Here is a 72,089-nt window from a genome sequence, read left to right as displayed (position 1 = left end):
TGCTCTAGTCTGTCCTTCAACAAATTGCGGAAGTGATGTGGCCCAAAACTTGAAGTAGATGATGAAATTCATGAAGTATCCAAAATCTGAGGAGAAATAGAATATCACAAGATTTAGGCTGCAATTTTAGAAAAGTACATGAGAAAATATAAAGGTTATATGATGATGGATTTCACACATAACATAGATCTATGAGTCTAATTTCCAATGTAAAAAATGAAACCTGATTCCAATACTTCCATGTGAAGATATGGAATTTATCGTGACGCTGCGCAAAGCTAAAATAACCAGCAAACCAAGATTAGAAGGCTGTTTTTTAAGCAATATCTGGGAAGATTCGGATGCAATCTGATTATGATTCCCACGTAAAACGTAGCTCTATAAGTCTAGTTTCTAACGTAAAAAAAATGGCTCCTAATTTCGATACTCCTACATCAAAATACGGAATTTATCGTGATGATGCACAAAACTGATAAAATAGGACATTGAATTCCATTTTTTATGAATCAAACAACTCAGATTTTTGTTCTCCCATTGGAGAATAAATATTTTTGTGGACGTGTGCCTAGTACTTGCTCACCAAAGTCAGAAAAGGCTACTCCCTATATCAATATTATCAAGCTGGATGGTACTACGTACGTGCTCCTTGAAAAGAACGGGATTCTCTCACTCGAAGCCTCTTTATCGCCGAGCCCCACGGATGAGATGCACCACATGCTTGCTTTGCAATGATGGACTGTAGACACTCAGAACTTCATCATCACAAGGTCGCAAGAATGACACCAAGTACATGCTCGGTGAAGCTAAAATGGAAAACTTTCAGCGTCATCAAGGATAAAATCAGATCATTCCAAATCATTTTCTTATCAAGCAGTAAGGAAGTAGTGCACTAAATGGTTCAACATCAATCATGTCGACTTTTTTGGTCTGACATGAAGACCATTTGCATAAACCTGCACAAAAAAATGAAGATGTAATACTTCTACAGTGTTGACTGGATGAAGCTTTCGGTTCTATGCAGATTGATGCCAACTACGTGAAACTGTAATCTGGCGATAAGTGTCGGTACCAAATGCACAATGCTTTAATTTGACATGATCAACATTGGGAGAAACAAATACCTTTGAAATCACGAGAATGAAAACACATTCATGAGTACTTTAAGTCTCGCCGCCAAGTTTCAGCAAGCCTACACGTCGACCAACCTTGAAGTAGGGGGCATATGTAGACACATAAAATTTATTGAATCAAATTCATATAAAATTGATCCACATTTTATTGGGTTTAAACTTATTTTGGGCTTAAAAAAATAATAAGCTTATTGTATTCCTTATCAAGGTTCATCTCACCTTGAAGCCCAAATTCATCAAGTGACGTGGCATTCCAGTCAAATCCAAGACCAATGAGACGCCGCCACATTTACAAATGATGTGAAAATCTCATTCAAATTCAACAACTAGTCAAAAGGCGCCAAGTGGCAAAGTGACATGTTTCGGTCAATCACAAGCAACTAGGCCTACCCCGTATAATTATAAATAGGGGAGTAATATAACATTCTAGGGGGGAGAAAAGAAAAAGGAGGACATTCTGCAAGTATTGGAGGAAGCTTCTGCATTGACTACACAGCTCTTCAACGAATTGACTAACGGATTTCTGCCCGGAGATCAACTCGACAAGACGAAGTGTTGTCAGACAATTCCTCGAGATCCAAACACATTTCTAGGAGGCTCAAATCATCATACATTCGAGAATCACGCTGCAAAGGCCCTTGAATCATGGAAAAAACTTAGGAGAGAAGAATCGAGAGAATAACGGAATTGCACCCGCAAAATTCATTTATATAAAATTATTCTTTTTGTTTATTTTATTTTTGCTTGCAGTTAATTTTCAGCGTCGACGAAAATTTGTTGCGAACAATTATGCCATTTTATTTTCTCACATTCCCTCCTCTCATAGTTAAAAAATGTGGTCAAATATCAATTGTTTCTCGTTCTATCATTCCTAATACAAGAACAAGGAAATTTCATATATTCTGCCTGTCCTCCCATTGCCCAACCCACCTACGTGCCATTGGAGACATAGATAACTAAAAGGAATTTTGGGAGACTTGATAGGCAAAAGTGCAAATACATTCTCCACCCTATATAATCTCTAACTATCTTTATGCCATGAATATAAAACTAATAAACACCTCATTTTCACAAATTGAAAAGAACATTTGTCTTTTTGTGTAATGAAAGTTCTTTAAAGTGACTGGGGTTCAGCGGGTAGTTTTCATATTTTTATTTTTATTGATAATAGTGGTGTCATCCTACCCGCACTTCACTTTTCACTGGGACACATGCAAATATACATATACACATTAGTGTTGCTCAGACTCTTCAAAAAAGTAAACGGGTGCATGTCAGAACCTTCAGAAGTCTAGTGTGTTTGGAGGATCCGACAGGGTATGGCAGTATTTTTGGAGTCTGGGCAACATAAAGTCACTTACACATACATATGGATGTGTGTATGCTCAGATCGTAGTTGGCAAAGCAACAGGCAAAGCAATTATAGGAGTATAGACAGCAAAGCAACAGCGAAAATCATTAGAAAAAAAGAAAAACATCCTGTTATTTCCAGCTAGCTGTCTGTCTTCATATCTTCATCACTTAGAAATCAATTAACATAGTGCAATTGGCTTTTTCATTTCCCTCTCGTGCAATTTATTGGTATGATTACTTTAGTTGTTTCAAATCTTCCCAAAGAACATTGGATAAGCTATTCAAAGCATAGTCGCGAAATCCAAGCTTCCCGAGATTTTGATAGAAAAGAAAGGAATTCAACTATTCAAGTGTTCTTTCAATGAAATCCTTAATTCAAGACTCATATGATTTGTATTAGCAAAAGATACAGATAGCTTGTTCATTCCAATGTGAAGAGTAATCAAATTGAAGAAACAAAATTTAAGTTTCAAGGAAGTAAACAACTAAACCAACTAGGAATTTCTTCTTCTTTTTTTTTTTTTTTGCTTAATGTAAATCAAAAGGAAAAAACTAAACCTACAAGGACTATTAGATAATTAATATTGAGCGTCTTAAGTGGATGAACTTTCCAGTCATCATATCCTTCTAAAGCTTTTTTTTTTTTTGATAAGGTAGATATTTTATTGAAAGGTACCACGATGGTACAGGGAAAGGAAGAGAAACATCACAAAACAAAAAAACAACCTCCTATTCTCTTTTTTCTAGCATATCCACAAAATTCGTATAATAGTTCAAACTCTCTATTAAGCTGACTTTACTCCAAAAATACAAATTATGTAAATATCTATCCTTAATTCTAAAAATGTGTGTTCTCCGTCCTTCAAAGCAAGCTTTGTTTCTCTCTAGCCAAATTGTTCATAAGTTGCACAACGGAATAGTACTCCATATCTGTTTTATCTCTTTTCATAATTGGTAAAGCTGTTGTCATGCGACTAGGAGGTCATGGGTTCAAGCCTTGAAAAAAACCTCTAGCAGAAATGCAAGGTAAGGCTGCATACGATACACCCTTGTGATGGGGCCCTTTCCCGAATACCGCGCATAGCGGTATCTTTAGTACACCGAGCTGACTTTTTTGTTTTTGTCATCCTTCCAACAAATATTTCACTTTTTGAGGCATCACCCAACTAATACTACGAAAATTTAGGAATAACTCCCAACATTCTCTAGAAATTTTACAATGGTGAAAAAGGTGCTCCATGGTTTCTTGGTCTTCTTGACACAGGAAGCATCTGTTACATTGGTTAAAACCTCTTCTCTACAAGTTATTTTGAGTTAAGCATGCTTCCCAAGTTGCAACCCATCCAAAACATGCTACTTTAACGGGAATTTTTTTCTTCCATATCATCTTCAAAGCCAAGAATTATCACATTGACGTGACTGTTTTATCAACACTCTCTAACAATTTTTAACTGTAAATTTCTTGTCTTTACTTGTCCACCAATTTAGGGTATCCACCTTGTTCTGATCAATATGAACCGAATCCAATTGTTGAAGCTCGCATATGAACAGGATTCGCGGTTGATATCCTATGTATCTGGTAACCACATAGAAACTCCAGAAAGGCCCGTGAATTACAGGGGTGACTCAATAAGAATGGTTGCCTAAAACCAACTTTAACGGAGGCCTTATTTGTTCTGCTCAATATTTTAAAAAGAAGAATAAACCCATAAATTTATAATGGATAAAATGTGGTCTTCATCCTCCCTTAACTAGAGGTCTTGGGTTCGAGCCTCAAAATGAAAAAAAAAATTGCTAGGGAGCGCTTTCCTGTTTTATCAATTTGTGTGCATCAAAATCGAAAAAGTCTGGGAAATTCAATACAAATATCGAACACCGGATGAAAAAATTGTGGTCCCCAAAATCAGGAGAGGATTCAGTGGCTTGACCCTCTGGCCGCCCCTGCCGTGAAGGCTCACCTATTGAATTACAGCTCTTCATTCACCTAGCACTCATTGCTCATTTCTAAATATCAACCATAGTGTAAATTACCACCCCTTACAGCTGTTACCATCATCCCATAGATAAGTCAAAACAAGTACTAGCTATCATATTTCAGAACATAAACATACAGGACATTGATATGTCAAAAATCACATTTGTATCATCTCTTCTCTGTTTTGAGGCAAAGGCTAAAATTTTACGACTCTAAAAGCATCATAAGAGGCACATAAACACACAAACATCCAGAAACGACCATGCCCCATATCTGATGAACTACACTACTACAAGAACAACACTTATCACCTAAAGACTAGATTTTACAACTAATGAAACACATGAAGCACCAAGTGACTACATTATGCTTGATCGTCTACGCCCCTATAAACAACCTTACAAATCTCCCGAGTACTAGCTAGCATATTTCAAACTAGTTGACGCAGCTATACGAATCCCAAAAATGCGGGAAGTATCACCACGAGAACAACGAATCCATACAAAATAAAGCATGGATGATAATTTTCAAATTAGTCACAAATATTACCCATTGAGCGAAATGGGTAGTAATCAAATTAAAGAACTATAAGAAGATGAAAGCTTAAAAGAAACTAATTGAAAGAAACAATAACAGTCCAAATACTCCCTCCGTTCATGCTTAAGACCACAATTACATTTCATACAATTTTAACTTACGACCACAAGAATCTAAATTCTTCTCTAATTTCTAAAGCTCCGTGTCAACTCAAATTAGGTCATTTGTTTTTAAAGGGAGGTAGCATTAGCTTGTAACGAGTGATTTGAGCTAATTATTTGGGAAACTAAGGCATAAATGAAATAAGAAATGAAGATTGATAGTTGATAATTGGGTCACAGGTAGGGCTGGACATAAAATATCAAAAATCGAATTACCGAACCGAATAAAAAATTTGATAATTAGTATTCGGTAATTCGATATTTGGTATGATATTTGAGAGTAAAATTTCAGCATTTCGATATTCGGGATTAAGTTTGGTAGAAGATATTAATACCGTTTGGTATTTGGTATTTACCGAATATCGAATATATATATATATATATATACTAGTTTAGGTTTACGCATTTCGCGCGTGTATCTCATCTTAATGAGTTCAAACGTTACACTAAATAGGATATTTGTTTAAATAATAAACATTAATACAATAATTAAATGCAATATCTTGAGTATGTAAAGATTAAGAATTTATTAATTAAACCAAAACTTTACCAAAAATATTTCTAAAAGTCAATTGACATTCATCTACCACCTGTAAACTGTAATAAAATAATATAATTATAGAGACATCAAAACAATATAATTAAATCTAATCTTTACACACAAAAAATTTCTCGAAGCCATCTGACACACATCTACCGCATGTAAATTATAATAAAATAATACGATAATAGTGATATCAAAATAATACAACTAAACCCAGGGGCGGACCTATGTAGGATTTTGAGTGCTCCGGCACCCACTAAACTCGACGCGGAATAGGTATAATTACATAAAAAATATATGAAAATAGGTATAAAACAAATAAAAGCACCCATTATAACAAAAACTTGGTTGGGTACATTGACATTTAGGTTGGTAATAAGATAATAAACATATCAAAGCATCCAAATAAAAAATTGATACGAAAATTTTGAACCAAATAAAAAAAATTTCATGCCTCACCAGTCATGAGAGACTTATTGAACGTGAGAAAATAAATGTTTGTGCTATATAGACTTCACAAAATTACCAACAACATTATGAGTCCTAAACTTGAAAGGAAAGTAATTCCATAGAAGTATTTTTCTAGTTGAACAGTAGAAAGAAAAATATTAATTAAAATAGTGAAAAGACAGTTTTGTCTAAAGAAGAGTCTTTTAATGAAGGGCAAAATGTTCAAATCACTTTTCTAAGGATCTTCACACTTTTATTATATATATATATATATATATATATGTATATATATATATATGTATATATATATATATGTATATATATATATATGTATATATATGTGTGTGTGTGTCTAACCCAACCCAATAGACAATACTATTAGTCATCTTAAAGAATCTCTTGAACCTTGGTAATATATTTATAAATAGGGTTTCTATTAAATATACTTTTTGAAATTTAAACATACATTTGCACATCTCTAACTTTAATATAGTATTACCAAATACCGTACCAAACTAAAGTTTAATTTACCGATTATCAAATTACTGAACCGATATTTATAAGTATGGTATATGGTATTTATGTTCAAATACCGATTATCGAATTATCGAACTCAAACTTTGTCAATATCGAACCGAATACCGAACGCCCACCCCTAGTCACAGGAAGGAGCTGGTAAATAAGAACAAAAGTAAAAAAGAGATGAGAATTGAAGGGAGAACTAGGGTTTTTTACACATGAATGTCAATTGTAATTTACCCACAATCGCACGTGACATAGTGGTTAGAAAGGACGTGACCTCTAAAATTAGCCCATGTAATCCAAGAAAATTCAATTATTTTTTCTTTAATTTTTTTGATTTAAAAAATTTTCCTTCTTAAAATTCTTAGCTCAAAAATACCTTTTTTTTTTTTTTAACAAAATGATACTAAGCACGCTACATAAACAAGATGTTGGGTTCAAGGTGTATATGTAAATAGAAAATGGAGGGAAAATGGTGGAGGAAAAGAGAGACACCAAATTAGAAAGTGCACTCTCAAATTAAAAAGTTCACTAAGTCTCCCACATTGGTGGGAGAAGGGAACTTTGGAGTGTTTTTAATAAGGAACACTAACTCTACATGGATAGTGAGGCAAGAACAAGGTAGTGCCTTATGTCGTCGTTGTCATTGCTTGCTCGGCTCGACTTTGGATTTGAATTTGGATTTATCAAATGATCGATCGATGACGTCTATCTTTTTAGACAAATTTTATTTGAAACTTATGTTACAAGTGAAAAACTTAATCCAAAAATTTGATATAATTATTTTTCTCCAAGTGCGGGTGCAATTTTGACGCCATGCAAATACATACACAACGCATCACAAAGAGATGTGACCCTTCGAGGCAAAAGACATACTGTTTCATGCTGTAGAGTGACCTGTGGGCGCAGATGCAGTACAGGTACGGGACCTGTGGGCACAGGCATAGCGCAGAACCTACTGGATGTCGGAACTAGAAAGTTATGGGGAGCTCTAGAACGAATGTACAAGACAGAGGATGCCAAAACAAAAATGTTCTTTGTTGCAAGATTCCTAGAGTACAAAATGATAGACAACAAGTTTGTTGTTTCTTAAGTGCAGGAACTGCAAGTGATCATCCATGAACTCCTTGTGGAAGGTATGATTTTAACATATACCTTTGTTGAACAGCTTAAACATGTTCTTAGTATTCACATAACCTTTATTGTAGGTTTGATTGTGAATGAAGTGTTTCAAGTAGCAACAATAATAGAGAAGCTACCACATATGTGGAAAGACTTCAAGAACTATTTGAAACATAAACGTACGAAAATGTCAGTCAAAGACCTGATTGTACGACTACGTATTGAAGAAGATAATAAGGCTACGAAAAGAAGGTTAAGAGGCAATTCTGCAATGAATGGAGTAAACATTGTAGAAGATGACCAAGATAATTCTAAAAAGTGAAAAAAAACTAAAAATGAAAACAATCAACCCAAGAAGAAATTCAAGAGAAAGTGCTTCAACTGTGGCAAGATTGGCCATAAGTTTACGGATTGTTGTGCCCTGAAGAAAGGAAAGAAGAAGGACCAAGCAAATCTGGCTGAGTCCAAGAAAGAAATAGATGATCTGTGTGCTATGATTTTTGAATGCAACTTGGTGGGAAATCCTCGCGAATGATGGATGGATTTTGGTGCCACTCGGCATATTTGTGCTAATAAGGAGTTATTTTCGACGTTCACTCTACCTCAAGTAGAAGAAAAGATCTACATGCCAAACTCTGCTACTGCAAAAGTAGAAGAAACAGGAAAAGTGTGCTTGAAGATGACTTTCGGCAAAGTGTTGACACTTAACAATGTCTTGTATGTTTTGGAGTTATGGAAGAACTTGATTTCTGTTTCACTTCTAGACAAAAACGGATTCAAATATGTATTTATTTATGAAAAAATTATACTTAGTAAATGAGAAGTGTATGTAGGAAAAGGCTACCTCAATTAGGGCCTATTCAAAATGAATGTTGAAATCAATAAACGTTCAAATTCTTCTTAGTTGCTTGAGTCTTACTATTTGTGGCATGAACGATTAGGCCATGTTAATTACAAAATATTACGAAAACTGATTAACTTAGAAGTTTTGATAAACTCTGAGTGCAATAAATCAAAGTGTCAAACTTGTGTGAAATCAAAGTATGCTAAGCATTTGTATAAGTCCGTTGAAAGGAATTCTAGTCCCTTAGACTTAATCCATACTGACATTTGTGATATGAAGTCAACACCATCTCGTAGTGGAAAAAAGAATTTCATAACTTTATTAATGATTACACTAGATATTGTTATGTCTACTTGCTAAATAATAAGGAAGAAGCAATAGATGTGTTTAGGAAATACAAAACTCAAGTTGAAAATCAGTTAGAGAAAAGGATCAAAACTATAAGAAGTGATTGGGGCGGAGAATATGAATCTCCCTTCACCAAAATATGTGTAGAGAATGGAATTGTCCATCAAACTACAGTCCCGTATTCAGCTCAATCTAATGGAATTGTAGAAAAAAAAAACAAACTTTGAAAGAAATGATGAATGTCATACTTATAAGTTCAGGTTTACCGCAAAGCTTGTGGGGGGAGACTATCCTTACAGCTAACCAAATACTCAATAAAGTTCCCCATAGAAAGACACAATCAATTTCTTATGAAAAAGGAAAAGGAAAGAAACCCAACTTGAAATACTTCAAAGTATGGGAGTGTCTAGCAAAGGTCCAAGTTCTTATGCCTAAAAGGGTTAAGATAGGACCTAAGACGGTGGACTGCATATTCATAGGATATGCTAAAAGTAGTAAAGCATATTGGTTTTTTGTTCATAAATCCAAACATCCGAATATTAATGAAAATATGGTAATTGAATCAGATAATGCTGAATTCTTAGAAAATATTTATCCGTATAAAACTAGACATGAACAGTCTAGTGGAGGGTCTAAACGACCTCGAGATGAACCAAGTGAGAATGTGCATAATGATGAGAATCCAAGATGTAGTACATGTTAAAGAACTTCAACTTCATTTGGTTCGAATTTTGTAACATTTCTCTTAGAAAATAAGCCTCAAACACTTAAGGAAACGATGGCGTCTTCGGATTCATCCTTTTGAAAAGAGGCAGTCGATAGTAAGATAGATTCAATCTTAACCAACTATACGTGGGAGTTGGTTGATCTTCCTCCAGGAAACAAACCTTTAGGTTCTAAATGGATCTTCAAAAGAGAAATGAAAGCGGATGGTACTATTGAAAAATACAAGGCGAGACTTGTAATGAAAAGATTTAAACAGAAAGAAGGCCTTGATTACTTTGATACATAAGGATAATGTAAATTCAAATATTAATTGCCTTGGTGGCGGTATATGGTCTTGAAATCCATTAAATGGATGTGAAAACTGCATTCATAAATAGAGAATTAGAGGAAGAAATTTACATGAAATAGCCTGAGGGTTTTGTGGTACCAGGAAAATAAAATAAGGTGTGTAAACTTGTTAAGTCACTTTATGGACTAAAACAAGCACCTAAACAATGGTATGCAAAGTTTGACCAAACCATGTTGGCAAACGGGTTCAAGATTAATGAATGTGATAAATGTGTTTATATTAAAGACACTCCAAATCACCAAGTCATTATTTTTTATATGTGGATGATAAATTGATCATTAGTAGAGACATTTTTGAAATAAATGCAACGAAATAAATGCTCGAGAGCAAGTTTGATATGAAAGACCTTGGAGTTGTGGATGTAGTCTTAGGAATAAGAATCGATAGAACTCCACAAGGGTTGGCATTTTCACAGTCTCAGTATATCAAAAAGGTACTTGAAAAATTCAAGTATATGGAATTTCGTATTGTCAAGACTCCATTGGATGTGAGCTTTGCAATTTGAAAGAATGAAGGTGAAAGTGACTCACAATTGGAGTATGCAAGAGTATTAGGATGTTTAATGTATATAATGAACTATACACGACCAGACAGAGCATGTGTTATAAGTAAGTTGAGTCGATACATGAGTAATCCTAATAAAACTCATTGGATGACAATAAAAAGAGTTTTGGGGTATCTTAAATACACTCAAGACTATTATTTGCATTATAATAAATATCCTGTGGTACATGAAGGATATAGTAATGCAAATTGGATCACCGAATCGAACGAAGTAAAATCCACAAGTGGATATGTATTTACTATCGGTGGAGGAGTGGTCTCTTTGATCTATAGTGGAATCTGAATTATCACATTGGATAAAGTCGGTGAAGAAGCAGAATGGCTCCAAAATTTCTTGGAAGATATTCCTTATTGGCCCAAACTAGTGGCACCAATATGCATACATCATGATAGCCAAGCGGCAATAGGTAGGGTAGGGAGCATGAGGTACAACAGTAAATCTCGTCACATAAGATGGAGTCATAATACTGTTAGAGAACTTCTCTCTAGTAGAATTATCACTGTTGACTGTGTAAGTCAAAGGATAATGTGTCGGATCCACTTACTAAAGGCCTATATAGAGAATGATTGGAAAGGACATCCAAGGTAATGGGTTTAAGGAATTGGACAAGTCAATATGGTGGTAACTCTACCTAGAAGACTGGAGATCCCAACAGCTAGGTTCAATGAGATCAAACAAAGTTATGTCTGATAGGTTCAACATTGTAAATTAGCCAATCCATTCTCATGATGTAGATAATGTGTAGTAAATAAGGATAAGAATTAAGGTGTAAAGTCTTTTAATGACTATCTAAATTTAGCATATTTAACCAAATAGTTTAGTCTACAGAATTAAACGTTTAGAAATCATCTATGTGAGGGAAAAGTGGAAGACGCTTAAAGGAGAATGTTAATAAAGGCATATTCTCTAAGCTCTCATGAAATCGGGACATGTTCTTGGCTGAAAAGAACAAAATCGTGAGAACCATAAATAGTAAAAGGTTATTTGTGTGACATATGTTGTCTAGGCGTACATCAAATCTCGATGGTTCAAAGATATCAAATCTACCAATTGACCGAGTGCATCCGATGCATATTCACTATAAAAAGTTCAAAGGGAAACCTACTTATCCAGATGCAATCAGTCTTTGTTAAATGATCACATGCTTGTCCGTATATTTCTTCAAAAGAAAGCCATTCCCCATTCATGTGGGGGATTTTTGGGTTTAAAATGTATATGTGAATGAAAAATAGAGGGAAAATGATAAAGGGAAAGAGAGACACCAAATTAAAAAGTGCACTCTCAAATTAGAAAGATCACTAAATCTCCCCCATTGGTGGGAGAAGGGAACTTTGGAATGTCTTTAATAAGGAACACTAAATCCACATGGATAGTGAGGCAAGAACAAGGTGGTGCCTCGTTCTGTCGTTATCGTTGCTTGCTCGGCTCGGCTTTGACTTTAGATTTGGATTTAGATTTGGATTTGGATTTGGAAAATGATCGATTAGATGAATTTTATTTGAAACTTGTGTTACAAGTGAAATACTTAATTTAAAAATCTGATATAATTATTTTTCTCCAAGTGCTGGTACAATTTTGACGTCATGCTAATGCATACACAATGCATCACGAAGGGATGTATCCCTTCGAGGTAAAATACACATGGTTTCACATTGTAGGGTGACATGTAGGTGCAGATACAGTGCAGGTATGCGACCTATAGGCGTAGAAGCTACTAGAAATTATGAAACATCACCTGCGTCCGCAGATCAGGCACAGGTCTAGCACAGACTGGGCGCAGGAACGTGACTGCTACTAAATAGGTACCTTTCTGCAGAACCAATGCATCCTTTCTAAAAGGACGTATTTAAGGCTATAAATACTTGATATATTCCTCAAGTATAGACATGAATTTTGACAGAAAAAACACTCTTCTTCTGTACAAAAACTCTGTATTATCATTAAGTTGTTGAGTAAGTTCAATGAATCCAAAAATTTGAGGTACCGCTATTGTTTGAATTGAAAGCCATTTTATCCTGGGAAAAAGATTCCACAACCTCAGGTAAAGTAAAGGTAATTATTCCTTTAGGACACTTCATGAAGTCGGGGGACTTGGCTTTACCATTCTGTTTCATCTCATTTCTGAAATATAGCATACCTCTTGGGTAGATTATTAATAATGTTGCATTGAGGGTGTTAAAGAACTTCATAAGTGTTCTTGTCTTAGACTTGAACTTGTGTTAAAATTGTCATTGCCTATATACAGATTCTTGTACCTAAAAATATTAAAAATAACAATCTTAAGGAATAAGCTTTCGAATTCTGTATTGCTTGTTTTCTAGAGATTAAATCTTTAATCTTTCTATCAACTCCGTTTGAAGTTAACTAGTTATTTGAAGACATAAAATCTTCATCATAAGTTAAAGATCACTTAGTTGACGATTGAAAGTCATAAAAACTTCATTGTTAAACTAGAAACAAGAGGTATTTGAAGTTACTGCAACTTTTTAATAAGTATTTTGATATACTAAAGGTACTGTCTTGTGGTGACAGGAAAATGATGACTGATAGTCAAATGCATGATGCTGGAACGACTATAGTGGCAACTAGTATTTCCACGATGAGTTGTACTAATGCTCTACAATCTATGGCACCGGTGGAGAAACCCAAAAAGTTTGCGGGTATTGACTTCAAGTGATGGCAGCCAAAAATGCTTTTCTACCTCACAACTCTCTATCTTCAAAGGTTCACATTTGAGGAAGCTTCGGGGTGCCCGAGGAAACCTCTAAACAAGAGCGCTTTGTGATTGTGGAGGCTTGGAAACACTTAGATTTCCTTTACAGGATTACACCTTAGGTGGTCTCCAAGATGACCTTTATAATGTGAATAACGGAACAAAGACTGCAAAAGAGTTATGGGGAGCGCTAGAATGAAAGTACAAGACAGAGGATGCCGGAACTAAAAAGTTCTTCATTGCAAGATTCCTAGAGTACAAAATGATAGACAAAAAGTCCGTTGTTTCCCACGAGCAGGAACTGCAAGTGATCATCCATGATCTCCTTGCGGAAGGTATAATTTTAACAAATACCTTTGTTGAACAGTTTAAACATGTTCTTAGTATTCACATAACCTTTATTGTAGGTTTTATTATGAATGAAGCATTTCAAGTAGCAGTAATAATAGAGAAGCTACCACTTATGTGGAAAGACTTCAAGAACTATTTAAAACATAAACGTAAGGAGATGTAAGTCGAAGACCTGATTGTAAGACTACGCATTGAAGAAGATAATAAGGCTGTGGAAAGAAGGTCAAGAGCCAATTCTGTAATGAATGGAGCAAATATTATAGAAGATGACCAAAATAATTTTAAAAAGCAAAAAAAAGCTGGAAACGAAAGCAATCAACCCAAGAAGAAATTCAAGGAAAAGTGCTTCAACTATGGCAATATTGGCCACAAGTCTATGGATTGCCATGCCCCAAAGAAAGAAAAGAAGAAGGACCAAGCAAATCTGGCTGAGTCCAAGAAAGAAATGGATGATCTGTGTGTTATGCTTTCCGAATACAACTTGGTGGGAAATCCTTGCCAATGGTGGATGGATTTTGGTGCCACCCACCATGTTTGTGCTAATAAGGAGTTATTTTTGATGTTCGCTCCAGCTCAAGTAGAAGAAAAGATCTACATGGAAAACTCCTCTACTGCAAAAGTAGAAGGAACAAGAAAAATGTGCTTGAAGATGACTTCCGGCAAAGTGTTAACACTTAACAACGTCTTGCCTGTTCTGGGGTTACGGAAGAACTTGATTTTTTTCTCACTTGTAGACAAAACTGGATTCAAATGTGTATTAATTTCTGGAAAAAGTATACTTAGTAAAGGAGAAGTGTATGTAGGAAAAGACTACCTCAATAAGGGCCTATTCAAAATGAATATAATAAATATTGAATCAATAAAAGTTCAAATTCTTCTTACTTGCTTGAGTCTTATGATTTGTGGCATGAACTATTAGGCCATGTTAATTATAAAACATTACGAAAACTGAATAACTTAGAAGTTTTGCTAAACTTTGAGTGCAATAAATCAAAGTGTCAAACTTGTGTAGAATCAATGTATGCTAAGCATCCGTATAAGTACGTTGAAATGATGAATGCCTTAATTATAAGTTCAAGTTTACTACAAAGCTTATGGGGGGAGGATATCCTTACAACCAATTGAATACTCAATAGAGTTCCCCACAGTAAGACATAGTTAAATCCTCATGAAAATGGAAAGAAAAGAAACCCAACTTGAAATACTTCAAAGTGTGGGGGAGTCTAGCAAAGGTTCAAGTTCCTATGCCTAAAAGGGTTAAGATAGGACCTAATACAATGGAAGTCCTGTTCATAGGATATGCTAAAAGTAGTAAAGCATGTCGGTTTTGGTTTATAAATTCGAACATCTGGATGTTAATAAAAATATAATAATTAAATCAAATAATGCTGAATTCTTAGAAAATATTTATCCGTATAAAACTAGACATAAACAATCTACTGGGGGATCTAAATGACCTCAAGATGAACCAAGTGAGAATGTACATAATGATAAGAATCCACAATGTAGTACATGTCAAAGAACGCCAACTTTGTTTGGATCATATTTTGTAATATTTCTCTTAGAAAATGAGCCTCAAACATTTAAGGAAGTGATGGCATCTTTGGACTCATCAATTTAGAAAGAGGCAGTCGATAGTGAGATTGATTCAATCTTAAGCACACATACGTGGGAGTTGGTTGATCTTTCTTCAAGAAACAAACCTTTAGGTTCTAAATAGATCTTCAAAAGGAAAATGAAAGCGAATGGTAGTATTGACAAATACAAGGCGAGACTTGTCGTAAAAGTCTTCAAATAGAAAGAAGGTCTTGATTGCTTTGATATATACTCACCAGTAACAAGGATAACATCGATTCAAATATTAATTGCCTTGGAAGCAGTATATGGTCTTGAAATCCATCAAATGGATGTGAAAACTAAATTCCTAAATGGAGAATTAGAGAAAGAAATTTACATGGAATAGCCTGAGGGTTTTGTGGTTCCAGGAAAAAAAATAAGGTGTGTAAACTTGTTAAGTCACTTTATGGACTAAAACAAGCACCAAAATAATGGCATGTAAAGTTTGACCAAACAAATACGAATACGACCACGAGGATGGACGAGAACGAGTGCGTATTGAATCTGTCTAAAGAAGTGCACAAGTGAAGTGTGAAAGAGGGCCTAAATGTACTAAAAATAGCCCCTAAGTTACACTTGATGGGCACCTCACTCTTGAGGGGTATTGTGGTCATTTTATATTCTATTTTGTAATACACTTTATATAGAACCTTTTAGGGTTTTTAGTCTTAGATAGTTATTGATATTGAAAGTTGTAAGAAGAACATTTCTCTCTTATGAGAAAGGCCTATGGCCGAAACATTGTAACAAGGATTTCCAACTTGAGTGTGGAATCATTCGTGTTGAATTCATGCTTGGAACGTTGGGTGCTAGAGGAGGTTGAGATCTCTCTTGTGTTCACCGAAGAGATAGCTATTTTTAGTGTGTAGTGTTAAGGATCCAAGAGTGGAATAGGCTCTTGGGTTCTTAAGATTATACCTTCACTTTGTCTATCTATCTATCTATCTTTACGTACATTTCTTGGACTCTTTGTTGTTGTTCTAGTCAAAATCGTGTGTTGTTGTTTCAATTGTGTTATTGTTCATCTTGTTATCTTGATACTCTGTTTGTTAGTTTGTGGTGGCTGTTTTGGTGTCAAATACACCATTGTTATCTCATATTATTGTTGTTGTAGTGAATTCGAGAGTGATCTCCAAAAAGGTACTCGAATCCTTAACATTAGTGGACTGATTTGGAGTGTGTTTTTGTGCATTCGTTTCCTTTCTCATATCATTTGGTATCAAATCATGGCTTGATCTTGTTCCTACAAGATCAGTGTTGGGCTTGCTTTTTAGAAAATTCCAAAAAAAAAAAGAAAAGAAAAGAACAATCTGTCCATTTACTGTTCTCGGCCAAAAATTATATTTTTGTTGTGTATTGGCCAATATTTTTACTTGTTTTTGTTGTCTCTATGTGTTAGTTTTGTTCCTCACTAACACGTTGAGTCTATTCTTAGATTTGAGCTTGAAATGTTAATGTTGTTAATGTGAACAAAGTGTGGCCGATTGTTGTTGGTATTGTTGTTGTGGGTTTAAGACTTGAACGTGTGTGTGTTGTTGGTTCAAGTTTTGAACCTGTATTATGGAGATTGTGTTGTGGAATTTAAGCTTGGGAAGTTGTTGTTGTTTGGAAGGTCCAACTTGAACCTTAGAACTTCAAGACTCAAAGTTTGTGTTCTTGGGATTCTTCACCATCTCCATATATTGTTAACGAAAAAAGTGGTTGTTGATCTTAGAAGTTGAAGAAAAAGAGTGTGTATTGTGTTAGTCTTGCAAGACATAGATCCAAGTTTCAAGGTGTAGTACTTGTGACTCAAAGACTTTTCCTATACACTAAAGACTTTACATCACTTCTCAACCACTTTCCCATGAAACAAGGGTCCATGTTTTAAGGAAAAGTACTACAAAAGTCAAGTCTTGAAATGTGAAATTTGAAAAAAAGGCTCCAAGACTTATTCTTCCCTCCTTAAAACAAATTCCATCAATCCAAATTAAAATTGGTCAAGACTTGGACTTTGGAAAATAAAAATTATTGAAACCGCAATCAATACGTGGCTGCCACATCATCAAGTTACTGTTCATGCATCAAATTTTGGCTCAAATTTTAGATTTTTTTAGTTTCTTTTTATAATTCTGTAGTTTCGTTTGTTGGCTCCAATACTAATTGGCAAAGTAGTACTCATCTACTAGATTGTTAGTTAGTCTTTGTGTTCGTTCATTCGTGTTTAGCATTTGTTGTATGCTTTGTTTTCTCTTATGTGAATTCGTTGTGTCGTGTTGGTTCAAGTCCGTAGACAATTTTACTTTTAAGTCAACTAAAACAAAAATCTATTCCGAGAAAAGATGGACTCATCCCTCAATCACTCATGAACTACAAGCTGACTTTCAACACTTGTAAAACCAAGTATGAGATAAAACCGAGAGTGCGGGTATGGTGAGGCATTTTGAACTAACAAGTTTGTTTTGTTATTTGTTGTTGTCCTTTACTTTAGGTACCATGGCTGTCACTAATTTCGATGTCACATTTGATCGCATAAATAATGATATTGAAGAAATGAAATGGCACGTGGAAAGGATACACCAGTTGTTACCTAAACTTATCCCACAAAATCCAACTTTCCTTGTAAAAACACCTTTTGCCGAGAACTTTCCAAAGAAAGAGGTGGGCTTCCCTGACTAACACTAAGGTAAAGAGAAGATTGAAACATCTTTGGTACTTGATAGTGAACTTATAGAGAGTGAAGCACTTGCTAGTTCTAAATCTGTCTGTGAGATAGATCATGCTCTCTTTAGGTTTAATGTTTTCCTTGAAGATGATATAAATACTCCTAATGAACCTAGTGGTGAAAATTATGGTATAGCTTGCCTTGAAGGCTATAGCTGATATGCTAACCCACTGTGGTATGACAACATTCCTCTTAAAGATGGAAATCTCTCTTTTGAAGATAATAGTACTCTTATGGGCAAGGAATGTGTAGTCTCAAAAATGAGTACTCTTGGTAGTACTCTTGGTGTTCATGATGATGAATTTACTCATAAATGTAGTACACTACTTGAGCATGTGAATGAAGTGCTTAAAAATTCACAAGTTAGTGATGGTGTCTATAGAATTGATCTTGATAATGCGCATGACTCTTTGAATATCTTGTGTGGCAAAAGCATTGCGATTAGTTTTGTTCATAGAGATGATGTGTATGAAAATATTTTTATGTGTGAATGTGGGAGTGACATTCTAAGGGAAAGAAGGGCTAGCTTCGTCTTAGGCCCTTGGCTAATTATTCAATTTGATCCCGGTACCATCTTAGGGTGGGAAATGATGACTCTCGACCTATATTCCTTTTGTCTTGATGCTTTTTTGAGCCACTTCCTTTGTAATAATTGTACTAATCTTTTCATGATTAAAACAAAGGTCCCGTGGCTATACTTCAAATTTGTCCCGCCTGGGCATGGCATGTTGATGTGTTATTTTTGCTAACCCTAACCCCTCATATCATGAGGATGTGTGCTTATTTTCTTCTGTTGATTTGCAAGGTATGGATTCAAGTTCGAATCCTTTCCAAGAAGGGGAGGATAATACGCGTGCGACCACGAAGATAGACGAGAATGGGTGCGTATTGAATTTGTCCAAGGAAGTGCACAAGTGAAGTGTGAAAAAGGGCCTAAATGTACTAAAAATAGCCCCTAAGTTACACTTGACGGGCACCTCACCCTTGAGGGGTATTGTGGTCATTTTGTATTCTATTTTGTAATACACTATATATAGAACCTCTTTGGATTTTTAGTCTTAGATGTTTATTGATATTGAAAGTTGTAAGAAAAACATTTCTCTCTTGTGAGAAAGGCCTATAGCCGAAACATTATAACTAGGATTTCCAACTTGCGTGTGGAATCATTCATGTTTGATTCATGCTTGGAACATTGGGTGCTAGAGGAGGTTGAGGTCTCTCTTGTGCTCACCGAAGAGATAGGTATTTTTAGTGTGTAGTGTTAAGGGTCCAGGAGTGGAATAGGCTCTTGGGTTGTTAAGATTATACCTTCACTTTGTCTATCTATCTATCTTTACGTACATATCTTGGACTCTTTGTTGTTGTTCTAGTCAAAACCGTGTGTTGTTGTTGTTTCCATTGTGCTATTGTACATCTTTTTCTTCATCTTGTTATCTTGATACTCTCTTTGTTAGTTTGTGGTGGCTGTTTTGGTGTCAAATACAGCATAGTTATCTCGTATTATTGTTGTTGTAGTGAATCCGAGAGTGGTCTCCAAAAAGGTCCTCGGATCCTTAAGATTAGTGGACTGATTTGGAGTGTGTTTTCATTTCTTCCTTGTTGATCTTGTATCATTTGAGTCAATTCAAATGAAAATCTATTCCAAGGAAAGATGGACTCATCCCTCAATCACTTATGAAGTACAAGCCGACTTTCAACACTTATGAAACCAAGTGTGAGATAAAATCGAGAATGAGGGTGTGGTGACGCATTTTGAACTAACAAGTTTGTTTTTTTATTTGTTGTTGTCCTTTGCTTTAGGTACCATGGCTTCCACTAATCTCGATCCCATATTTGATCGCATCAATGATGATATTGAAGAAATAAAATGGCACGTAGAAAGGCTACGCCAATTGTTACCTAAACTTATCCCACAAAATCCAACTTTCCTTGTCCAAACGCCTTTTGCTGATAACATCCCAAAGGAATATGTAGGCTTCCCCGACCCACACCAAAGTAAAGAAGAGATTGAAACATCTTTGGTACTTGATAGTTAACGTATAGAGAGTGAAGCACTTGCTAGTTCCAAATCTGTCTGTGAGATAGATCATGCTCTCTTTAGGTTTAATGTTTAGTTTGAAGATGATATAAACACTCCTAATGAACCTAGTGGTGAAAAATATGGTATAGCTTTCCTTGAAGGCTATAGCCGATATGCTAACCCACTATGGTATAACAACATTCCTCCTAAAGATGGAAATCTCTTCTTTGAAGATGATAGTACTCTTCTGGGCAAGGAATGTGTAGTCTCGAAAATGAGTACTCTTGGTAGTACTCTTGATGTTCATGATGATCAATTTACTCTTAAATATAGTTCACTACTTGAGCATATGAATGCCGTGCTTAAAAATTCACAAGTTAGTGATGGTGTCTATAGAATTGATCTTGATAATGCGCATGACTCTTCAAACATCTTGTGTGGTAAAAGCATTGCGATTCGTTTTGTTCATAGATATCATACGTATGAAAATATTCTTGTGTGTGAATGTAGGAGTGACATTCTAGGGGAAGAAAGGGCTAGCCTCGGCTTAGGCCCTTGGCTAATTATTCCATTTGATCCCGGTACCATCTTAGGGTGGGAAAGGATGACTCTCAACCTATTTTTCTTTTGTATTTATGCCTTTCTGAGCCACTTCCTTTGTAACATTTGTACTAATCTTTTCATGATTAAAACAAAGGACCCATGGCTATACTTTAAATTTGTCCCGCCTCCCCATGGCATGTTGATGTGTTATTTTTACTAACCCTAACCCCTCATATCATAAAGATGTGTGCTTGTTGTCTTTTCTTGATTTGAAGGGTACGAATTCGAGGTCAAATCCTTTTTAAGAAGGGAGGATGATACGAGTATGACCACCAGGATGGACGAGAACGGGTGCGTATTGAATATGTCCAAGAAAGTGTACAAGTGAAGTGTGAAAGAGGGCCTAAATGTACTAAAACCATCCCCTAAGTTACACTTGCTGGGCACCTCACCCTTGAGGGGTATTGTGGTCATATTTTATTCTATTTCGTAATACACTATATATAGAACCTCTTAGAAATTTTAGTCTTAGATGTTTATTAATATTGAAAGTTGTAAGAAGAACATTTGTCTCTTGTGAGAAAGGCCTATAGCCGAAACATTGTAACAAGGATTTCCAACTTGAGTGTGGAATCATTCGTGTTGGATTCATGCTTGGAACATTGGGTGCTAGAGGAGGTTGAGGTCTCTCTTGTGCTCACCAAAGATATAGGTATTTTTAGTAGGTAGTGTTAAGGGTCCAAGAGTGGAATAGGCTCTTGGGTTCTTAAGATTATACCTTTCTTTTTTTCTATCTATCTATCTTTACTTACATTTCTTGGACTCTTTGTTGTTGTTCTAGTCAAAAGTGTGTTTTGTTGTTTCCATTATGTTATTGTTCATCTTGTTCTTCATCTTCTTATCTTAATACTCTCTTTGTTAGTTTGTGATGGCTATTTTGGTGTCAAATACACCATTGTTATCTCATATTATTGTTGTTTAGTTTATCCGAGAGTGGTCTCCAAAAAGGTCCTTGGATCCTTAAGATTAGTGGACTGATTTGGAGTGTGTTTTCGTGTCTTCCTTGTCGATCTTATATCATTTGAGTCAACTCAAATGAAAATCTATTTCGAGTGAAGATGGACTCATCCCTTAATCAGTCACGAAGTACAAGCCGACTTTTAACACTTGTGAAACCAAGTGTGAGATAAAACCGAGAGTGAGGGTGTGGTGAGGCATTTTGAACTAACAAGTTTGTTTTGTTGTTTGTTGTTGTCCTTTGCTTTAGGTACCATGGCTTCCACTAATCTCGATACCACATTTTATCGCATTAATGATGATATTGAAGAAATGAAATGGCACGTAGAAAGGCTACGCTAATTGTTACCTAAACTTATCCCACAAAATCCAACTTTTGTTGTCCAAACAACATTTGCCGAGAACTTCCCAAAGAAAGAGGCGGGCCGGCCCGACCTACACCAAAGTAAAAGGGAGATTGAAACATATTTGGTACTTGATAATGAACTTATAGAGAGTGAAGCACTTGCTAGTTCCAAATTTGTCTGTGAGATAGATCATGCTCTCTTTAGGTTTAATGTTTAGTTTGAAGATGATATAAAAACTCCTAATGAACCTAGTGGTGAAAATTATGGCATAGCTTTCCTTGAAGGCTATAGTCGATAAGCGAACCCACCATGGTATGACAACATTCCTCCTAAAGATGGAAATATCTTCTTTTAAGATGATAGTACTCTTATGGACAAGGAATGTGTAGTCTCGAAAATAAATACTCTTGGTAGTACTCTTGGTGTTCATGATGATCAATTTACTCTTAAATGTTGTTCACTACTTTATCATGCGAATGAAGTGCTTACAAATTCACAAGTTAGTGATGGTGTCTATAGAATTGATCTTGATAATGCGCATGACTCGTTGAACGTCTTGTGTGGTAAAAGCATTGCGATTAGTTTTGTTCATAGAGGTCATATGTATGAAAATGTTCTTGTGTCTGAATGTGGGATTTACATTCTAGGGGAAGGAAGGGCTAGCCTCGCCTTAGGCCCTTGGCTAATTATTCTATTTGATCCCGGTACCATCTTAGGGTGGGAAATGATGACTCTCGGCCTATTTTCCTTTTGTCTTGATGCTTGTCTGAGCCACTTCCTTTGTAATAATTGTACTAATCTTTTCATGATTAAAACAAAGGACCCATGGCTATACTTCAAATTTTTCCCGCTTCTGCATGGCATGTTGATGTGTTATTTTTGTTAACCCTAACCCCTCATATCATGAGAATGTGTGCTTATTGTCTTCTCTTGATTTACAAGGTACGAATTCGAGGTCGAATCCTTTCCAAGAAGGGGAGAATGATACGAGTACGACCACGAGGATGGACGAGAACAAGTGCGTATTGAATCTTTCCAAGAAAGTGCACAAGTGAAGTGTAAAAGAGGGCCTAAATGCACTAAAAACAGCCCCTAATTTACACTTGATAGGCACCTCACCCTTGAGGTGTATTGTGGTCATTTTGTATTCTATTTTGTAATACACTATATATAGAACCTCTTAGGGTTTTTAGTCTTAGATGTTTATTGATATTGAAAGTTGTAAGAAGAACATTTCTCTCTTGTGAGAAAGGCCTATGGCCTCTTATGCTCACCGAAGAGATAGGTAGTTTTAGTGTGTAGTGTTAAGGGTCCAAGAGTGGAATAGGCTCTTGGGTTCTTAAGATTATACTTTCACTTTGTTTTTCTATCTATCTTTACGTATATTTTTTGGACTCTTTGTTGTTGTTCTAGTCAAAACCATGTGTTGTTGTTTCCATTGTGTTTTCTTCATCTTGTTATCTTGATTCTCTCTTCGTTAGTTTGTGGTGGCTGTTTTGGTGTCAAATACACCATTTGTTATCTCGTATTATTGTTGTTGTAGTGAATCCGAGAGTGGTCTCCAAAAAGGTCCTCAGATCCTTAAGATTAGTGGACTGATTTGGAGTGTGTTTTCTTGCTTTCGTTGTCTTTCTCGTATCACAAACCATGTTGTCAAATGTGTTCAAGACTAATGAATGTGATAAATGTGTTTATATTAAAGACACTCCAAATCACAAAGCCATTGTTTGTTTATATGTGGAAGATATGTTGATCATCAATAGAGAGATTTCATACATAAATGCAATGAAATGAATGCTCGAGAGCAAGTTTGATATGAAAAACCTTAGAGTTTCGGATGTGATATTAGGAATTAGAATCCATAGAAATCCACAAGGTTTGGCATTATCACAGTCTCATTACATCGAAAAGGTACTTGACAAATTCAAGTATATGGAATTTGGTATTGCCAAGACTCCATTGGATGTGAGCTTTGTACTTCAAAAGAATGAAGGTGTAAGTGACTCACAATTGGAATACGCAAGAGTATTGGGTTGTTTAATGTATATAATGAACTGTACACGACTAGACAGAGCATGGGCTATAAGTAAGTTGAGTTAGTATACGAGTAATCCTAATAAAACTCATCGGATGGAAATGAAAAGAGTTTTAGGGTACCTTAAATACACTCAAGACTATGTTTTGCATTATAATAAATATCCCGTGGTACTTGAAGGATATAGTGATATAAATTGGATCACCGGATTGAATGAAGTAAAATCCACAAGTGGATATGTATTTACTATCGTTGGGGGATAGGTCTCTTGGAAATCACCCAAATAGACTTGTATTGCTCGCTCTACTATGGAATCTAAATTTAATGCATTGGATAAAGCCGGTGAAGAAGCAGAATAGCTCCAGAATTTCTTGGAAGATATTCCTTATTGGCCTAAGCCAGTGGCACCAGTATGTATACACTATGATAGCCAAGCGGTAATAGGTAGGGAAAGGAGCATGATGTACAATGGTAAATCTCGTCACATAAGACGGAGACATAATACCGTTAGAGAACTTCTCTCTAGTGGAATTATCACTGTTGACTATGTAAAGTCAGAGGATAATATGTCGGATCCACTTACAAAAGACCTATCTAGATAAGGAGTGGAAAGGACATCCAAGAAAATGGGTTTAAGGCCTAGGATAAGTCAACATGGCGGTAACTCTACCTAGCAGACTGGAGATCCCAAGAGCTAGGTTCAAAGAGATCAAACAAAGTTGTGTTTGATAGGTTCAACATTGTTAATTACCCAATCTATTCTCATGATGTAGACAATGTGTTGTAAATAAGGATAAGACTTAAGGTGAAAAGTCTTTTAATGATTACCTAAATTTGGCAGATTTGACCAAATAGTTTAGTCTTCAGGATTGAACATTTAGAAATCACCTATGTGAGGGTAAAGTGGAAGTCGCTTCTAGGAGAATGTTAGTAAAGGCCTATTCTCTAAGCTCTCATGAAACCGGGACATATTTATGGCTGAAAAGAACAAAACTGTGAGAACCATAAACAGTAAAAGGCTGGTTGTGTGACATATGTTGTCTAGGTGTACATCAAAGTTGAAGGTTTAAATATATCAAATCTATCGATTTACTGAGTTCATCCGATACATGTTCACTATGGAAAGTTCAAAGGAAAACCTACTTATCTAGATTCAATCAGTCTTTGCTAAATGAGCATATGCTTGTCCATATCTTTGTTCAAAAGATAGCCATTCCCTATTTATGTGGGGGATTGTTGGATTCAAGGTATATATGTGAATAGAAAATAGAGGGAAAATAGTTGAGGGAAAGAAAGACACCAAATTAGAAAGTTTACTAATTCTCCTACATTAGTGGGAGAAGGGAACTTTGGAGTGCTTTTAATAAGGAACACTAACTCCATATGGATAGTGAGGCAAGAACAAGGTGGTGCCTCACGTTGTCGTCGTCGTTGCTTGCTCGCCTTGACTTTGACTTCAGCTTCGGATTTGGATTTGGATTTTTCAAATGATCGATCGATGAGATCTATCTTTTTAGATGAATTTTATTTGAAACTTGTGTTACAAGTGAAAAACTTAATCCAAAAATCTGATATAATTATTTTTCTCCAAGTGCGGGCGTAATTTTGATGCCATGTAAACACATATGCAACGCATCACAAAGGGATGCGACCCTTCGAGGTAAAAAGCACATTGTTTATCATTGTAAGATGACCTGGGTGCACAGATGCAGTACAGGTACGCGACTTATGGGTGCAGACGTAGCCCAGAAGCTACTGGAAATTGAAAATATCACCCGCGGCTACAGATCAGGCGCAGGTCCAGTACAGACTGGGCGTGGGGACGTGACTGCTACTGAATAGGTGCCTTTCTACTGAAATAATGCATCCTTTTTGAAAGGACACATTTAAGGTTATAAATACCTGATATATTCCACAGGTATAGACATGACTTTTGAAAGCAAAAACACTCTTCTTCTATACAAAAACTCTGTGTGATCATTAAGCTGTTGAGTGAGTTCGAGGAATCCAACAATTTGAGGTACCGTTATTGTTCGAATTGAAAGCCATTTTATTCTGGGAGAAAGATTTCACAACCTTGGGTATAGTGAGAGAAATTATTTCTTAAGGATACTTCGTAAAGTCGGGGGACTTGGCTTTACTTTTCTGTTTCATCTCATTTCTAAAATATAACATACCTTTTGGATAGATTATTCATAATCTTGTGTTGAGGATGTTAAGGAACTTCACAAGCGTTCTTGTCTTAGACTTGAACTTGTGCTGAAGTTGTCGTTGCCTATATACAGATTTTTGTATCCGAAAACATTGAAAATAACACAAGAAAGCTACAGGTCTGTCCATGTCAAAGTCTACGTGGAAAATTGCCCCATTTAATCCCTCTAATTATTAATCTATTTTTTCCTTTTTAAATCCAATTTCAACCCATCTTTAAATCAATTTTTGTCAGATATTTGAATAGTACATATTAGTACTATATTTTTTTGAAAATTAACTTTCATCAATAACATATTACAACATAAGATTCTTCACTTGCATCGAGTTGTATATTTGAAGTAGTATTTCCAACATGTGGTCTTTTCATAGCTGAAAGACGACAATGACAACAAAATCAGTGAAGTGTTTCATCATTTAACTTAAAATTGATGCAATTTATAATTGTCTCGCCTATGTTCACAGCTGAACAATTATGACTCTTTTTGCAGCCGAATGCATTAAGATGATAGTTACCTCTTGTGAATTGTTTCTCCCAATTGACTGCATGACTTTTATGTGTTAGGAACAAAGGATTGTATTAGGAACAAAGGATTGTAGCCTTGCAGTTTTACTTGGACGATGTGGAGGTCATTTAACTGGAGAAAATTCAACTGCAGTTACAAACAACAGCAATATTTTTAATAAACTTATTAAAAATTTGTACTACTCAAATGTTGACAAAGATTAATTTGAAGAGGGTTAGACTCAGGTTTTAAATGGATAAAAAATGAGTTGATGGTTAGTAATATTAAATAGAGTGATTTTTCCTAACGTGGACTAGTCATGTGACTCTTTTGTTCGCGTGCTTTGGTGTCATTTCATTGGGGGGGGGGGTATTTTTGAGCCAAAAATTTAATCGAGGGGTATTTTTAAGTCAAAAAGTTAATAAATGGAGTTTTAACTCCATTTCAAATAGTTTAGGGACATTTTTGGCTATTTTTCGTCCAAAGAATCACATGGATGACTCCTCTAAAGGATGACTTTATTTTTTTATCCCTCGTAACAAAAATTCTTAAATACTAGTCTTCTTTAATGTATAATACTAGTTTTACGAGACTTATGCTAAGCCCAAACCCAAACTCAAGATATAAAAATAATAATTAAAATAAGTATAATTCATATCATACTTTTTTTAACTTTATAATTAACATAATATAATGACGAACATGTTAAACTTGTTTTTCTGGATCAATTTTATAATTACTAAAGCTCTTAATCTCATAATTGAATATTTTTAAATAAAATCTTATTTGCACGGAAAATAATATTACCTAAGAATTAGAATATATCAAAAGTCACAAATAATTCAATATTTTATAAAATAAAATGATTAAAAATTTGTTAATAATTAAAATTTGATGAAGATCATAAATAAAAAAATATTGATATTTTTGTGAATTTGTGGATATGTAATTTCTTAACTATAGATAGAAATAAATTTATTTTAATATTTATTGTGTTTTAACTTCATTCATAATTTAATGTGGCAAGATTTTTTTGAAAAATTCAATTTCTTTTCATCTTATAAAAAAAATATTTCAATGACTTCAAATATATATAAGAATAGTTATGACCTTAATTTAGAGCCTTTACACAAATAATTAATGGTGATCTATAAAGATATTAAATAATAATTAAATTAAATTAATAAATTGTTTTATTTGGTTCATTTACTTTTCCTGATTATTTTTTACGTTCACCATAAAAGAATATTCTATTCATCCACTTTTAACTATTGTTTTATCCCTTCTCATGTTCACTAAGAAAAACAATAAAAATAAAGTGTTATTTATTATTTATTAAGTTACCCTATTTATTACATGATTTTTAAGAATTGAACAATTAATATTAAAAGAACTATAAAGATTCTAGTTGAAAATTATTGCAAACTTTAATTTTGTGATAAATTATTTTGAAATAATGTTTTTTTGTGTTAAAGTGATTGTTAATTTAAAATAGAATTTCAATTAAAGGGTCATCTATTAGGTAGCAAGAAGAGACCAATTACAAGAACACAAATGTGAATGGTTCTAACAAAAATAACAAGGGCAAAAATAAAAATATTTAACAAAAAAAATCATAAATTGTCATGTGTGATAACTTAATTTACTTAACTAAAGAAGTGAAATATCTAATGCCCTTGTGAGTTATTTTAATATTTATTGAGTTTTAAATTCATTCATAATTTAATGTGGCAATATTTTTGCAAAACTCAATTTTTTTCATCGGATAAACAAAAAAAAAATTCAATGACTTCAAGTATATATAAGAATAGTTACGACCTTAATTTAAAACCTTTACACAAATACTTAATGTTGATCTATAAATATATTAAATAATATTTAAATTAAATTAATAAATTATTTCATTCGATTAATTTACTTGTCATATTTATTTTTTACATTCACCGTAAAAGAATATTCTATTCATTCATTTTTAAATATTGTTTTATCCTTTCTCATGTTCACTAAGAAAAACAATAAAAATAAAGTGTTATTTATTATTTATTAAGTTACCCAATTTATTACATGATTTTTAAGAATTGAACAATTGAACAATATTAAAAGAACTATAAAGGTTCTAGTTGAAAATTATTGCAAACTTTAATGTTGTATTAAAATTATTTTGAAAATAATTTTTTTGAGGTAAAGTGACTGTTAATTTAAAATAGAATTTTAATTAAAGGGTCATCTATTAGGTAGCAAGAAGAGACCAATTACAAGCACACAATGTGAATGGTTCTAACAAAAATAATAAGGGCAAAAAATAAAAATATTTAACAAAAACCCACCATCAATATTCATGTGTGGTAACTTAATTTACTTAACTAAAGAAGTGAAATACCTAAAATGCCCTTGTGAGTTATTTTATTATTTATTGAGTTTTAACTTCATTCATAATTTAATGTGGCAATATTTTTTGCAAAATTCAATTTTTTCATCTTATAAACAAAATATTTCAATGAGTTACGACCTTAATTTAGAGCCTTTACACAAATACTTAATGATGATCTATAAAGATATTAAATAATAGTTAAATTAAATTAATAAATTATTTCATTCGATTCATTTACTTGTCGTGTTTATTGTTTACGTTCACCATAAAAGAATATTCTATTCATTCACTTTTAACTATTGTTTTATCCCTTTCATTGAGTTGTGCATTTTTCGGTTCAACTCATTAACCCGAACCGATAATTAGTTTATCGGGTTAATGGTTTTGTTTATTTAATTTTGGATCAGGTATCGGGTTAAATATTTTTGTTGCTGGTTTGTCGGTTCAGGCCTGATTTAATTAAATTTTTTATCGGGCTACCCGATATCCCAATAAACAAAGTATAAATAACATAAATCACAACCCTACTAAACATAATTACCTTCTCTCCCATCTTCTTAATTAATATGTTCTCTCTCCCAATTAATGTATATAACTCAATCGTTATATATACAAGACTTTATGTATATGAAAATCTAATTAGGACATTTTTATAGGAAATTAACTAATCTTCCTTCTATTTAGCACATAGTTAAGGCAACAAAATTAATGATGAATTACTGCTTTCCTTAATTTGTGTAACAATTATACTATTTCAAATTTTGAAAACAACAATACATTAAAAAAATCAATCAAATAATAAAAATCACAAACAATGTAATCACTGATTTATGATCTCTTTAAAAAAATTGAAATTAATTTTTATTCAAGAATATGAATAGTGTAATTCTTTTGAGACACTCTGGTGAATGAAAATCCAAAATAAAATATGTTAAGTACAAAAGTGAAAGGATTGTTGTTGCAGAATCAGTAATGTATTTGATGTTGATTTTGACAGTTGTTGCTGAATTAGACATTGACGAAGCTCGAAAAATCAATTGATGTACGCTATGGTGCCGACGGATATGAATCATCTATTCGTATTCTAAATAATAATAATGTTAATTTGTATGTTGAATTGAATCATCTATTCGTATTAGGTAATGAATCATCTAGTCGTATCCGGAATGATAATTGATATGTATATATTCTAATTTTTAAAAAAAACTGTATCTGTAATATACATATGTATTTAACTGCTTAATGACTTTACGACACTCTTCAAATTTTTTGATATATTAATCCTATTATATTTTTCTTTATCAGTTATGTACTCCGATGTTACAATTAGGATTGTAAATGGACGTTGGAAGCATCTACTTGCAAGAAAACAGATGTTTTTATCAATGGGGGCGAAAAACTATCATCAACAAAACTGATATTACAATTAAGCGAAACACTATCATCAAGCATAAACTGATTTGGACGATGCCGAAACGCCGATCACAATAGGAGTTCTTGTAACTTTTTTCTGAAGGAGAAATGAGCTATCAATGCTTCTATATAAAATTTTTGTTCACTCGTTTATCATTTAGTAATTATTTGTATTTCTTTTTTGAACCATTTTAGTTGATTTTTGCTACAAACAGTTGAATATCATTTTTATTTAGTTTATCTTTTTATTATTTTTGGTATTTTAGTTTTTGTTTTAAAGTGTAAATCGCTAATGTTCTATTACATTATTCTTTAACTAACTGGTGTCTTTAACCGCAAATCTATGTAAATTAAAGTATTTTATTTCCCAGTTTCTTTTCCAAGTAGGTATGTATGTACATATGTTACACATACATGTAACAATATACAATTGCTATGCATTACTTCAATGTATATGTTAACAAATAGTTTGGATATTCTGTCTTATACATAACTTCAATAAATATGAAGTCCTATACTTATGTATATGCAAGTTTATATATTAGTATTATCTGATTCAACCTATTAGATAATCTTATGAAATTCTTATATAACTATTATATATCCTAAGTTTATCAGTACAGTGTTGTTAGGTATAATCTCAATCTTTATGTATGTGAATACATATACATTGTCATTCTATGTATATAACTACACATACATTGTAAGTCTATGTTCATGACTACGTATACATAGTAATTTCATGTATATGACTGCTTATACATAATAATTCTATGTATATGACGACATATACATTGTAATTCTATGTATATGATAAGAAATATGTCGAAATTATGACTGCTCATGTGTCTTGTTATATGAATTTGTTATTCATGAATGAATATACTCATGTATGGATAATCATACAATAATTATGATAATAAAAAAGTAGGTATATGATATTTTTAAATTCAATGTATAAATATATACATAAAATATATAGATTCTTGTCTTTGCGTCTGCTATATGTATGTTGCAATGTAGCTAAACATACTGATTTAGGTTGTTCAAGAAGTCGGATTTGCTATTGTCATTATTTTGAAACATAAATATGGTAGTGTGAGTATACATTTTTGTGATGTATTCATGCTTTCATGTCATTGAATAGTTAAAATATGAAAATGCATAAGCTAATCTAATAGGTTGAATTAGATTAATAACTTGAAAATAGAATATCCATAAATCAATTTTATATATAATTACATAAATATTTTGTATATATTGTTATCATTTCTATAAGATTAACATATACTAACTTTTTTAACAAATATACTATGTTATAACAAAAAGTAATAGGCACAATACACAATATCATGCAGAAAAACAGTTTAACTAATAATTCAAAAATATAAGATAATATGTTCTAATAACTTTGTACATACAAAACACCTAAATTATTTTAATAATCCAAAATCTTAACAAATCCACAGAAAGAAAAAAAATCTTCACCATAAGCATCTTTCAGACTATTCAATGCTAACTATTCAAGTTTCATCAGGTATGGGGATAAATTTTATCCTTGTTCTTGGAGGGTCGTCACTATCACTAACATAATATTTCTTGCTTTTGTAAATCGTAATTTCAAAGAAGTGATGCGTATCTCATACGATGGTATTCTGCTTCAAAATCAACTGAAGGCACAACAATTCTTTCTCTTAGGTATTCTGCATATCCAACAACAAACACTCCACAATCTTCTGCATGCAAACAATATACATACATATTTAATGGTATATATATAGACTAACCATTACTAAAGCACAGTCACATTAATGAAAAACACATATAACGTTGTCCACACTAACAATCTTATTCAAAAATAAAAATAAAAATATTTAAAAACCTCAAATTACTGAAAAACACTGATATGTATATTGCGTTAAAAAAATTAGTCAAAGAATACTCCAAAATAACCTAATCCCATAGACCTTTCTGTCATAAAATATTGAATATGCATAACAGTAGCATATATACCTAACTTCTGATATATATATTGGTCTAACTAAATTAAAAAATTCCCACAAAAATTATAAAAATACAATACACAAAGTCTGTGATGTATATGAACTATACATATCATTATATTTCAAATACGTACCTACAGTTATGTATATGTCTACCATATACATAAGTACTGATATGTATATTCACTGACAACTACTAATGCACCATCAAATTCATAAAAAACCCAACATAATAATGCAAAACTAACGACTACATTCAAAAATCAAAAATCCAAAAACCTCACATTGATGGAAAAAAGACTATATCCTAGTACAATAAACAATCATCTCATTATATTTTAAATGCGAACCAACAATTACGTATATGTCTACCATATACATAAGTACTGATATGTACATACACTAGAAACTACTAATGCACCCTCAAAATCATGAACAAATCCACATAATACTGCAAAACTAACAATCATATTCAAAAATAAAAAATAAAAAAACTCACATTGATGAAAAAAAATCAAGAAATCAAAAAATTTAAAATCAAATAATACTCCTCTAATTTAGTTTTTTTGAACTTTGATCAGTAGCTTTCCTAAGCTTCTTCATGTTAATGGGGTCGTTATGATATTTTGATCTACTTTCAATAAAATTAGGGTCCTTGTAATTAAATTCTTCGGGAATGAACCCAATAATCTGATTTGTCTATTCACAATGGTCTAACTGAGTTAATCCTAAACTAAAATATGGAGTATCATTCATTTACTAACTAATATTGAGTGAATGGAGTACATGAAAGAATTATTCTATAGAATTTTAAATTTTGGTAAAGTAGAAAAAGAAAATCTTACTCAAAGTCGAAAAAGAAGAGTTTGAACTTATTCTATTGAATAAACAACATGCAAGAAATTGTTCAATCAGACTCTATTATTTTTTGGTAAAGTCGAAAAAAATAACTAACCTCAAATCTTAAAAATTACAGAATGTAACGCCTCAAAATTTGGGTCTCGAGATATCACACGGTGCTTAGGGGCACAAGTGATCCCAAGCTAACCCTCCTATTGGCTTAATTCATAAACAATTGGATAAAATGCTTAAATCTATATAAAATCAGTGAAAATATAGAACTTCTCTGAACATGATCAATATAAACATGAATTTTACAAGATTACAACTCTACTTTTACCAAACAAAACTGAAACTGAATACATCAACTTCTACTGACTGTCTATGAAGCCTCGACTGATACTGACTTTAGATAGCCGGGTCATGACTACCAAATATCTAAGCTCAATACGACTAAAATAAGAAAAAAACAATACTTCTCGAACTGTATAACAACTCAAGCCCACGAATCAAAAGGTCTTGTCACCTGCTGAATGGGAGCGGCGGGCTGACTGAATGCGGTATCTGCACTACAACTTGTACCTACATTATAAGACACTGTAGCTGTAGAAATATATGGGGGTCATTACTTTAAGGAATGTACTGAGTATGTGGGGGTGCAATGCAACGTTATAAATAATATCATAAATGATTATGAAAATCATGCATGCTGACGATAACAACTTTCTTCGCTTGAATTAACTGAAATATATTCCTTGTAAATCATCAATAATAGTACACACATTATAAATATCATAAATCATTATAATCAACTCAAAATCTTTAAATCATCACTTAGAGTGACTCGGTAACTCATGAAAACTTGAACTATTATGGACTTGAGAGTTTCTTAAAACCGAAGTAACCAACACTCATCCACTAAGTATCCTCGTCCATAACCTATACTTGTCTTATGAAACATACCGTTAACAACTCTTTTCATATCTTAAGCAAATTATTATTTACCTCCACCAATAACTCCTTCTCTTTTTCTTCCATGAGCTGACACACAAGAACAATATCACTTCATCACTAACTCGATCAAATACAAAAGGCTCGGCTATACATACTTCTAATAAATCACACTTTCCACCTTTCTTGCCACTACACCTCTAAACCCATTTCCAACCAGCATGAGGAAACAAGATACACAAAGAGTCGCTAGTGAATCAAAATAGGCCTCACCCGACTTTACTAGTCTTTGATTTCCAGCATCTTTACAATAACAAGAGTACGAGAGGTAGAAACTCTCCATACAATATTCGATAATCTAAGAATACACATCTTACTCTGTCTTAACTGAAAGAATCATAAGGGAGAGGGCATAACATTGAACTTAGAAAACTCATAACACGTTGGTAAGCTCTTCTCAGGACGCTTTGTGAAATTTTTGAAATTTCTCTCTTATAAGTCTAAGGGCATAGTCAGGGAAGGAAATTAAAACTTGCAGATCATGTTACCTTAAGAACAGTACATAGATAAAGAAGTATAGATTACCATTATAGATTCTGAAAGGGAATCTGGAAGCGCAACTAACATGGGCTTATTGTACGATTCATAAGAAAGGCATGATAAGACACTAATAGGATACTTTTTAGCTCATTTAAAACACTGTAACTATCTGTGGAGACTATTTAAGAAAGTACTATCTGCAAAGAGTTGAGCTTGATAGTCTCTAATACCTCAAAAATAAGGCGGGGAAGCCCTGAATAGAGGAAGATAACAATATGGATAAGTTTATAAAAGAACCTTTCTATAGCACGATCTAAAACTTGAGGGAATGGAGACATTTTCTAAATGTCTTGTAGCCTCTCGAAGAAAAGTACAGACGTATCCGTACCGTTCTGCAAGACTTTACTAGACACGGCTTCATAGACACCCTAGGACACTTGAACTCTGTGCTCTGATACCAAGTTTGTAATGCCTCGAAATTTGGGTCCTGAGATATTTTATGGTGCTTAGGGGCATAAGTGACCCCAAGCTAACCCTCCTATTGGCTTAATTCATAAACAACTGGATAAAATGCTTAAATCTATATAAAATCAGCGAAAATATTGAACTTTTCTGAACTTGATCAATATAAACATGAACTTTACAAGATTACAACTCTACTTTTACCAAACGAAACTGAAACTGAATACATCAACTTCTACTGACTGTCTATGAAGCCTCTACTGGTATTGACTTTAGATATTCGGGTCATGACTACCAACTATCTAAGCTCAATACGACTAAAATAAGAAAAATACAATACTTCTCGAACTGTATAACCAACTCAAGCCTACAAATCAAAAGGTCTCATCACCTGCTGAATGGGAGCGGTGGACTGGTTGAATGCGGTATCTGCGCTACAACTTGCACCTACATTATAAGACACTGTAGCATATAGAAATATATGGGGGTCAATACTTTAAGGAATGTACTGAGTATGTGGGGGTGCAATGCAACGTTATAAATAATATCATAAATGATTATGAAAATCATGCATGCTGACGATAACAACTTTCTTCGCTTGAATTAACTGAAATATATTCCTTGTAAATCGTCAATAATAGTACACATATTATAAATCTCATAAATCATTATACTCAACTCAAACTCTTTAAATTATGACTTTGAGTGACTCGGTAACTCATGAAAACTTGGACTATTATAGACTTGGGAGTTTCTTATAACCGACGTAACTACACCATGTGAGCCGCATGGAGTCTAACGTATTGCCCTCCTAAGGATAAAACCCCACATTGGCGGGAGCGTCGTACTCTTGCTAGGGAGTACAACCTCAATTTCACAATCACAATCCCACACTCGGCCTTTGGCCTACAATTATCAATATCATTCCTATGGTAGCACGTAGTTTCGGGGAAATCTCAAATTTCTCGCTCGGTGCTAAATGCTCCTCCCAGACTCAGCTCAAAACGTGTTAGGAAATCTACCTTAATCAATATCAATTCATGGGTTTATCATGAAGACCAAAACAATAATATATATCATTGGTAAATCATATACAACTGTGGATTCCTAACTCGACTCAAAATCAAACAATCTTTCTCATCATCAAGATATATCAATTCATTTAGTCATGGCAACATCAATAATTTTGAGGAAATATCAAGACTCATTATAGCAACTCAATTTTATGAATCAATATGCTCAATAATACAATTTGTCATAAGGAAGCTTAAAGCTTGACACATGTCTTGAAAGCACTTGAAATACCAACTCATGGTAGAACATGAAATTTACAATATTAAATATCAAGTCATAATTTGGAAATTGTAAAATAATCATGTATCAAAAACTTCAAGAAAACATCATAGAACTCATTCTTGACTCTCAAGCTCAAATATTAATGTATATATTCAATAATCAAACTTCTCATAGAAATGCTTAAATCATGACTCTTATCTCAAATCATTCAGAAATCATCAACTCATAGTAACAATATTCAACTCATGGCATAAGCTCTCAATTTTAGATATAAAATAATGAAATAGTCATGTGTATCAATCTTGAATAGCTCAACTATCATAAATCATTAATAAAGTAATTTGGGTGTAAACCCACTTTGCAAAATCATGTATTTCAATAGTAGAAATTGAATCTTTGGGCACAAGAATGAAAGAAGTGTTGTTGTTCAAACCCCACATAGCTTGGATGATGGATTTAAGATGAACAAGCTTGATTGGGAACTCTTGTTCACACTTTTGAGCTAAGTTTCTTGATGCCTTTGTCATGAAAAAATTTGATTGTTGGACAACTTGGTGAAATCTTTGGAAGATTCTTAAATTTCTTGGAGAAGATTTGATTTAGGATTTTAGAAGAAAACCCTAGTTTCTTGATCTTTTTCTTGGAAGAGAATGAGAGATAATGAAGGTTTTCTCCACTACTATTATATATATGTAGAGGCTAAAAATGAGTGTAAAAGACCAAAATACCCTTTTAAAAACGTCCTTGAGTTGCTGGAAAAATATACTTGACGCCATCCGTGACAGGCCGTCAGGTCCGTGATAGGCCGTCACGAATGGTCGTCACAAAAAAGGGTCCAATTCTTGATTTTCTGCCCAGGGCTGATGACATTGTCAGAAATGTCGTCAGAATATGACGACGTCGTCAAAAATGGCGTCAGAAATGTGACAGCCCGTCAGAACCGTCGTCACCGTTTTTCAGCTTGACATGCTGGAGTAAAATGAGCATAACTCTTTCCTACGATATCGGATTTTGTCGAAATTGGTATCGTTGGAAAGATAATTAAATTATATATCTGTTTATAGGTCATTAGATCAAAAATTCCAAGTATAATGAGAGATATGCTAATTTGAAGTTGACTATACCAATATCCTTCCCAAGAATTCAATCGGTAAGGAATGTTTTGATTTGCCTAATCGTTAGGACATATTTAAGGCCTTAATACACGCCATACTTGATTCAAAAATAATAAAATTACTATAATTTATTTCTCAAGAGCTTGATTCATGGTTGCACTATTAGTTAGAGTCTCGGGGAATTACAAAATGACTCTAACTTCCTCACCGGGTGTCCGATTCGGGTGAATCTTATGTCGATGAAAAGCTTATCTAATTCTCCACATGATACAAAGTAGAATTTAGGGAAATAAAACATGATATAAACAACAATCAATTTGAAAGTCATCCATATTCACTCAAAAATGGATTTAGTCTTAAGAAACGATCGAGATATTACACAGAATGTTGAAAATGACGTTTTTGTTAGAATTGAATGCAATCGAGTAAGAGTTTGAATCAAACATGGTAATGAATTCAAAAATGATAACCGTTACATAATGACTCCTTTATTTTAGGCTTGTTCCAAGGAAAAGGAGAAAAAGCTGTACAAAAATTAGTAAAGTTATGCATATGTACTTTTAGAGAGAGAAATTGAAAAAGTGAAATGTTTGTAATATGTTTTGAGAGTTGGAATTTTATGTAATAAGTGATACTTAAGTTGTGGCTTTATGTAATTTTTAGATAAACAAATAGTACACTACACGTAACAGGCCACTTATATTGGAAGCGGCCCAAAGGGTAAAAGCTGACCCAAGCGGCCCAAAGGGCAGAGGGTAATAGGGTTTATACTTTTTACTTTTGAGTCTCTCTCTCACTAGTCACTACTTATAGCCTATTTGGATGGTGGTTTCCCATGGTATGGTATGGTATGGTTACCATGGGAACCATGTTTGTTTTCATGATTTTCTAAAAATGGTGGTATGGTATATTACTATTCCATGGTTTGATAACCATAAAATGAAGCAATTTATTGAACCATCAAATTGGTGGTGTGCCATGATTTTCATTTTTCTTTTTCAACTATACCTTTGTATAATTTTCTTTAATCCTATTTTATCCTTATCAACAAAATACATGCTAAGACTACGCATTTATTAACAAAATCAAAGATTGCAAGATTTCCTGTTAGCAATATAAAAATTCAAAGAGTGAGAAAAATGATCACTATTATTTAGTAGTAGTAGTTTTTAATGCCAATAAAAACTCAATTCGATCAAAAAAAATTGAAAATTAAAATGGAGGAAACAGAGTGAATGCACAAAAAGCATATACATGGGAAGTGATTTTTGAACTCTAAGATACATACATGTATACCAATTGTTTTATTGATTGGAAAGTACTTCCCGATTTCATTAGTTTGCGTTCGTCAAACCTTTGTTTAGAAAATACCCTTGTGAATTTGGAGTTTTAAAAGGATCATCGGGCAGCTATGACAAGCATCAAGAAAGAAAGGAAAACTGGTTACGATAGCCTTGATATGGATAAAAGAGTTGATATCTCAAATGTATTACAATTTAGGGCATTTTAGTAAATTTACCTGTTACCGTACCGTACCATACCATCAAACCAAATAAAAAATCTATTATTAAACCACAGTGAACGGTATAGTCCATCCAAACATGGTATTGTACCATACCATACTATATCATATCATACTACACCATACCATACATTATGAAACCATGGAAAGCCACCATCCAAATAGGCTGTTAGAGCCTCTCACACTACTATTCCAGTCTCTCTGTCTAATTCAGTATTCATATTTCACAATCGGCTTAATTTTTGCTCAACACTTTTCTATTTAGAGAGATGAAACGCTGCTCGGCTGTTGCTGCTCACAATCGTTGTTGTTGTTGCGTTAAATAAGTAACAATTTTTGCTCCATCATATTCTTATTTCTTAGATAGTCTTCTGCTTCATCTTCAACTTCTGTTCGATCTTTGATGTATGTTCAATTTCTGTTCAATCGTTGTTGTTGTTGCGCTTCTAACTTGCTAAAGACAGTAGCTTTTTGTTAAAATCCCCATTCCGATTTATGTTGGGGGTCTTTTGGGATTTTAGATCTATGTAAAGGCTGGTATTTTTTTTTATGTCTGGTGTGTAATTGGCCTTTAGAAATATTACTGCAGTGTACAACTGAAACAAAGCTTTTCTCTGTTGAAATTCCATGTTGGATCTTGTTTTATTTTTGTTATATTCTTACAAAAATATATGGTCTTCTATGTTTCTTCGTTTGAAATTTGTAAACAGGGCTTCCTGCAGGTTATATCTTCTACAAGACGACACTATAGTGACAATTGCAAAAAAGTATAAAGAATTACTAAGTGTATCACAAATATTATGTGTAATTAGAATCGTGATATTTTTTATTAATTGCCTCTTATTTCATAATGCATGTTCGTCTAATTGGTATCGTGATTTTGTAAATGATTTTGTGTCTAAGTAGGAACTTTTTGGTGGATATCAAATTGGTGGAGTACTTGTTAAGGCATACCAAGTAAGTAATGATATTAGTAAAAAGCTCAAGTGAAATGATGCAGATGTTAGTGACAAGCTGCATGCAAAAGCATGTTGAGCATTATTTGAATAGGATGGAGCATCTTCGTATTAGGATTCAATTACGGTAGTTTGAATTGTGTGACAGTTTGAGAAATGAACAACTCTAGTTTGAATTGTTTGTATTTTGTTTTGGATGCAAACTGCAAAGTGCAGACTGCTGCTAGCCAATAGCCATATGCTGGACTATTGGGCGCTAACTTATGATTTTGCTTGGACATTGTGTGACATTATATTTTGCTTATGACTGTGACATTATATTTTGCCTGAATGTTGTTGTATGGTTAGTCTAGAGCCGTGCAGATTTTTTTAGTTGCCTAAACTTCAAATTATACTAATTTTAACGGTTAACCCGATAATTGAACCAATAATGATCAAAATCGATAAATCGATAAATCGATAACCGATTAACTGATATCTTAACGGTTTGACATGTATACAAACCAATAATGAATAAGTAAAATCGATAACTTTCATAACCGAACCGAACCGACCGATATGCAGCCTTACTTCTCATGTTCACTAAGAAAAATAATAAAAACAATGTTTTATTTATTATCTATTAATTTATCCTATTTATTACATGATTTTTAAGAATTGTACAATATTATAAGAGCTATAACGGTTCTAGTTGAAAATGCAAACTTTAATTTTGTATTAAAATTATTTTCAAAATAAATTTTTTGAGCTAAAGTGATTGTTAATTTAAAATAGAATTTTAATTAAAGGGTCATCTATTAGGTAGTAAAAAGAGATCAATTACAAGCACACAAGTGTGAATGGTTCTAACAAAAATAATAAGGGCAAAAATAAAAATATTTAACAAAAAAACACCATCAATTAGTCCTGTGCATATTTCGGTACAAATCGTTAATCCGAACCGTTAATTTGCTTATCGGGTTAACGGGTTGGTTATTTTGAATATCGGGTCGGTTCTCGGGTTGAAGAAATCTGCTATTGGTTTATCGGTTCGGGCCATGGTTTATTTATTTTTCTTATCGGGCCACCTGATAAACCGATAAAAAGATGTAAATTTTACATATATACCGACATGTTTATCATTAATTACTAAAAATCCCAACATTTTTTCAAAATCTCTTAAAATCCCAACATTTGACCTTTGATGATACAAGTTAATTACATTAGATACATACTGCTGATACATGTATCTAATGTGATTAACTTGTATCACAGTAGATACATACATTAGATACATATAGGGTTAACTTGTATCTCAAAAATAGTAAAAAATATGAAATGTTGGGATTTAAGTACTTTTTAAGAAGTGGGGGAAGTTTTAGAAGTTTAGATAGTTATGTTGTGGTTTTAGGTAATTTTTTCTAAAAAGATAGGTGCTGGGCTGCTCCTGTTATCCGCCTAAAATTCTAATGTGGCCCATACTCCACCCATATCAATTGGCCCAAGTCCAATTATTCATAATTCAGTTCACAATAGGTTTAGGGTATTATTGTATTATTAGGTCCTTTTTCACAATCACGAATTCACGTCTCTCACTCTTAGTCTCTCTCAGTCACTACTCGCTACTCACATCTCCGATCTTACTCTCTTTACATCTCTCAGTCATGAAAAATTGTTCTTACTAACAAGATCGAACTTGTGCCAAAAATTCGACTTAGAGTCTATTCGCTACTCACATCTCCAATCGAAAATTGAAGGTCAAAAAATTTCAGGTAACCTTTTTTCTCCGTCTCATTTGTATGTTCAATTTCTGTTGTTGTTGATAGTATTCAACTTCATCTTCACTTTATTGTATTAATGGCTTAGCAGTAGCCATTAATGATGTTGAAATAGCTCAACAAAACCATATTCTAACACCCCCATTATTGTATTATTAGAAAGTTCAGTTCTTGTTTTACTTAAAGATTTAAATCTTTTCTTGTTTTTGGGTAGTGGAGTATTGGAGAACTAGAGGAAAGAAATGATTTTGTTGCTGCTTCACTGACCCCCCCCCCCCCCCAACTTCGGACCTTTTCTTGGTTTTGGCTAGAGAGGTGTGAGAGAAGTAGAGAAAAGAATTGATCTTGTAGGTGTTTTATACCCATTGTTGCATTATTGGAAAGTTTAGTTCTTTCTTTGCTTAAAGTTTGAATCTTTTCTTGTTTTTGGGTAATGGGGTGTGAGAGAAGAATAGAGAAAGAATTTTGTTTGAGTTTTATTGCCCCCCTAAGCAGCAGGCAGTGAGCACTAAGCAGTAAGAACTTAGCCTGGCAGTCCGAAGTAGCTTGCTTACTAGCTTTGGACTTTAAATTATTTATGTTCAATGTCAACGGTTAATCCGATAACCGAACCGATAACTATGAAAAATCAATAAACCGATAATCGATTAACCGATATCTTAACGGTTCTTTAATGGTTTAACATATATACAAACCAATATTGAATAAGTAAAACCAATAATTTTTAAAACCGAACCGAACCGACCGATATGCAGCCCTACCATCAGTTGCCATGTGTGAAAACTTAATTTACTTAGCTAAAAAGGTAAAATACCTAAAATGCTCTTGTGAGGAATACCAAATTTTGAGATCCTCCCTTATATATAGTACTAGTTGTATTAGGCCCATACCCAAAATAAATTTTAAATTTTAGATTTGTAATTTTTTTTATCTTGTTGCTAATTTTTTTTTAATTTTATTTTTGTGACGTTATATTCGTTGTCAAGATAGTTCGATAATACCTCAATATTTCTAATATTAACAAATAATTTTTTAAGAAAAAAGTTAAAAGTATAATATTTTTCTTAGAGTTTATTTTAGATTTTCTTTTTAGTTTCAAACAAATACATGCACCAACACTATTTTCTTTTTTATTTTAATGGTAGTTTTGGAGATTAAAGTCTTTAATGATCCAAATCGAGTTTTACTTTATGTTGGATTAACTTTGTCATTTTTTTTCTTAATTCAACTTATATTGACTAACCTATTTTTGATTAGTTTTTTTTTTTTCAATTACCCTTATATTAGTTAACCCATTAAGTACAATAAATAAATAAATTCTGACATTCAAAGTAATATAATAGATTTTTAATACTGAAAATTATTATGTGATAACATTAATAAAGTTAACTTATAAATAAAGATAAAATTTAATTTAAATAATTGAAAGAATTGATTCAACAAAATACTTTTGTAGTTGTTCCTTCATATAAACCAGACGAAGAAATTGAAAAGTTACTAACTTTTTTTTAACTTTAATAGTTTTTTTCCCCAAAAACACATATTATGACTTTACATTGATATTTCTTAAACATGTATGAAGCTTTAATATTTCATGTTGAATTAATTATTTTTTCCTAAATTATAGAAAATATTGATTATCACATTTTTAATTAAAAATTATATTATCAAAAAATGTGAAAAAGAATTAGTCTGCTTTTTCATTATTTAGTATCATTAATATTTGGAAAGTTAGATTGTATTTTGTTTTAAAATTAACTTTTCAAACATTTTTAATTATACGAAAAATATGATTTTTGATTTAATAATTAAGCATGTACTAAGTTAGAAAGGGGATGTCAAGATACTTTATTTACTAGTCCATGATAAATTTGTCAGGAAAAATGATAATCTGAAATAAAATTAATAAAAATTTCTAGAAAATAGAAAGACAATAAACTTTTAGGTCAATTTTGAATTTGATTGTATAAATAATTTTTTATGGTGTCACTATCATTTTTCTATGACTCATCACTTTTATAACATTTAATAGGCCCATATAATTGTTCAAATTTATCAAAATGGATGAGAATTTATTGAATAATTAAAACTTAAATTAGGAATAAAATTGACAAAAAGGTTTCATATGAGGACTACCAAAATCTCACATTCTCTCTTATATATAATAGCAATAAGTACATTTTTAGTCCTTTACATCTCAAATGTCTTTATATTTTTCTTCTTTTATTGTTGCTCTTTTTTATTTATTCTTGATTTTTATCTTTTTTTTTTTTAAATTTTATTTCGATTTTCTCAATCTTTGTTTTCTTTTATTTTTTTCTTTTTTTATATTTTTAGTCTTTTTTTTCTCAAACATTATTTATTTTTTATTTCTCTCTTTTTTTTCTTTTCTTTTTAAAAGTTGTCTCATTCTTTATTTTGTTTTTTTTCCTCATTCTTTCTTTTTTTTTTCTAGCTTTCACAAATTTGATTTTATTTTTTCTTTTCATTTTTTTAACCTTTTTTTTTACCTTTTCTTAATCTTTATTTTTTATTCTCTTGTTTTTCTCAATATTTATTCTGTTTCGTCTTTTTTTTTTCTCAACTTCTATTATTTTTTGCTAATTAATAGAAAGTTGGACAATCTGCAAAGATGATCTTTTTCTTTGATATCGTGGTAAACTTAAGGGTGTGAGTTGTTGTTTGCAAGTTCTTTGGGATACGTCTTGCCTCTAAGACAATAGTTATAGAACATCTCATACATCAAGACACAATATGGTATTGTCATGTCTTGCTCGTAGGGCATAATATTGGTTGAAAATTCTTAAGCTAAGTCTTGCCTTTAAGATAAGAGTTATAAAATATCTCAAAAATTAAGACATAATGAAGTAGTGTTAACTCTTTTTCACAAGGAGTAACTTTTTTTTTTTGGGAGATCCTTGGGCTAAGTCTTGCCTTAACTTATAGAACGTCTCATAAATCAAGATACAATCTAGTAGTATAAACTCTTACCCATGGGGAGTTACTTGTTGTTTCAAAGTCCTTGAATTAAATCTTGTTTCTAAGGCATGAATATAGAACATTTCATAAATCAAAACACAATGTAGTAGTGTCAACTCTTACCCATGGGGCGTAACCTGTTGTTTGATAGTTTTTGGGATAAATCTTGCCTCTAAAACAAGAGTTATAAAACATCTCATAAATCTAGACACAATGTAGTAGTGTCAACTCTTGCCCATGAGGCGTAATTTGTTGTTTGAAAGTCATTGTTCTACGTTTTGCCTCTAAGGCAAGTGTTATAGAGCATCTCATAAACCAAATCACAAATTGGTAGTGTTAACTTTTTCCTATGGGGTGTAAATTATAATGGGTGTAAATATTATCTAAAATTCCTTGGGATAAGTCTTGCCTTCAAGGTAAGAGATGTAGAACATCTCATAAATCAAGACACAATATAGTAGTGTCAATTCTTGCACGTGGGGCATAACTAGTTTCTTTGGCGGGTTAAGTTTTGCCTTTAAGATAAAAGTTATACGACATCTCATAAGACAAGACATAATCTAGTAGTGTCAGCTCTTGCTCATGGGCATAACTTGTTGTTTGAAAGTCTTTGGACTAAGTCTTGCCTCTAAGGCAAGAGTTATAGAATGTCTCATAAATCTAGACACAATGTGATAGTGTCAACTCTTGCCTATGAGACCTAACTTGTTGTTTGAAAATCCTTGTATTAAGTTTTGCCTCTAAGACTGGAGTTATAGAACATCTCATAAATTAAGATACAATGTGATAGTGTCAACTCTTATTCATGAGGCGTAACTTCTTGTTTGAAAGGAATTGAAGAAAATGAAAGATATAAAAAGAGAAGGCAAAAAACAAAAGAAAAAGAATGGTTGAGGAAAAAGGAAAAAATAAATTAAAAACAAAAATAAAAAAAATAAAAGTTGATAACATAAAAAAAAATTTAAAAATGAAAAGAGAAAAAAGGAAAGATAAAAGTTGAGAGGAGAAAGGGAAAAAGGATAAAATAGGAAAATAAAGATTGAGAAAAAAAAGGAAAAAAAAAAAGACAAAACAAAAAATAGAGGTTAAGACTTAGAAAAAAAAATCAATGAAGAACTATAAAAAAAAAGGAAAAAAAAAATAGAAGCTGAAAGACAAATGAACATAGAGAGTTGTTTAAAAATAATTGAGATATAGAGAAGAAAATAAGTATTTGTTCTATATATAAAAATGAAGTAATATTAGTTTTGTAGAACTTTTTCTTATGAGGGACAAAAATACAAAGTCACTCAAAAAGAGGGTCATTTCTGTAGTTTGCCCCATAAAATCATAACTAATCCAACTCGTCTAAATTGAGTTGATTATTGATCGATTTTCTTATGAAATAATTTCAAATATGATGCAATAAAGTGATTAGTTTACCAAAAACATAATCATGTTTTTTTATTTTTACAAAAAGTAGCCAAAAAAAATGTACTAGCCATCAAAAAGAATTAAAAAGAAAATGGCCGGATGTATATGTAGTGTATATGTAATGTATGAATATTATATGAAGTTATGTAAGTATTGTTATTATATAAATGGTGTATAAATATTTAGAGATATTGTATCAATGATGTATAAGTATGTATAGATATTATATAATATGTATAGACGTATATCAATATTGTATAAATAGTTATTTAATTTATGAATATTGCAATGGTATGTATCCAAAACAACACCAAAGAAACAACAAAATGATAGCAGATGAGACATCGATTGGACATTTTTCGGTCAAATTTTGGTACCAAGTTGTCATCAGCAGGGACAACAATCAACGACTAGACAATTTTCTCAAAATTGTAAGATATTACACGAAAATGATAAATAGAGGCAAACTCAAAAACTTAGTCTCCCCTTCTCCCTGCACTTCCATGCTTGTCTTTTTCTCCCCTTTCTCCTCTTTTAGATCTTCAATTCTTTCCTCGCTGCAGGCTGAATGTTCTTTTACAATAGATTCACTCAAGGCAATTTTATCAACTGCTTCACTATATAAAACCCCCAAATCTGTGATTTACACTGAAAGGTACTTTTTCAAACTTTTGCCACCAGTATACCAATTATCAGTTTCAAAATCCTTACTCTTTTCTTTATGAATCATTACATCGCTTGAACCAGTTTTAGATACCAATCTTAAACTCCTTGTAGCAACACAATATTGAGCTTCGTGAGCTTGCTGATGTCTGATTGTGTTTGTGAAAAGTCCATTAGTGTTGTGGTGGTGGAGTTTCATCAAAGCAGTAGATGAGATTGATCCTTCATGATGTTTTCGTCAGAGCTAGTCGGAGATGAAAGATCGTGGTTGCTGGTTAATGGGATTTGATGAGTGAATTTTTTTCAGTGGGTGTGCTGGGAGAAAAACCATAGGTTGTTTAGTCTCAACAAAATAATGAAGAAGAAGAAAATGGGTAGAAGAGGAGAAATGACTTTTTTTTTGATAAATCAAAACATGGCTGTTTTTTTTTAAAAAATTACCTAAATAAACAACATATGTTTCTAAACTTCTTAAAATCCCCCCACTTCTAAAAAATTACTTAAATCCTAACATTTCATATTTTTTGGTAAAGTTGAGATACAAGTTAAAACCTACAATTAAAAGTAAATCCTTTACCAAAAATAACCCACTTCTTCTTCTCTCTGTACGCCGCAATTTCTGGTGCGGTTTCTATCAATTTTCTCCATCTAATTCAAAATTTTTAAGTAAGGTAATTTCCCTTCCTAAAATCAGGTTCTATTTCTTCAAATCCTTTTTTACATTTTTTTTCAAATAAATATATTGCCCATTTCTTTTCAAAGTGAAATTCAGTTGTTTGGTTGAGCAATTTATTCGATTGGTCATTTTTTAGGTTTCATTGTTTGAATTACCATTATGAATAAAGATTTTGTACCTTCTTTTAGTTTTGAGTTTTCTCAATTAGAAAGTATCAAAGAATCTCAAGAAGTTGTAAACTTTATTTCTGAAAGTTTTGATTACGAATTTGTTGACTTTGATGAAAATAGATCAAAGCACAAAAACGATCCCTAAACTATGAAGAAATTGCGGCAAAAGCATATAAGAAGGACAAAAAAAAGTGATTCTAAGAAAAGGGGATCCAATAGTCCGGCAAGTAAAGCTCCCGCCAAGAGAAGAAGAATTGTTAAAGCAAATTTCAGATATGAGCTTCCCAAGGTAATTGCACGTTTAGATCTGTTGAATATTAGGCCGAGATACATATTTTGACTTGTATGATACGTTTAGAAATTCATTGCTTATATGATTTTTTTGTTGCCAATTTATATGTATCTTGTGTTTTTGATGTTTTATTAAATTTAATCTAACAAAATATGCAAGTTCGTAAGTACATAGATACATGTTACGTTGACTTGTATCTGTGAGTTATTGTTAATGCTTTGATTTGTATCTAGTGTTGTTTAAATTTTTATGAAAGTCTTATGAAAAGAGATACATGTTTTTTCTTCTAAGATACATGTTTTTATTTCTAAGATACATGTTGCATTAATTTGTATCTGTGACTTACAGTTAATGCTTTGAAATGTATGTAGTGTTGTTTAAATGTTATTGAAAGTCATATTACACAAGATACATCTTTTTCTTTTAAGATACATATTTTTTTAAGCTTAAAGACACATTTGTGTTATCTTGTATCTAATGTATGACGTTCTTAGAGTTTTTGTATATATTGTAATATCTTAATGTAGATTTGTTGCATCTTAATTAATTTTATCATTTATATTTTTTTGTTTTACGTGATTTGCTGGTATACTGTAGAGTGGTCTGAGTTTATTTTTTTTGGTTACCTATATTATTTCTTGGATAGATTAGGTTGATTTATAGCTCTCTACATTATTTTGAAATATGGTTAATTTATAGTAGCCTAAGGTTTTTGTAAGCATGTATTGTGTCTGTGTATAACTTAATGTGATCATTTAAAATATTGTGGTGCCATTGGATCTTGACTCAATTGTAGTCTCATTGATTATGAATGTGTTATTTTAGATAAGCCTGAGGTTTTCCTAAAGCATGTCTCGTTTGGAATACCATTGTGCCATTGGAGCTTGATGTGATACTATAGTCCCATTGATTATGAAATTTGCTATTTTAGAGAAGCCTGAGCTTTTTAGATTTATTGTCTTCGTGTATAGCTTGACGTGATATTATAGTTTTAGAGCATCCTGATTATTTTTTGACTTTGTGGATAGCTTGATGTGTCATCAGTCATCACTCTGTTATTTTGAAATTTGATTATTTTAGATCATGTTATTCTATAATAATCAAATTTTAAAATCAGGGAGTGATGAGATCATGTTAAGCTATACATAAAGAGAAGACAAATATTTTTAAAAGAACTCATGCTTAGGCTCAAAGATTGGAAAGCCTCCAGAAAAACTCAGGCTGTTCTTAAGTAATCAAACTGAAAATTGAGCGATGATGCTATAGTGTCCGAGAAGGTCACCTTAAGATGTGACTTCTTTATTTTAGTAAAGCTATAAATTACTAGAGCTCTATATCCTTCAACCAATCACCTATAAATCATAAACTAACACCATGATGTTGTTAGTAGATGTTGAAGGAGATAGAGGTTCAGTAATTTATAGCTTGTAAAGGGATATGTGCAACTTTTTCCTTGAAAAATTATAGGATGATTCATCTTGTAAGATAATTGTTATTAATGTTGATCAGTGCTAGTTTAGCCTTGGAGCAGAATGGTTGTGCATGATTTAGTGCACTCTTAATTTATTTTGTATTAGATACATAATAACAAAACATTTATCTATCTATATTAATATGTATCTTGTTCATTATCTGAAGCAATTTTTTATCACTTGCATTAATCACATTTACATAAAGCATTTAATTTGTATCTCTTTCAGTTTTAATCATCACAATTGGCTGATGTTTGCTATATTAAATTTGATTGCAATTTGAACAACATCTAGATGTCATCATGTACTACTTGAGGAAGAAGTACAAGAACAAGAATTTTTCAATCAAGAGATACTATGATGCCCCGAAAAAATTTTCCGTTAAGATCTCGGATGAAAATGTGTTGAATTCTATTCTTTATCGTGATTAATAATTTTTTTGTGTGAAATTTTTGGATATGTGACCCATCATCGCGTAGAGCATCGAATAATATTTCCAACAATATGTGGATCATTCAAAACGGACACTTGAGCGATGAGTTATGATCATTCTGATCTAATCGTGAATAGTGGTGAATAGTAAATGTGCAGGAAAAAAAATAATGAGGCCAGGCGAATTTTAGGGTCAACTTCAAATGATCGTAACTCCTTGTACATAATGATATGGGTGAGATACTATATATCAACAGAAAGCTCTGAAAGTCCTCTTTCCAATGAAATTATTTTCATCCAATTTGTCCATCGGAGCAAAACGTTATGGTCGATCTACTTCATCCTATCAAAACAGTCCACCAAAGGACAGATTTGACATTATTTAATTTTTAAGGGTATTTTGGTCATTCCTACTCCAATCTATTCGGGTAAACCATGGATTTAAGTCCATTAAGAGCATTCAATAGCTCATTTTTCTCCAAAATTTTCTAAGGCTCAAACACCAACCCTACTACTCCAAATTTCATCCTTCTATGTCTCTTGATTGAACTGTAGAAATTTCAAATTGATTTGGGATTCGAGTTGATCATGTTAAGGGCTTCCAGAAGAACCCTTTATTTTCATGAATAAAGTTCCAGAGTCGGAAGTTCATATTTATCTTCCATTTTTAGGTATGTGGGGCTTTGAACAAGATTATCCTCTCGATCTTGTGCCCGGTATTTTTGTTTAATTACATTGACATGAGATTTTACATGTTTTATCATGAATTGGAAATATGGTTTTATATCTTATATTATTGTCCATGAGCTATGGAATTATGTCATCCGATATGTGTATAATGTTGAGATAGAATTATGTCCAAAAAGTATTTGATTATGAGAGTATGATGATTTAATTTGTTAAGCCTTGATTTATACTATCATTCCACTATTTCCTTATTATGAATTTATAATTGATATTGAAAATTCTATATCCCTACTATGGGTTGATTTCAAAAGTACCTTTAAATGAGAGTTAGATGGCAAATTGAAAAATGTTGATATTGAAGTTGCAATGAGTCTTGGTATTTTTCGAATGTTTTTGATGAGTTAAATTATTGAAAATATTATGTATTGAGTCCTCATATCCTTGTCCAAATGTCGAGTCGATTATGGTTCAACGCATTGATACCTTGTTGTTGTTGAGGAAGATTAAAATATTTTGAGCTAAAATGTGTTGAGTTAGGAATCCACAAATTGATAAGATTTGATAAATGAGAAAGAGATTTCATTTGGTCTTTATGATAGACCCTTGTGATGTTGTGGTGGATTTTCTAACGTGTTCTGAGCTTGTCCGGGAGTAGTACTTAGTACCGAGAGGGAAATTTGGTATTTCCCCAAACCTATGTGCCACCGTAGGGTTGTTTGATGATGATATTATTGGCCAAAGAGCTCGATTGTGGTTATTACAGTTTTAAGGTTGTACTCCCTGGCAAAGAGTATGACGCTCCCGCCAATGGAGGTTTCAAATGTTGGTATTCCACGTAGCTCACGTGGGGTTGTCAGTTATAGGAAACTCCCCTATCCATAAGAGTCATGTTTATTGAAATACCGAGTCACTCCAAGTTTTGATGTGGTAAGTCAAGTTGCCTATGATGATCTATAATGATTTATGAGGTTTTTCTCCTACATTTCCTATCTAAGATGTTAAGCCAGGTGTGTCATTATGGTCCGTATGTATGTTTTCACAAAATTTATGATATTATTTATATTTTGCATGCGCCCCCACATACTCAGTACGTATCTTATGCTAACCCACATATTTCTCTATTGGCTACATTCTTACCATGATGTAGGTTCAGGTACTCAGCAGCAGCCACGACAGTGATATTCGAGTACCGTATCTACGTTCCTTCAGTGGTGAGTCCTCATGGTTCGAGGACTAAGTTGCTAGTTTTGGTGCTGTTGTTTTGTGATCTCTTTGGTCTGTTGAGTTAGTTGGGGGTTTGTCCCAATGGCTCGTTGATTTTACTGTATAAAGGCTATGTCAGACTAGTGTATTGTTGGGATGGTTTGTGTATAGACATTCCATATATGTACAGTCTAATAATATTCCGTGCCATGTTCGATGTGATATGATATGTACTTATATATATATCCTTATTGTAGTGTGTATGTTTTTGTGTTGGAACCCAAGGGTAATATTTTGGCTTAAAGGGTTAACTTGAGGCTATGTGTAGCCTTGGGCACCGTGTGACATCTTGGGATGATATTTTAGGGTGTTATAAACTTGGTATCAGAGCCTAAGGTTGTGAAGAGTCCTAGGGAGTCTGACATGTTGCGTTACGTAGAGTCTTGAGCATCGGTATGTAGCGCACCACACCTATGATCAAGAGGCTACGTGGCATTCTAGAAAAAGTCATTTCTTTCTTTCTACAAGAGTCTATCATGATTACAACTATTTTCTTCTGCTATTAATTTGTGCGTTCTTATGACAGAAAATGCCTTCACATCGAGCTCGCGGAAACAACAACCAACCTCAACCCGTTGATCCGTTATATGAGACGTTATCCCATGCTGAATTTTGGGCAACTTTTCAGATGCTAGCCCAGGCATTTACCTCCAATAATCAGGCTAACACTCCATCTCCATAGGAAAATAATTCAGCAGCAATACGAATTCATGACTTTATACGGATGAATCAGCCAGAGTTTCATGGGTCGAGAGCAGGTGAGGACCCGCAGATGTATGTTGATAAAATGAAGAAAATTACACAGATTATGCATATGAGCGAGGAAGAAAGTGTAGAGCTGGCTTCTTATCGGTTGAAGGATATTGCCTATGACTGGGTGCAGATGTGGAATAAGGGTAGAGAGAAAGATACCGCTCCGGTGACTTGACAATTATTCTAAGATGCTTTCTTGGATAGATTCTTTGCTCTTGAGTTACGGGAAGCTAAGATAGAGGAGTTTATGAATCTGAGACAAGGCCCCATGTCGATTTAGGAGTATTGTCTTAATTTTAATCAACTATCGAAGTACGCTCCCAATATGATGGCTGACTCAAGGACTAGTATGAGCAAGTTTATAAATGGGGTGTCGAGTTATATGGTAAAAGAATGTAGATATTCTATGATCAACAAGGAGATTGATCTTCCTAGGTTAATGATTTACACCCAACAGATTGAGTCAGATAAGATAAAGGAAAGAGAAAGAGTAAGAAGGATTAAGAGAGTCAGATCGGAGCAACAGAGGTCTGGTCAGACTAGATTCTCTGGAGGGAGTCGCCCTCAGTTTCAGAGACGTCCATTTATACCTGCAACTTTCTCAACTAGTGCTCCCATATATTGGGGCAGGCAGGAGCTCGGGAATAGGTCGGTACCTTCCAGGTCTCAGGACAGTATAAGCAACTGGCTCATCCTCCTTTGTGTGCTAAGTATGGTAAAGACCATTTTGGGGAGTGTTATATGGGGCAGTGGGGCTATTTTAGTTTTGGCAAGTTGGGCCACATACTTAGAGACTAATCGTATGCTAGACAACGGAGTCGTGATACCCGTCCCTATAGTCAGGCTACCAATGCCCCGCCTCCCACAGTTCGTCCAGTTCCTCCTCAGGGTGCTTTATCTAGTACTGCTGACGGTCAACGCTAGAATCGTTTCTATGCTATACCACCTCTTCAGGAACAGGAGGACTCTCCTGATGTTGTCACTGTTATGCTCCGTGTTTTCTATTTTGATGTCTATGTGTTGATGACCTCGGTTTGAGTTTTTCTTATGTGACACCTCTAGTTGCTGTAAATTTTAAAATGGATCCTAAACTAATTTCTGAGCTTATTTTGGTTTCTACTCCGATAGGAGAGTCTGTCATTGCAAAGAGAGTGTAGAAGAATGTCCCATTACTGTTTTTCATCGGGTTATGTATGCTGATTTGATTAAGCTAGATATGGTTGACTTTGATATCATTTTGGGTATAGATTCTCTTCACTCATGCTATGTGTCTATTGATTGTCATGCCCGTGTGGTCAAGTTTCAGTTTCCTGATGAACCTATCCTAGAATGGTCCAGGAGTTCTGTGATTCCTAAGGGTCATTTCATATCCTATATCAAAGCTAGGAAGTTGATTTCTAAGGGTTGCATCCACTATTTGGTTCGAGTTAAAGACACTAAGTCTGAAACCCCGACCATTCAGTCAATTAATGTTGTTAATGAGTTTCTTGATATCTTTCTGGAAGATCTCCCTAGAGTACCTCTTGATAGAGAGATAGAGTTCGGGATTGACCTTCTTCCCGATACTTAACCTATTTTCATTCCTCTGTATCGCATGGCTCCTGTGGAACTTAAAGAGTTGAAGGAGCAATTGAAAGATCTTTTAGACAAAAGCTTTATCAGACCTAGTGTGTCCCCGTAGGGTACACCTGTCCTGTAGATGGTTCTTTGCAGATGTGTATTGATTACCGGCAGCTTAATAGGGTTACTATCAAGAATAAATATCCGCTTCCTTGAATTGATGATTTAGTTGATCAGTTGCAAGGTGCGAGCTACTTTTCGAAGATAGACCTCAGATCCGGTTATCACTAACTTAAGGTTAGGGAATGTGATATCCCCAAGACAGCCTTCCAAACTCGTTATGGTTATTTTGAATTTTTAGTGATGTCTTTCAGGTTAACTAATGCTCCAGCGGCTTTCATAGATCTTATGAACCGTGTATTCCGGCCATATCTGGATTTATTTATAATAGTATTCCCTGATGATATTCTTATTTACTCCTGAAGTAAGGGTGATCATGCGGATCATCACCGAATCATGTTGGAAACTCTTCGAACTCATCAGTTGTATGCTAAGTTCAGTAAGTGTGTGTTCTGGCTGAACGCTGTATCCTTCTTGGGTCATGTTGTTTCTTTCGAAGGTATTAGAGTTGATCCTCAAAAGATAAAGGCTATAAAGAGTTGGCCTAGACCTATTTGTCCTTCTGATATCAAAGTTTCTTGGGTCTAGCTATTTATTATTGTCGTTTTGTTGAAGGGTTTTCATCTATTGTGTCTCCTATAACCCGTTTGACCCAAAAGAAAGTGAAGTTCCTGTGGTCCGAATCTTGCGAGAAGAGTTTTCAGGAGTTGCGAACTCGACTCACTTCAGCCCCTGTGTTGACTTTGCCTGACAGTGTTGATGGTTTTATGGTGTATTGCGACGCTTCCAGAGTCATTTTGGGTTGTGTATTGATGCAAAAGGGCAAGGTTATAGCTTATGCTTCCAGGCAGCTAAAGCCTTACGAGAAGAATTATCCTACCTATGACCTTGAATTAGTTGTCATGGTTTTTGCTTTGAAAAACTGGAGACATTATTTGTATGGTGTCCATGTCGATGTCTTCACAGACCATAAGAGCTTACAGTATGTATTCACCTAAAAGGAGTTGAATCTTAGGCAGAGACGATGGTTAGAACTGTTGAAAGATTATGGTATGAGCGTGTTATATCATTCGGGAAAGGCCAATGTAGTAGCAGATGCCCTTAGTCGAAAGTTCATGGGTAGCGTAGCACATGTGGAGATTAGTAAGAAGGAGTTGGCCCGTGAGGTACATCGTTTGGCTAGATTGGGGGTTAGGTCGTTTGTGATGCTAAGGGTAGTATAGGAGTGAAAAGCGGTTCCGAATACTCTTTAGTTTCAGAAGTGAAGGAGAAACAAGATAGGGATCCTACCTTGGTCAGGTTAAAAGAGTCAGTTAAAGACCAAAAGGTAGAGGTTTTCTCCCAAGGGGGAGATGGCGTTTTGAGACTCCAATAAAGATTATGTGTTCCTAATGTTGATAACTTGAAGCAGAGAATTATGGCGGAAGCACATGGTATGCAATACTTCATCCATCCTGGTGCTACCAAGATGTACCATGATTTGCGGGAAATCTATTGGTGGAACGGTATGAATAGGAACATAGCAAAATTTGTGATGAAGTGTTCCACGTGTCAATAGGTTAAAATAGAGCATCAAAGGCCCAGTGGAGTGACACAAGAGTTTAGCATTCCTACTTGGAAGTGGGAAGAAGTGAATATGGACTTCATAGTTGGTTTGCCTCCTTCTCGTCGCCATCATGATTCGATTTGGGTTATAGTAGATCGGCTGACAAAATCAGCTCATTTCTTGCCTATGCATTCATCATATACAACTGAAGATTATGCTACAATATATATTCGGGAACTCATCATACGCAGATGTAAGGAGAAAAGACCTTGAGTTTGATGTTGGTGATTTAGTGTACTTAAAAGTTTCACCCATGAAAGAGGTGAAGAGATTTGGGAAGAAAGGGAAACTAAGTCCCCGTTACATTGGTCCCTATAAGATTGTGGATCGCATTGGAAAGGTAGCGTATAAGGTTGAATTGCCCACGGAGTTATCTAACGTCCATTCGATTTTCCATGTTTCTATGCTTAAGAAGTCTATTGGTGATTCTCTTGTGATTGATCCTTCCGGAAGCTTGGGTATTCAAGATAGTCTTTCATATGAAGAGATTCCGGTTGAGGTTTTTGACTTTCAAGTTCGTAGGCTAAGAAACAAGGAAGTTCCTTTAGTTAAAGTGCTTTGGCGAAATCAATCCGTGGAGAGTGCTACTTGGGAAGCCGAAATGGATATGCATGCCAAATATCCCCACCTCTTTCCTACGAATCCCAAGCATGTTAAAGGTATCATTCTCTTTTGATTTAATCTTTATTGCTATGTTTATCTTGGCTTGTGTGTTTTCTACGATATCCAAAAAAATCTAGAATGGAGTATATGCTTGGGCAAGATAATTTTTATCTATATACCCATTTTCATAGTATTCTTGACCTACCTATCAACATTCGAGGACGAATGTTTCCAAGGGGGAGATGATGTGATGCCCCGGAAAAATTTTCCGTTAAGATCTCAGACGAAAATGTGTTAAATTCTGTCTTTTATCATGATTAATAATTTTTTTGTGTTGAATTTCCCGATATGCAACCCATCATCGTGTAGAGCATCGAATAAACTTTCCAACTATATCTGGATCATCTAAAATGGACACTCGAACGATGAGTTATGATCATTTCGATCTAATCGTGAATAGTGGTGAACAGTAAATGTGCAGGAAAAAAATTACTGAGGCCAGACGAATTTTAGGGTCAACTTTAAACGATCATAAATCCTTGTACATAATGATCTGGGTGAGCTACTATATATCAAGAGAAAGCTCTGAAAGTCCTCTTTCCAATGAAATTGATTTCATCTAATTTGTCCATCGGAGCAAAACATTATGGTCGATCTACTTCATCCTATCAAAACAGTCCACCAAAGGACAGATTTGATATTATTTGATTTTTAAGGGTATTTTGGTCATTCCCACTCCAATCCATTCGGGTAAACCATGGATTTAAGTCCATTAAGAGCATTCAATAGCTCATTTTATTCTCCAAAATTTCCTAAGGCTCAAACCCCAACCCTACTACTCCAAATTTCATTCTTCTATGTCTCTAAATTAAACCGTAGATATTTTAAATTGATTTGGGATTCGAGTTGATCATGTTAAGGGCTTCGAGAAACACCCTTTATTTTCATGAATAAAGTTCCGAAGTTGGAAGTTCATATTCATCTTCCATTTTTAGGTATGTGGGGCTTTGAACAAGATTATCTTTTCGATCTTGTGCCTGGTATTTTTGTTGAATTATATTGACATGAAATTTTACATGTTTTACCATGAATTGGAAATATGATTTTATATCTTATATTATTGTCCATGAGCTATGGGATTATGTCATCCGATATGTGTATGATGTTGAGATGGAATTATGTCCAAAAAGTATTTGATTATGAGAGTATGATAATTTAATTTGTTAAACCTTAATTTATACTATCATTCCACTATTTCCTTATTATGAATTTATAATTGAAATTTGAAATTCTATATCCCTACTATGGGTTGATGTCTCAAGTACCTCTAAATGAGAGTTGGATGACAAATTGAGAAATGTTGATATTGAAGTTGCAATGAGTCTTGGTATTTTTCGGATGGTTCTGATGAGTTAAATTGTTGAAAATATTATGTATTGAGTCTTCATATCCTTGTCCAAATGTCGAGTCGGTTATGGTTCAATGCATTGATACCTTTTTGATGTTGAGGAAGATTAAAATGTTTTAAGCTAAAATGTGTTGAGTTAGGAATTCACAAATTGATATGATTTGATAAATGAGAAAGAGATTTGATTTGGTATTTATGATATACCCTTGTGGTGTTGTGGTGGATTTCCTAATGCATTCTGAGCTTGTCGGGGAGTAGTACTTAGCATCAAGAGGGAAATTTGGTATTTCCCCAAACCTATGTTGCACCGTAGGGTTGTTTGAAGATGATATTATTAGCCAGAGAGCCCAATTGTGATTATTGCAATTTTAAGGTCGTACTCCCTGTCAAAGAGTATGATGCTCTCGCCAACGGGGGTTTCAAACATTGGTATTCCACGTAGCTCACGTGGGGTTGTCGGTTATAGGAAACTTCCTTATCCATAAGAGTCATGTTTATTGAAATACCGAGTCACTCCGAGTTTTGATATGGTAAGTTAAGTTGCCTATGATGATCTATAATGATTTATGAGGTTTTTCTCCTACATTTCCTGTCTAAGATGTTTTGAGTTGCATGATTCAATGTCACTCAAGCCAGGTGTGTCATTATGGTCCGTATGTATGTTTTTACAAAATTTATGATATTATTTATATTTTGCATGCGCCCCCACATACTCAGTACGTATCTTGTTCTAACCCACATATTTCTCTATGGGCTACATTCTTACCATGATGTAGGTTCAGGTACTCAGCCGCTGTCGCGACAGTGATATCCGAGTGCCGCATCTACGTTCCTTCAGTGGTGAGTCCTCATGGTTCGAGGACCAAGTTGCTAGTTTTGGTACTGTTATTTTATGATCCCTTTGGTCTGTTAAGTCAGTTGGGGGTTTGTCCCAATGGCTCGTTGATTTTACTGTATAGAGGCTATGTCAGACTAGTGTATTGTTGAGTTGGTTTGTGTATAGACATTCCATATATGTACAGTCTAACGATATTCCGTGTCATGTGTGATGTGATATGATATGTACTTATATATATCCTTAGCGTAGCGCGTATGTTGTTGTGTTGGAACCCAAGGGTAATGTTTTGGCTTAAAGGGTTAGCTTGAGGCTACGTGTAGCCTTGGGCACCGTGTGGCATCTCGGGATGATATTTTGGTGCCTTACAGATACACTACCGCAGATTGCTTTTTCAAAGTGCACTATATGCCGAGTATTTGAGCGAGGGATTAGACATTCCATCTTCAAAAATTGATGCTCAATACCATCGTCTGAGATATGATAGTCTTTTGTGCAAGTACGAATCTGGAAAAGCGAAGAATGGATACTTTAGTGAGAATGATGATCCACCAAGGCCAAAGATCAAGTTCACCCTAAAAGAAACAGACCGTGTTTTGAGTATTGAGTAGTTGTTTATTTGTTGACTAGTTGGCTATTAAAAACGTTGTTGATAATATAAACTTTGTTGATTTTTGATGTTGATTTTTGATGATGATACTAGTGTTTAGATAAACATACATTAAGTTTCTTTAATGATTAATTACTTTTATTTGCATTAACATTCTAATGAAATTCTAAAGCATGTAAAGATATATTTATGTTTTCGTTAGATGTTTTTGGTTACACTATTTATAGGCATTGTGTTTGAAACATATTTTACAGTATTTTACAATTTTATGTGTCTAAATTAAAGAAAGATATATTACAATATATGGGTATTAATCCATGTTGTCTCTAAGGTGCCAAATTATAACAGAACTTAATAGAACTAACTCTTAAAACTATTGACCCATTACATTTTATGGGTGATACAAATTATTTAAACTTGTATCTATTAATTAATACGAGATACATCTTACCGTATTGTATCTATCTGTTATAAGGAAACATGTTTTACTATATAATCATAGTAACCAACAAATTAATACATTTTTATGTATCTATAATCCCTTTTTGTTAATAGGATTACATGTATGACTCTATCCTGTATAACAAATTAAAGCAGAACTTATAGTACTATATCTTAATAATATTGACAAATTATATTTTACAATCGATACATATTTTGTAAATTTGTATCTATAAATTTAACGGAGATATATCCTATAAGAATATATCTATTTTTAATCATTTACTATGGCAGAACTTTGAATAAACTATTTAATAACATTGTCAGTTTAATATATCTTAATTTCTAATTGATGCGTCAAGACAAAATGCATCATAGAAAAATATATAACTAATTAACAAAGGAATAAAAACGCTATTTATTTTGATAAATATCTTTCTTAAAATTTGATATAAAAAAAAACAATAACATACTGAGGAACTACTCAATATTATTCATTAGTCAACCACATTATCACTCCTTCTTTGGAAAGATGTTGCAAATGCGCCTGTTGTGACCTTCATAACCACATCTCCCTTAACAATTATTTCTTGATTTCATAGTTTCACTTGATTTTTGTGCCTGTTTTTCTTTGGTCTTGCAGGTGGATGTTTGCATTTAGGTAGTAACACAACTTTATCTATAACTTCTTATGGCACAATCCAATCCTTCTTGTAGGACATAGCTGAATCAATTAAAACAAAACTTCAATTTTTTTACCTTGAGTTACTGTCAAACAACAGAGTACTAGATACATCTACCTCACAAACTTGCACAATATGTATCTAAAGTAGTACTTTTATGATTTCTTTGTATATAGATATACATTACACTAAAACACAACAAGATACATAATTAGACATCAATCTATAAACTTAGATACAAGATTAGCAAAAAATATCTTTTAGCATAAAAATATATCTCGGCCTAATTAACATAACATCATAATATTACTGTATAGGTTAATAACAACAATTGATACATAGAAAATCATAATATCCCTTTTCTTGTCTGATCTCTTAGCATAGAAATTGAAGGAATGCTCAATTGCAAACCTTGCCATAACCGAAATCAGAGTACCCTTGTCTTTGTAGATTTGCCCAACCTTAACATCACTATGTTTGCAGTCAGTAATGATCTTGTTCCCCTTTCTATCTAACAAATGCAAAGGAGCAGTAGAATTATATTTGTAACTAATTGATTTCGCAACTCTTTCTGATGGATTCTCCAAACACATTACATCACCAACATTCCCATCAAACAATATTTCACTAGAAAGCTTATCGAATGTAGTGATGATGAGTGGATAGTCAAAGAAAATCAACAAATATGAAAAAAAAATTGAAATCTTTCTGAAAAGTGATAATGGAAGATATTTCATTTAAGAATATGGAATAAGAAACAAATAACCTTTTTATGTGGGATTTTATTGAGCATTTACTATTAGCAGTTATCTTAATTGCTACATTTAAGGAAATTTAACTGTTACATGCCTTAATTTAAGCAAATCAGTTTACTAATTATATGTATCTCCAAAATGTATCTAACGTTAATTAAATGTATCTTCAATGGCTAAATATTGAGATTTTATGAAATTAAAAAAAATGTTGGGATTTTAGGTAAGTATTAACAAACATGTCGGGATATAGGTAAATTATACTTTTTTTTTTGGTAAACCAAATGACCGATTTGGTGTAATTACCACCCTTTTTATTTTCTCAACCCATTTCCGCCCATAAAAATTTTGATTAATAGTTAGTCCAAATTGATCCATAGGAACTAATATCAAAATTTATCCACAAAGATATTTTCTTATTTGATACTCCCTTCGTCCTATTTTATCCGTCCCAAATTGGGATGACACAACTATTAAGAAAATAATGATTAGTGATGTAACTTTACCTTTTTGTCTCTCTTAATTGTATCTTGTTATTAGTTCCAATATTGATTGATCTCTAATAGCAAAGCACCATTTATATTCTTAATGGTGTACTCTTAATGATAATCCTCTTAAATAATATTTTTCAAAAATGCTAATAACAAAGACTAATCAATTACACTAAGGGTATAATGGGATTTTTTTTTTGTCTAGTCTTGATAAGTAAAAAAGGACAAGTAAAATGGGACATCAAATTAGGAAATTTGAGACGAGTAAAATGGGACGGAGGGAGTATGTTATATATACTAAAAAAACATAACGTTTCTATTAGGTACTAAAAAAGATATAACATAATAAATAAAACAATTAAAACCTATACAAATTGAGCATGTTAAGTTTTAATCAGTATTTTAGCTCATTTTAGCCCAAATAATTTTTTGACGGGGTCAATAACCCACATATTTATTAACTTAAATCTTTATCAGCCTTAAATTCTGCCTGACCGCCTATTTACTGCATATAGATTGGATCTAATTGTGGTATGGTGCATAAGCTAGCTTGTGACTCTTTTATTTCATTAGGTATCCATAATCTTCTATCAACATAGATATAAAGTAACTTTATCTATCAAATCTTAAACAAATGAGAAAAATTACCTCTTATTTTTGTCTCAAAAGGGATTTAAATCTCTGATCTCCAAGTTAAATATCCATCTTAGTAATTATTATGTTAGATTTTTCAATGTAATTTATACGAAAAAGTGTCTAATATACCCTTCAAGTATGAAAAATGGTCCACAAATATCCTCCTTCCACCCTTAGGCTCAAAAATACCCTTCCATCTACCTATTTGGCTCAAAAATACCCTTCCACTTAATAGATAAGTGATTAGGCCTCTAACATAACACGTGGCAACTTGTTATTGGTTAGAAATTTAATTAATTAATAATTTATTATTATTAATAATAAATAAATAAATGACCCAACCAGATCCCACTACCCCACCCAACTAAATACCCGATCCGACTAAATATCTAATAAAAAAACCCGATCATAATATCAAAAGGGGGAAAACCCTTTACAACATATCATCGGTCACACTTTCTTCTTCCTTGGTCTTTTGAGATTCTTTGAAAATAACTTCTTCTTCCAGTTGCCAAATCTGCAAATCTTCTTCTCAAGAAATTGAATCTCGTACAGTTTGCTGAGGAGTCAAAACAGTTTGTGAAGAGGGAAAAACAACAAATCAAGAAGCTTGAGAGTTCTTTGAAACTATGCACTTGATAGTGCTCCCGCACTTACTATTAATTCCACTATTGAGAAAACTATATGCAGGTTTGTTTGTTTTTTTCCTTCTTTCTTCAAGTTTCTTCCATTTTCTACACATTGTTTTTTATTTATCCCTTCTGTAATATCTTATTATAGAGTTAACTTTTTATATGGTCAATCAACTAATAATTTTTATCTCAAAAAGTCACTCAATTTGATTTTGTATCACAAGTTGTTAGTTATCAAATAAATTTTGGGAACGAAAGCTTAATAAAATAGAAGTGAAAATGAAAGCAGTAATTAATTCAAGAACATTGACTACATAATGTATCCTTAGGAATATAATCCTCTTATAATTTGTCGTTAGATAAAACTTATGGTCTTCAAATTGTGGTACCTAAAGTCCACATAAAACAAATACCGAGATGGGGGAACTTTTATTGCTTTAAGCTCTATGGAGAGATTTAAGCGGGATGATTCTCTCATAGTTTCTGCACTTTCAGATGATGGTTTGCGTTGTCGCTATGATGATCAATTTTATCTCCACATGAATTTCAGACATTCAATGTTTTGTAGGAGTTTTTTGTTTGCTTTTCGGAGAAGGGCTTAATATACCCTTCAAGTATGGAAATGCATAAATTTTAAATTTTAGTGAATTTGGTGTGGGTGGGCTGCGTGTTATGTTTAAAATGCTTAAAGATTAAGTTTTTAGTGAATCTGTCCTTCATCCTTAACTGCAGGCCTCGAGTCTGAGTCCCTTGAGTATAAAGTCACCTTTCTTAGGAAGCGTTTTACCTCAAATATGTGAGGTGTGTATTTGAATTTAGTCAGGTTCCAATGCAAATTCTGAACACTAAATGGGAAACCATAAAAAGGTTTTAAGTGAATTTGGTGGGGTGGGCGAAGTTTTTTTTAGGGAGGGAGGGGGAAGGGGGGAGAGGATGGGGGCTCTATTAAAATCCAAAGTTATCAGAAGTTCCTGCAATCAGTTAGAATGCTTAGTGCACATCTAGTTTGCAACTCAAGTTTGCAAGAAGAGTAAATGAGCTTAACTTCTATTTTTTGTCTTAGTCTGTTAGTGTAGGAGTAGCTAGTTTTCTTTGTGTTGAGCACAACCTAATGTCCAAGCTTTACCTTTTTTTGTGATTCATATACAGTTTCCATTCTAGATATGCATGCACTTATTTTTCACTAATTTGCAATGGACCTAAGAATCTCTTGGTCAGAAGTTTTGTAGCCATGGCTGCTAATTGTCCTGATTATGACTGCATAAGTCCAACTCCATATACCATATTGCTGCTAATGTCTATTTGTGGATTCAATTTGGTTGTTAAGTTCTTTCAAATAGTAGGATTATATGGTTAATTTCCACTCATGTTTTGCTAAATTTGAATACAACAACAACAACAACAGCAACAACAAGCCCAGTATATTCCCACATTATGGGGTCTGGGGAGGGTAGAGTGTACGCAGTCTATACCACTACCTCTTCAGAGGTAGAGAGACTGTTTCCGATAGACCCCCGGCTCAAGATGTTTTGCTAAATTTGAATATTTAATCAATTTCATGGCATGATTTTTTATGTATGTACCAATAGTACCTGCTTTGCACATGCATTATATCTTTTGCTTCCAGCTAATTAGTTCAGTAGGGAACTATAACTGCTCAATGTCTTAATTAGTGCTGTAAGCCTGCTTATTACGGTAATTTTGAAGTTGATACATGTTGAACACAGGAATATCAAGCATCATGATGGTTATGATCTACTGCCAACTGATCCAAAACTTGCCTTAGAGAAAGAGAGAGCCAATGAATAATAGAAGCCATGGCCTATGGAATGAAATGGCCTTCTTTCCTATCGAAGATCAGCACCCTAGCTTTGTGTCTTCACATCGATAATTATTTGCGGATGAATAAATATCAAAGGGGAAGATCCTTCTACACATACATATGGTTTAATTGGTCAAGGTTTGAGTACTGTGAGAGGTGATTTTGTCGTTTTGATGTTGAGAAAAGGAAAACGAAAAACTAGTGGAAAGAACTTATAACCTGAAGACTTCAACAAAATCTCCTACCATTGAACCTCCAAGAACTAGTTTAAAGATTTTTGATTGATTTTGTTTCTATGTGTAATGTATATTTTGGAGATTTAACATAGCTCATGGTGCACCATTGAATCTCTAAGAACTAGTTCAAAGGTTTTTGATTGATTTTGTTTTTGTGTTTAATATATGTATGTTTTGGAGATTTATGTTATTTAAGGCTACTTATACAATCATTTTTAAGGTTATAAGAATTTGATTTAGTACTTGTCCAAATTTTACTAGCATATTTGGTCTTGCAGCAAAATGTTTTTAGCCATAATTTGGATTCAGTGACTGATTCAAATGCCTTAAAGTGAACTCTTTTTCATACGACACAAAATTGAAAGCGAAGCATCACAAAGCTGGAACAAAATAGAAGAAATGAAAAATTGCACCAAAACTATTAAAAAGTAGTAGCAAAAAATGCACCAAAGTTGAAAAACACTAACTTGTTCCCAACATGCAATAGTATTCTCATATAACGGCATTATTAAAAAACTACAAAATACTAATAAATGATTCCAAATACAACTTTCAAGTTCAATTAACATAAAAAACTAGAAAAATATAAAAAAAATTATTTCATTACATAATAGTGAAAAACTATAAAATAACCAGATAATGCAGTTATTTCTTTTCTACTGCTTTCCTCCCCTCTTTGTCTTTAGTTTGACAATTTTTTTTCTTTTTAATTGTCAACTGATTTGAAGTCGTAGCTCTTTTGCCTTTCCAAGTAAGTGTAACGCCCCAAGAACCTATCCCGAGACGTCACATGGTGCTTAAGGCCACACGTGGCCCCAAGCTAACCCTCCCAACCTGTCATCACTTTTAGAACTCGCTATGACAATAATCAAGCTAAAAAAAGGAAGAACAATCCTATCCTGAACATACTGGAATATGACAAAGTACTGGCCTGTACAATTAAAATACTGAAATTTCTATACATACTGGTAGTCTAGTCTGACAAAAGCCTCTACTACATAAGACTGAGGAGCCATTGGGATAGATCCCCAACTGACTCGTACTGAACTGAAAAGAAACGACCATCTACTAACAAGGCAAAATCAAGGACATAGGTCCTCGAACTATGAGGACTCACCAACTGCAGAAATGTAGATGAAGGTACTCAAAGATCACTGTCGCTGCTGAGACTGAGCACCCAAACCTACATCACGAGGAAATATAGAACACAGAAGAGTATGGGAATTAGTACTTTGGAATATACTGAGTATGTGGGGGTGTATGCAACATTTTTAAATAATATCATAAATATAAAATAAAATTATGTATGCTGACAATAATGACTCTCTTCGCTTGAATTTCTTGAAACATAATTTTCATAAATCATCAATAATAACACATGCTTCATAAATCTCATAAATCATTGGACTCGACTCAAATGCTTTGAATCATGACTTAGAGTGACTCGGTAACTCAAGAAACTTAGACTATTATGGACTTGGGAGTTTCTTATAACCGACATAAATCATGTGAGCCACATAGATTCCAACATTTTTCACTCCTAAGGAGGGAACCCCACATTGGTGGGAGCATCATACTCTTTCTAGGGAGTACAACCTCAACTTCGTGATCACAATCTCATACTCGGCCTATGGCTCACAATTATCAATATCAATCCTACGGTGGCACGTAGTTTCAGAAAAATACCACATTTCCCGTTCGGTGCTAAATACTCTTCCCAGACTCATCTCAGAACGTGTTAGGAAATCCACCTTAATCAATATCAACTCAAGGGTCTATCATAGAGACCAAAATCATAAAGATATCTCATCTGTAAATCATATACAACTATGGATTCCTAACTCGACTCAAAATCAAAACAATCCTTCTCAACATCAAGTGCGCTTGCTTATCAAATCATTTCAAATATCAAAAGTTTTAAGGAAACATTATAGGACTCATTCTTGACTCTCAAGCTCAATATCAATATATATTCAATAATCAAACTTCTCATGAAAAAGCATAGATCATGACACTTATCTTAAATCACTTAGAAATCATCATCTCATGATAACAATATACAACTCATGGCATGAATTCTTAATTTAAGAAATAAAACAAAGAAATAGTCATATATATCAATCTTGAATAGCTCAATTCTCATAAATCATTGATAAAGTAATTTGGGTGTAAACCCACTTAGCAAAATCATGAAATTCAATAGTAGAAATTAAATCTTTGGGCACAAGAACGAAAGAAGTGTCCTTGTTCAAACTCCACATACCTTGGATTATGATTTTTAAGATGAACAAGCTTGATTAGAAACTCTTATTTACACTTTTGAGCTAAGTTTCTTGATACCTTTGACTTGGAGAACCTAATTATTGAACAACTTGGTGAAATCTTTGGAAAATTCTTGAATTTCTTGGAGAAGATTTGATTTAAGATTTTGGAAGAAACTCTAGTTTCTAGAGGATTATGGAAGAGAAAGGAGAAAAAATGAACTTCTCTTCTCTACTTGGATATATATATACAAGACCATAATGGAAGGAAATGACCAAAATGCCCCTAAAAATGAGTTAAAAAATTATCGATCGAGTCTGTGATGGTCAAACTAACGGTCCGTCAAAGGAAACTAACGGTCCACCAGATCATCCATCACTCGGGGGCCAGAAACAGGACATTTGACTTGACGGTCCGTCAAATTTTTGGCGGCCCACCATTTTGGACGTCGCACGATGGCCAGAAAAAGGGGTTACTTTCTTGTCTTGATGGGACAATTGATGATCCACTAATGACTTGGCGGCCCTTCAGGTCTACCGTCAGGCCTGACGATTCTGACATCGCTTAGTAAAACGGCCATAACTTCCTCATCCGATGTCGGATTTCAATGAAATTGATATTGATGGAAAGATTATTCAAGGATATACATAACAAAAAGTAGAAATTATAGAAATAAAATACAATATAAATATCAATCACTTTGGAAGCTACCCCTATCCACTAAAAAATAGATTTAGGCTTAAAGAACGATTGAGGTATTACATTAAGTTGTTTTGGTGAATATGGGAAATTAGTGGGAATACTTGCACCACTTTCATCTCCCTTGAAGCCAATTCTCCTAGTACCAGTTGGTCGAATCAACATTTTTTTTGCTTGAAGCCTAGTCTTTTCTTCAGATATTGCCTTAGGCTTTAGAATTGTCTGATCCTCCTCCTCAGATTCATCATCATCCTCATCAGAAACTACACTTGAAGATGTAATAGGTTGGTTGGCACTTCTCTTTGACGTTGAAGCTCCAACATATTTCTTGACATTTGTCTTTGAATTTGAATGTTCAGCAAAGAGGCTTGTCTGTTGACCGAAAGAAGAAATAAAATCAGGAGTAGGCATGAAGACACTAATAGATTCTTGACTAAAAGATGAAAAAACATGCAACAATAAGCTAATATAAAATTGAAAAAAACTGCATACAAATGCCCATATAAAAGTGAAAAAAAAGTTACTAAACATCCTGAACAATGAAGTGATAAAAAATGAATAAACCCACAATACTAAGCTAATATAAAATTGGAAAAAGGTGCATACATATATAGCTATAAAACTGAAAAGAAAAACAACATTTATATGTCTACATAAAAGTAAAAAATTATGACTAAACATTCCCAACAATGAAGAAAGTAAAGAAAAAACACACAACACTCAACTAAAATAAAGCTCAATAGTTTAATTTTATACTCAAATTTTGATGGATAAGCTAGTAAAGCTAAGTAGTTCACAACAAAACATTGAAATTTTATCACATTGGTGTATTCCCTCTGAGTTTGCTGAAATACATATTGGAAATGAAAAACATAGTGGAGGTAAAGTGAGAAACTCAACTGGAGATGTCCTTGACAAAATTGTTTCAAGCTATCAGATATTACATGGTGGTCGAATTGATGAAGACACGATATTGGTCAGATGAAAAAATGCCATTAGCTCTGTGGAAAAAATAGAGGTCCCCCAGGAGCAAATCTAGTTCAACATATGTTTTTGCAACACCCCAGCAAATCATGTAACAACCTGACACCTAACATCTTAACTCCATATGCACAAAATGAAGGCACAAGTAACACAACGAGTATGAAATAAAAAGAAAAAGTCCTAAAACAAGCATCTAAAAATGAAATTGCACCAACAATATGTAAAAATCCTAACTTTGGACAACATAAAAATACAATGAAAAAAATTGACTATAATCATATGAATAAAGAAGCATATAAAATAATAAAAACTTACAATATACATTCAACCAAACAATCATTAGGTCTTATAATATGAAGATAAACCAGATCCTAACTAAACCCTGACGCTAGATTGATGGGTTCTTCAGTTCTTACTTGAAAACAAAGGTGTTTTACTGATCAGATTAATAGGAGAAGAACACCTGATCATTTATCTATAAATCACAGCTCCAATTTTGAATGGAGTGACTTGATTTTTTTTACTAAGAGAGAGTGACTGATGATATGCTGTAAAGGGTTTTCCCCCTTTTGATATTATGATTGAGTTTTTTCATTAGATATTTAGTCGGATCGGGTATTTAGTTGGGTGGGGTAGTGAGATTTGGTTGGGTCATTTATTTATTTATTATTAATAATAACTTATTAATTAATTAAATATCTAACCAATAACAAGCTGTCACGTGTTAAGTTAGAAGCCTAATCACTTAGTTGTTAAGTAGAAGGATATTTTTGAGTCAAATAAGTGGATGAAAGGGTATTTTTGAGCCTAAAGATAGAAGAACGGTATTTGTGGATCATTTTTCATACTTGAAGGGTATATTAGACCCTTTTCCGTAATTTATATGATACATGTCTTTCATATAAGATTTGTGTACACGTAATGTTTCTCATATTATGTTTTTTTTTTATACCCAATCATAGGTTGAAATAGGAAAAATATTTGAGTTCTTTCCATCATAGATTTAAAGTTCATACTAAGAATTAAAATTTTTCCTCGTAAGTTTTTTATTTTTTGATAAACAAGGAAAAATAGGTGATACAAATATTAATATGTAAATGTCTCTATAAACTCTAAAAACTACTTTACTATAATGATTCAGATTCACATAACTTATCGCCCCCTAAATTATACTCATCTATATGTATAGTTCTCAATTATAATGATTTATATTGGATTAGGAAAATTATTAAATGGGTTAGTTTGTTTGGGCAATTTGGGATGATAGAAATAGGTGGTAGTGGAGAATATTCTTGTTCGTTTGAGGTGACTTACATCACACCCATTTTATCCATTGGATAATGTAATGCAGGTTGCTCAATTTTAGGAAATATTAGTTACTATTTATATTAATATTCATACTTGTTATCAGTGTTTTAAAAGACAGGAAGGTGAAACGAGATATTTTATGTGTCACTAAACGAGGCGTAAATCCCGGGGTATGAGACGTAAGCCTTATGGATATTTAATTTTTAATTTATAATATAATGAAAATAGTATAATAAACATAAAAAATATAAAGAAAATCCATTAATAATTTTTAAAAATTGAAAGCATGATTAAAAACTCATTGAAATCAAAACTCCTAGCATCATTTGACAAGTAAAAATAATGCAATTAAATAAAAGTTATTGTAGGATGCAAATCAACTTTAAAATCTTAACTTTCAAATAATAAAAGAATCAAATTTTCTTAAAATATATGGCTATGTAATTTATCTACCTAAAAGAAATAATCAATATTCTATTACTATTATAATTAAGACATCGGTTCTTCATAAAGAAAAATAAAAAAGTTTCAAATAACAAAATAATAAAATATAATTTGAGATATAGGAAAAAAACATAAAGACTAATTATAAGTAAAGATGTAAAAATTTGAATATGTATATTTAAATAGAAATTTTAAGTGATATTCATCCTCACACCGTTCTTCAATAGTAAATAAAAAATAATGAAGTGTTGTTTGAGTTACTATCAATTTTCTTACTTTTGTTGTAATGACCCTTCAGGTCATTTTTATATTTTCGCTTATTTTCGCCGTTAGAGATTCTATATAGCTGTCCCAATTCATTTATGACTTGTTTGAACTGACAGTTCAATTACCAGAGTTAGTTTAGTTTTTAGAGTCAATTTTCTGTTTTGACGTCTCAGTTGATTTCAAACGGACACCAGACAAAAACTCTAGTCAAACGATCTTGAATGTAAATTCTGATTGTTTTAGCAGCTCTGAAATTTCGATTTTAGGATAGGTGGACCTTTGGTTCAGGTCCCGAGATACCCAGGCTCATTTTGACTTATTGGTCGAAAAGTTAAGCAAATGGAAATTGGGTGTGGGATCTACTTTTTTTTAAGATGACCTCGGATGGAATTTTAGACCGTGCCATTGAGTTTGGAATGTCGAATTTAGTGTGATTACATAGTTCGTTTTTGTATACAAGATTTCGGATGAATTCCGAGGGCTTGGCAGAGACTTGGAAAATTTCTCAAGTCTCAAATATATCAGCTGTATCTGGTGTATCACTATCGCGATACCAAGGGTCGCGATACCCTTTGTAGTCACCAGGAAGTCACAATCGCGGTGATTATATCATGATCGCAACGCACCATGACAACCCACTAGACCGTGATAAGGGGATATCGCGATAGCGACTTGTGACCCTGTCATGATGTACCGCGATTGCAAATGTTGGGTTGTGATTGCGAGACCCGAGAACTTAGAAAAGGGATAAATAACCCATTTTAGCCCGACTTTATCATTCTTCATCTATTTTCTTGAGAGCTAAAACCCTAAAGGGTGAAATAGCTTAAAATTGAGGCTTATGGGAGATCTATGAACTTGGCTAACATTTATTTTCATGATTTTCCTTCGATTTATAGTAAGATTTCACCCTTTTCATGGTAAAATTTCTCATTCTTGTTCTAAAATTTCAAAATATTTGGGGCTTGATTTTA

The 72,089-nt window shown here is 33.3% G+C and overlaps 1 long non-coding RNA gene across 1 annotated transcript; it reads left to right on the top strand.

Moving 5' to 3' along the window:
• Positions 1–41,722: 41,722 nt before the first annotated feature.
• LOC107853460 lies at positions 41,723–58,807 on the top strand. The gene is made up of 3 exons (XR_001669767.2): positions 41,723–41,910; positions 47,938–48,106; positions 58,790–58,807. It is a non-coding gene; the product is annotated as an uncharacterized LOC107853460 (long non-coding RNA).
• The last annotated feature ends 13,282 nt before the right edge of the window (positions 58,808–72,089 follow it).

Source organism: Capsicum annuum, chromosome 6, assembly GCF_002878395.1.
Source record: "Capsicum annuum cultivar UCD-10X-F1 chromosome 6, UCD10Xv1.1, whole genome shotgun sequence".
NCBI classification, from domain to species: domain Eukaryota; kingdom Viridiplantae; phylum Streptophyta; class Magnoliopsida; order Solanales; family Solanaceae; genus Capsicum; species Capsicum annuum.
This window is presented reverse-complemented; position numbering and strand designations above follow the sequence as displayed.